Here is a 72089-nt window from a genome sequence, read left to right on the forward strand (position 1 = left end):
GACCTACTCAGGGTGGTTTTGATTTCTCTCAGCACTCCTGTTAGGGTGTCCATATAATTGTTATGGGCATCCATTTTTTCAGTCATGAGGCTCTGAAACTGCTTCATTTCCTGGAGTCAGTCAACATCTGTCCCATCACACCTTGGGACTCCTGACAAACCTCCAAGACGTAGCTGATGGTGTCCTGGCTGACAGCAGCCGCATTGGCCTCACTTCGCTGGCTCACAGCATTCCTCCCACGCACCCTACCCCCATGAGCCTGTGCCCTTGGAACAGGGTGCCCTCTCCAACTGGGTCCTACACCCTAAGTGTCCAGAGTATTGAGATGCACCTTAGGATCCAGGATTGGGGACACAAGATGGTGGAAATTGTACAAGGTACACAGGTTGGGGGCCGCATTGTTGCCTGGGATGTTAATTCAACTGGGCTGGGAGGTGACGTTGTGGCCTCAGTGAAACTCACTGTTTCTATCTGACCAGGTTGCCTGGATGGGCCAGGACTGTCCTCCACAGCCCCAAGTCCAGGAGTGTCATCATCACTGAAGGCTTCATCGAGGGGGGTAATGGGTGTCTGTTCGGTGCTCTCAGTGTGCCTAGTGGCAGCTCGACCTGTTGATGAAGGAAGTTCATTTTTACTGGATGAAGTGGGACTTCTACCTCCAAAGGTTTTGTGTTACAGTAAGCAGAGACACTGGACATTCTTAAGTTGTAGGTTAGCCTATTATGCCATGTTACCATGGTACTGGAGTATTTGACATGATGTGTGAAGTGTGCCTAAAATATTTGACTCAAGCAGCTGATGAGATGTGCAGATCAGTACAACTTTGAATGATGGAATGAAAATGACATCCTATCAACACTGAAGCCAACACAGAGGAGAGGCAACATATGCCTTTGAGCATTTGGAGACCTAGTTGAGTCAGATACATGCAAACAAAGAACTTTGTTGTATATGTGACTGCGTTCATCATGTGTGCAGTGCTGTGTCAATGTGTTTGCTGCCGATACCAAGCCTGGGAATACAGTTTGAGCCCTTAAGAATACAGGTGTACACACTTGATAAGGTATCATTCCTGTCCTCAATAGTTTAATCTTGGGATAGCAGGTCAAGATGGAGGTAGGTAGACAGACACGTCTATAAGATGAGGATGATCTGTATATTGCTCACTTCCAGGTGTGTAAACTTCGATTGAGAGTTGGCAAACAGGTGGATTTGGGCAAGTGACCACTGGGCTTGTAGTTGGAATTACAGGCACAGTGCATCCTGGGAGTTACGGTCAGGTAATTTTCTCTACTTCCCACCGTTGACAAATTGCACCCTCCCAGATAAGTACACATCAATTGGAAGTTAACAAACAGGGGTATAGGGGCAAGTGACCACTGGGATGGTAGCTGGAGTTACAGACACAGGGCCTCCCAGACATTGCAGTCATGTCACTCCCCCTACTTCCCACACTTGACAAATGGTATCCTCCCAGGTGAGTACACCTCAATTGAGAGTTAACAAACAGGTGGATTTGGGCAAGTGACCACTGGGCTGGTGGTTGGAATTACAGAACCAGGGCCTCCTAGGAGTTGCAGTCAGGCCAACCCCCTAATTCCCACACTTGACAAATGGTGTCTTCCCAGGTGAGTACACTTCAATTGAGAGTTACCAAACAAGGGTATATGGGCAAGTGACCACTGGGTTGGTTGTTAAAATTACAGACACAGGGCCTCCTGAGAGTTACAGTCAGGCCACTACCTCTACTTCCCATACTAACAAATGGTATCCTCCAAGGTGAGTACACTTCAATTGAGCTTTAAAAAACAAGGGTATTGGGCAAGTGAACACTTGGCTGGTGTCTGAAAGTACAGACAGAGGGACTCCTGGGAGTTGCAGTAAGGTCACTCCCTCTACTTCCCACATTTGACAAATGGTATCCTCCTAGCTGAGTACACATCAATTGGAAGTTAACAAACAGGGGTATATGGGCAAGGGAGCATTGGGATGGTAGGTGGAGTTGCAGACACAGGGCCTCCTGCATATTGCAGTGCGGTCATTTCCCTCTACTTCCCAAACTTGACAAATGGTATCCTCTCAGATCAGTACACATCAATTGACAGTTAACAAACAGGTGGATTTGGGCAAGTGACCACTGGGCTGGTGGTTGGAATTACAGACACAGGGCTTTCTGGAAGTTGCAGTCAGGCCAATCCCTCTACTTCACACACTTGACAAATGGTATCCTCCCAGGTGAGCGTATTTCAATTGAGCTTTAACAAATAGAGGTATGGAGCAGCGCTGCCCTGGGGATTATGACTCCTCTACTGCCAGCCTGTTTCTGGCGGTTTGCACCGCCAGGAAGAGGCTGGCAGTAAGGGGACTTAGGGGCCCCCTGGGGCCCCTGCACTGCCCATGCACTTGGCATGGGCTGTGCAGGGGCCCCCAGGCAGAGCCCCGTCATGCATTTCACTGCCCGAATTTCGGGCAGTGAAATGCGCAACAGGTGCTACTGCACCAGCTGCACATCAGCATTGCCGCCGGCTCAATTACGAGCCGGCGGCAATGTTGATGTGACTTTTCCGCTGGGCAGGCGGACGGTAACTCTGTTACCGTCCGCTGGCCCAGCAGAAATGTCAAAATAGGGAGCCAGCCATACCGCCAGCAATGGTGGTATTCTGGCGCCCACAACCTCGGCGGTCTGCCATGCAAACCGCCGAGGTTGTAATGACCCCCTAAATATTATACAAAACGTACTAACACAAACATTAACAATCAACAAAACTAGAACATTTAAAAAAAAACACTTATAAATTGACCCACAAAGTGATATAACAAACAACAATATTTTCTAAAACTATGGGCCGGATTACGAGTGTGGTGATCGGACCGTCAGTCCGCGGCAGCAGCGGTCCCAAGAAGACGTTGCTGCGTATTACGATGTATGCAGCCTAAACCACCATCTGTGTCGATGGAGTGCTTACCGCCAGCGGTGCAGCGGGCTGCAATGTTGCTGTTATGTACTCCATTGCCGTCATGGCCACGGCTGACTGCTGAGCAGATCATGAAACCCAGATGAACTGGTGGACCCCTTGCAGCGTTTACCTGACGGGGGTAGACCATTGCAGTATGCTCTCAGCAAGGCACCAGAACAGTGCCCTTTGGATGGATTAAAAAATAACACAGCTGACATTCTCTGGCCAAGTAGACACACCAGCAAGCACACCCCATCGCAGACTATGATCCTCTGCCTCTCCACTGCAGCACACCAAAACAACAACCACATTGGTTTATTTTTTGTGGGATAAAGCGGCCATTTCTTTCAGTCCTATTTAACACTTTCCACACACTTCTCTTTTTTTTCCCCAATATCACTTGTCTTGTTTTTTCAGTCCTTGTCACCCACTTTAATTTACAGTCATGTCACATTCTAAAAAATAATGTTTTGCTGAGGCTGAGTAGACAGTCATAATGGATGAAATCATAAAAGTAGAGCCACATTTGTTTTGAGCCCAAGTCCACAATACGCCTCTCAGTAAGAAAAGGGAAATGTGGCAAAGAATAGCCAACAGAGTGAATGCTGTAAATACAGTGCTTAATTTGTAAATAAAAATGTGCCCGTGCCCAAAGCTCTCCTCTGAAACACACAGCTGCAATTAAATTTGCGAGCATGGAATACTGAAGCAGCGTAATCCTGAAGCCATTTCCAGCCTCTTTAATCGATTTACCACCACTTCCTACCCCTTCAGCTCACTCTTGCAGCTCTCTGTTTTCTCCCTTTGTGACGCTTTTTTGTCTTTCTCTTCCTCAATCTTTCCCATTTGTGTCTCTTGCTTGCAATAATTGTTTGATGCAGAAAAATAAGTGCCAGCCCTCAAAACTAGGTGCTGGTGTCCCGCACTGCAACCACTGGCACCAATGAAACACTATTTAAGTACCACCTTGAGCACAAAGGAGGATACTAGGAAGAGGTGGACGACCAGAGGGAGAAGGTTCATTTCCTGGCCTCCGAGCAACACATGGAGGCCCAGAAGACTGGTGATGGTCCTCTCAGTGCCTCACTACAGCACATTCCCTGGTGGAGAAGGTCTTCGCCATCCTTCATCCTCAAGGCTTCACAGGAATAGCTTTGGGAGTGGAGTTTGGTAAGTTACACCACAATAACTGTCACAAAAGTTCAATGTCCTATATGCTCTCATCTCATCTTTTTCCACTGTGTAGTCCATCTACTTTCTTAAGATGCAATATCCAAACTATCAAATACGTTAGATTGTCAATGTGTATTGTTGTATGTGACATCACATATATCAATCTACATTATATGCCATGTGTTGGAAAGGGGTCTGTAAGTGTGTTACTTATAACATAACATCCCGGGACACATGGAATGTGTCAATATGTAAATGTATGGTCCAATCTAACTGCAGTTTGGCAACTGGTATGTAAGACTATCCATTTGTCCATTGTTGGGACTTACAAAGTGACACAACTACAACTACTTTGAGGCCCAGGTTTTCTAATTCAAAACAAGAGGTTAGTGTGCTCCTGCCCATTTACACTTGTTTGCCATGCCACAATCAATGGTAACTTATCATGGAGTTTACCATTTGTCTAGTGCTGGAAGTTAGAAAAATGACATGACTACAACTACCATTAGGCCCAGGTTCTGTAACTCAAAACAAGAGTTTTTTGTGCTGTTGCCCATTTACACTTCTTCGCCATGTCACACCTGATGGTCCCTTATCATGGACTGAGCAATCTACACATCATACTGTATTCAGAGACATGTCCGCCTGCCTAGCCTGATGTCCTGGTCTGCTCAAATGAAACTATTGATGGCATGAATGACACCTTACCAAGTGTGTACATCAATTATTTGTGAGGCATTAAGCTGCTTCAGCTGATTTGAAGTGGCAGGTAACCCATTGACTCTGCACTGCACACTTGATGATTAGTACTACATATACAACCAACACAATTAGGCCTTGGAATGGCTAAATGCACATGTTACTTCTCCACTGTGTTTGCTTAACTGTTTGTTAGATGTTGTGTTCATTCTTTCATCTAAAATGCAACATATCAGCACATCTAATGAGCTGCTCAAGTCCAATACATTTTTGAAACCTCTACAAATGTCTTGCAACAAGTTGAATACCAGGGAAATATATCACAATAGGAAACTCTACCTCTTAATATTTTCGTAGGTCTCTACTTACTGTGACACAAAACATTTGTATGTAGATTCCAAACTTTCACCAATAGCAATGTTCTCTATTTCACAACAGGTCGATCTGGCACAGCGCCTGGGCAGTGACTGTCCACTGAATAGACTCCTAACCAACACTTCAATGAAGACCTCAGTGATGGCAACACTCCTGGACATGTGGACATGGATTACAGACCTGGCACATCTGGTCAGCCTGGGCAGACAGCAACAGTGAGTCTCACTCTGCCTACACCAACACCTGCCACATCAGTTGTAACAACATATCAGCCAACAACATTCCCCTCAACCTGTGTACCTAGCACAGTTAGTCAAATCTTGCTACCCCCAGTCCTGGCTCTTGAAGTGCAAATCACTAGCCCTGACTCAGACGGACCAGGACCCAGTTGGATGGTATCTTGGGCCAGGCTTGTGGGGGTAGCGTCTGTGGGAGGGATGCTGTGGGCCAGCAGAATGAGGCCACTGGACACCATCAGTCAAATCTTGGGTGTCTATCAGGAGTCCCAAGGCGTGATAGGCCAGGTACTTACCAAATTCTGGGAAATTAGGCAGCTGCAAAGGGACATGTAACAACAGATGGAGGCCCATAACTCCATCATGGGCTCCTTAACAGGGGTGCTGATGGACATCTATACAACCCTGAGCAGGGCTTTTCCACCACCATCTACCTCTTCCTGTAATGCAACAACATCAAGCCCACCTACATCTGAGGCAGCCACAGGAAGGGAGGCCCTGCTAGAGGAAGAAACACCTTCAGACACCCCTGCTTCAGTAGCAGCTGAACCTCCCCCACCCTCACAAGTGGGGACATCTATATAAATATCCAGGAGGTGTGGATGGCAAAACACCAACCACTACCAACCTCACCCTTAACTTCCTTCACTTTGTTTCACGCATTCACTCTGTGGACTAATCCTGGGCACTTTTCGATTTCTGATGGGAGGAGTAATCTGGATTTTGGATTTCAGATTAGGTGGCATCTACTTCTATAATTCCAATTACCATGACTGGCTACTTCACTTTTCTTTTAGGGTCTTTTTTTAATGACTTCACCTTTACCACTTCGTTAAATTCACTGGTCACAAACTCATTGTCTGGTGTAGTTACTTTCACATTTAGCAATGTAGGTATGTAATACTATGTGAACTATACGATGACAAAACAAGCTACTTGTGTAAGCTTAGATATGCTGCATGTACACAATGATTAGCTCAGGATCGCAACCATGGCACACCAACACATACATACGAGTACCTTGTCTTATACCATTTTTATTACATTGTTCTAATCATAGGCTGACAAGATGTCAGAAACACAGCAAATCATACATGACTGAATTGTACTGTGTAAGTAATCACATTTACAGGTGCACACCTCCGGTACATGGAAGGAGGGGATATATCAGACATTGGGGGTCATTACAACCTCGGCGGTCTTTTAACAAGACCGCCGAGGGACCGCCGTGCGGAAGACCGCCAATAGTGGTGGTTTGCCGCTAGACGTATTTTGACTGTTGGCTGCTCTCCGTCCTTTTTACGATGGAGAGCCTCCAACAGCCATATTGGCGGGCGGCGGGGGAGTGGAGGTTGATCCACCCCCACCACCACGCCAACAGAACACCGCCCACCGAATCACGTCCTGTGATTCGGCGCGGCGGTGTTCTGTTTGCGGTGTGGTGTCGGCGGAGCTGCCCCCATGGCTCCCGTCACCTCCTGGAGGATCGACGGACAAGGTAAGTCGATCGTCCGTTAGGGGAGGGGTTGGGGGGTGTTGTGTGGGTGCATGGGGGTGTGCATCTGTGTATGTAGAGGGGGGGTGTGAGTGCGTGTATGCTTGCGGGTGTGTTGCATGTGTTGGAAATGAATGCGTGTATGTCTGTATGTCTGTCTGTATGGATGTGTGCGTGTATGTCTGTATATGGGTGTGCGTGTCTGACTGAGTGTGTGGATGTAAAAGCAAAAACAACAAGTGATGGACGGAATGCTGAACATTGTCAGACACTCACCCCCAGTCACAGATCTGAGTTTAATCCATCGTTTTTTTGCTCACCATGCCACCCCAGTTTGGACCCAGCCATATGCAAATCAGTCTTGACCCTGTTCTTCATGGGAACAGTCCAGCCCGAACTGCCTAGCCAGATCCTCACTGGACCAGAAACAAGCATACTGGGACCGGTTTCGGGGTATCACCCCTCATCAGCCAGGCTAGCTTGAATCCAGTGGCATGGGAAGCACGGGACCCACGTCTGGGTATACCCTTCCCACTTAGGGCGACAAAGCAAAAAACAACAAGTGATGGACGGAATGCTGAACATTGTCAGACACTCACCCCCAGTCACAGATCTGGGTTTAATCCATCGTTTTTTTGCTCACCATGCCACCCCAGTTTGGACCCAGCCATATGCAAATCAGTCTTGACCCTGTTCTTCATGGGAACAGTCCAGCCCGAACTGCCTAGCCAGATCCTCACTGGACCAGAAACAAGCATACTGGGACCGGTTTCGGGGTATCACCCCTCATCAGCCAGGCTAGCTTGAATCCAGTGGCATGGGAAGCACGGAACCCACGTCTGGGTATACCCTTCCCACTTAGGGCGACAAAGCAAAAACAACAAGTGATGGACGGAATGCTGAACATTGTCAGACACTCACCCCCAGTCACAGATCTGGGTTTAATCCATCGTTTTTTTGCTCACCATGCCACCCCAGTTTGGATCCAGCCATATGCAAATCAGTCTTGACCCTGTTCTTCATGGGAACAGTCCAGCCCGAACTGCCTAGCCAGATCCTCACTGGACCGGAAACAAGCATACTGGGACCGGTTTCGGGGTATCACCCCTCATCAGCCAGGCTAGCTTGAATCCAGTGGCATGGGAAGCACGGGACCCACGTCTGGGTATACCCTTCCCACTTAGGGCGACAAAGCAAAAACAACAAGTGATGGACGGAATGCTGAACATTGTCAGACACTCACCCCCAGTCACAGATCTGGGTTTAATCCATCGTTTTTTTGCTCACCATGCCACCCCAGTTTGGACCCAGCCATATGCAAATCAGTCTTGACCCTGTTCTTCATGGGAACAGTCCAGCCCGAACTGCCTAGCCAGATCCTCACTGGACCGGAAACAAGAATACTGAGACCGGTTTCGGGGTATCACCCCTCATCAGCCAGGCTAGCTTGAATCCAGTGGCATGGGAAGCACGGGACCCACGTCTGGGTATACCCTTCCCACTTAGGGCAACAAAGCAAAAACAACAAGTGATGGACGGAATGCTGAACATTGTCAGACACTCACCCCCAGTCACAGATCTGGGTTTAATCCATCGTTTTTTTGCTCACCATGCCACCCCAGTTTGGACCCAGCCATATGCAAATCAGTCTTGACCCTGTTCTTCATGGGAACAGTCCAGCCCAAACTGCCTAGCCAGATCCTCACTGGACCGGAAACAAGCATACTGGGACCGGTTTCGGGGTATCACCCCTCATCAGCCAGGCTAGCTTGAATCCAGTGGCATGGGAAGCACGGGACCCACGTCTGGGTATACCCTTCCCACTTAGGGCGACAAAGCAAAAACAACAAGTGATGGACGGAATGCTGAACATTGTCAGACACTCACCCCCAGTCACAGATCTGGGTTTAATCCATCGTTTTTTTGCTCACCATGCCACCCCAGTTTGGACCCAGCCATATGCAAATCAGTCTTGAGCCTGTTCTTCATGGGAACAGTCCAGCCCGAACTGCCTAGCCAGATCCTCACTGGACCGGAAACAAGCATACTGGGACCGGTTTCGGGGTATCACCCCTCATCAGCCATGCTAGCTTGAATCCAGTGGCATGGGAAGCACGGGACCCACGTCTGGGTATACCCTTCCCACTTAGGGTGACAAAGCAAAAACAACAAGTGATGGACGGAATGCTGAACATTGAGTGTGTGGATGTAGGCATGTATGTTGGTGTGTGTGCGTGTATGTGTGTTGGTGGTGCCTGCATGCGTGCTGTGTGTGTGTGAGTTATGTGATGTTGGGGGTCGGGGTGGGGAGGGGGGCCCTGACACCTTTGGGGGGGGCAGGGGTGGTGGAGGGTGGAGGAGAGGGAGTCGGGGTGGGGGTGGGGGATGGGGGAGACCCCTATCAGTGCCAGGGAATGAATTCCCTGGCACTGATAGGGCTTACCACCATGGATTTCATAGCGGTTCCTACCGCAGGAAATCCACTGCGGTAAGCCGGGTCGAAATACCGGCGGCGGTATTGTGACATCTGCCGGGCTGGAGACCCAGGTCTCCAGCCCAGCGGTCATCTCCGCCCCGGCGGGCGGAACGGTGAAGCGGCGGATGACCATGGCGGTAACCGCCATGGTCATAATACTAAAAAAAAAGACCGCCAGCCTGTTGGCGGTCTTACCGCCGCTTTAACACCGTCCGCCAGGGTTGTAATGACCCCCATTGTCTTTTGGAATAGACAAATTAAGTTGGTTGATGACATCAGCTGGAGCCATATCGCCTACCTCAGAAAAGGAATCCTACATCATGTAAAGCAAGACTCAGACAGTACAACAGTTTCTAGTCACAGGGTCATTACAAACTAGTGCTCCTGCATCTAGTGATATATCACAAACAATTGTCAGTGATGTGCCACAAGCACTTTGGCCTTCAATGATTAAACACATTAACACCTATATGCAAAATGAGCAGTTAGCAAATGTGAATGCAAACTAACATGATTTGGGCCTACAATAACATATTGTCTGAGCACATGATGACACACATAATGCATTATGGCCACCACACGATAAGGAATAAGTCTAATGGAGTCTCCTTAGCTTCCATCCTATCACTGGGGAAGCTGTCTTAGCAAAGGTTTTGTTCACCCAAAGTCTATGACATACATTACCAGGAACAATCAGTGTCCACTTCATATGTCTCAAGAGCATCATATACCTGCTAATGTCACAACTCTGAAATATCCAAATGAAGATGCCAAAGTGAAGGTACCTAAAAAGTACCAATAAAAGAGATTATGGTGGTCATTACAACATTGGCGGTAAAAGCCGCTTACCGCCGTGCAGAAGACTGCCAACACACCGCCGCAGCCGCGGAAATCCGCCACAGCTATTATGACCCACAGCTCGGAATCCTCCAAAAATCAGACACCCACACAAATCCGCCACACCAAAGGTCAGTGATAAACTGGCGAAAACAAAACCTCCACCGTCACGCCAACAGAAATACTCCCACACTATCACGACACATGAATCCACGTGGCGGTCTTTCAAACGAGGTATTCCATTGGCGGTACACACAGCTGCGCTCAAAATACACACACATTTACAAAACACATCCACACTGGACAATTCAAAATACACACACCTGATACACATACACACACCACTCCCACACACCCAATATAATATAAAACACACACCCACATCACCCACAAACCCTTACGACAACAAATCACGAACGAAGGCCAGAGAGAGACACCACCATCAACAACACTAGCATCCACAGGCACACAACACCATCACCAAAATAACTTCCACGCTCCGCACACTACACACCACTACATATCAGCACGCTTATCACCCCACACACCACCCCACACATCACTTACACCACCCCATGGCACGGCAAAGACACCCCAGGTTCTCGGAGGAGGAGCTCAGGGTCATGGTGGAGGAAATTGTCTGGGTAGAGCCACAGCTATTCGGATCACAGGTGCAGCACACCTCCATTGCAAGGAAGATGGAGCTATGTCGAAGAATAGTGGACAGGGTCAACGCAGTGGGACAGCACCCAAGAAATCGGGATGACATCAGGAAGAGGTGGAACGACCTACGGGGGAAGGTGCGTTCCGTGGTCTCAAGACACCACCTGGCAGTTCAGCAGACTGGCGGCAGACCCCCACCTCCTCCCCCACAACTAACAACATGGGAGGAGCAGGTCTTGGAGATTCTGCATCCTGAGGGCCTCGTATGAGTGGGTGGAGGAATGGACTCTGGTAAGTTGTGAGAAAACAGGGCTGATTGCAGAGGCCCCCTAACTTTTTGCCCCCATTTTCCACTTTTTGCTGGTGTTTTCCTGACTCTGATGGTGCCCTGGGTACTGCTAACCAGTCCCAGGGCCTGTGCTCTGTGTAAAATCAATATGCAAATTAAGCTAATTATAATTGGCTAAGTTAACCTACCTATAAGTCCCTAGTATATGGTAGGGCATGTAGGTTTAGGGACCACAGCATAGGTAGTGCACCCATAGGTGCACTGCTGAGGTGCCCAGTGTCATTTTAAAAGCAAGCCTGCCTTGCTGGCTGCTTTTAAATTAAAGTTATATGCAAATTCGACTTTGGAATTAAAAGTAGTTCCAAAGTCTTAAACTACCTTATTTTTACATATATGTCACCCCTAAGGTGTGCCCTATGTGCCCCTAGGGCTGGGTGCCATGTAACTATAAGCAGGGACTTTATAAAAATAGATTTATAAGCCCTGGTGAGGTAAAAACAGCCAAATTCGTTTTTCCCTCATTGAAGTAAATGGCCTTCATAGGCTAGAATGGGGAGACTTTATTTTAAATTTTAAAGTCTCCTTAAATGTTGCATACCAAGAATTTGGTATCAAATTAATTGTTGTAATAAATCCCACAACTTCCAGTTGTTGGATTTAATATAACTTGTTCAGGTAAAAAGTTTTAGACTTTACCTAAAAAGTTGCCAATTTCAGCCCTGCATTGTTTTTGCTGCTGTGCTCTGGTTGGCCAGCCTGCAGCAGCTTAGCCAAGCTGCCTTGATGAGGTGTGAAGTGGCCTGGCTTCACACAAAGGAATGTGCCTGTGGGAGAGAATCTCCCCTCAGCAGATGGTGAGGCAGGAAGGGGGAGGGCTGCCAAACTGGTCTTCAAAGGCAGAGAAGGACATTTGGAGCAACCAGCAACACCCCCACATCCTGCAACCCCAGACAACTAGGTGCCCCCTTGATTAGATTAGGAGAGGGCAGGAGAGGGGTGTGTTTATGATTTTTAGCCACACCAGTGGGTGGGCTCAGCCAGATGTAACCTCCAAAAATCAGATTCAGCCATGATGGATTTTTAGAGAATGTTGCCTTCTGGGATGGATTTTTGCCACACTTCCCAGGAAGTGGTCATCACAGGGGGACGACCCTGTACCTGATTGGAGAACCAGGACCCCCCTGCTTTTCACCCAGGAGCAAGGATAAAACTGGCAGACCTGCACCCACACCTCAGATCCCCAACAGATTTCAACAAGAAAAGAACTAAAGGAGAAGAAGGACTGCCCTGCTGGACCCCTGGCCTGCACCTGGAACCTGCACTCAGAAGGACTGCACCAGCTGCACACTTGGGCTTCACCACAAGAAGGACTTTGCCTGGCTTTAACTGGTTCAAGGAGGGACTCCCTGTTTGCTACAGGTGAAAAATTGCTATCCAGCGTCCCCTGCACCAACTCCTGAAGAAAGTGACCAGCTGGCCACTGCCCAGTGGCCAAAAAGGAGTTTGCGCCAGGTGCATTCTGGGAGTTGTAGTCCGCACCCCCCAAGGACCATCTCAGAACTTCTGGACCCTTGGGGTGAGCTGTGGACCCCAAAAGAACCTTAAAAGAACATCTGGGTGAAGCCCCAGAAGTTTGGAGAAGATTTGAGAATTTTTGTAAAAAAGCTCCATAGAGGGACCGACCCGCCGCGGAAATTCTAGTCGGCTTGCCTCAACCGCGACCCGGCCTGATTTGGTGGTTCGTCCCGGTAAAGAAAAATCTCAGAAAAAGAGACTAAGGGGGTCATTCTGACCCTGGCGGTCAGTGATAAAGCGGCGGCCAACCCGCCAACAGGCTGGCGGTAAAAAAAAAGGAATTCTGACCCTGGCGGGAACCGCCAACACAGACCGCCACCTTAACACTCCGACCGCCACGGCGGGACAAACAAACAGCGCGGCGGTCACCGCCAACAGGCAGGCGGCAGACAACGTACCGCCCACCCTATCACAACTCACCAATCCGCCACCTTTTCCGGGGGCGGGAGCCCCGCCGATAAAAACACGGCGGAAACAGACTACGAACGGGAAAACGCTCACCTCTATACACTCCACGAGGACGGAGGACAGCATGGAGCCCGAATTGAACATCCTACCTGCTCTCGTCTACCTGCTCATCTACCACGAGTACGAACTCCGGCGCAGACGACAACGGTGAGTACCGCACCTACGACACAGGGGAGGGGGGAGGAGGAAGGGTTACGGGCACACACATACGCAATACACCCACCCCCCAACTATCTACACAACAATGCAGAGCACCAAGTCAAACTGACACCACCCAAACCCCCCGGAATAATGAAAAGAATCAATTTAAGTGAGAAACCAAATATATTAATAAAATAGGTTCATTCAAGTCATGCTAAAATCGGAAATTGAATAATATAAACCAAGTTAAAACATTGCGTCAACGATAAATAGAGGCAATAAGTCCTGCACAGTCACTGAAATAGCAAGTGTCCGTGGGCCAAAGTGTACCATTACACGGGCAAAGCCCACACAGGAGACCTGAGTCCGTTGGAGAGAACACTGCTGGGGCATCAGATGACAAAACTACAGGCACCTCAGGGGGAAGGGAAAGGGGGTCACCTCAGCCACATGAGTCCACGACGCCAGATCCACGAAGGGTCCACCATGCCCACTGTGCCATCCTGGGGAGTGCAAAGCCACAGTCTCTCGAATCTCTACAGTGGGTGGGCTGCCCACTGTGCCATCCTGGGGAGTGCAAAGCCACAGTCTCTCAAGTCTCTACAATGGGTGGGCTGCCCACTGTGCCAGACTGGGGAGTGCAAAGCCACAGTCTCTCAAGTGGATAACAGTCTCCACAGGCAATGGAGAAGGCAGGGTGGGCCGAGTGCAGCGTGAACAGTAGCTCGACACAGAACCGGCACTGTCAATGGGCCAGCGGTGCTTGAGACGGCGGGGCCCAGCGGAGCGGTGCTTGAGACGGCGGTGCCCGGCGGAGCGGTGCTTGACAGGAAGGGCCCAGCGGAGCGGTGCTTGAGACGGCGGTGCCCGGCGGAGCGGTGCATGACAGGAAGGGCCCAGCGGACCGGTGCTTGACAGGAAGGGCCCAGCGGAGCGGTGCTTGAGACGGCGGTGCCCGGCGGAGCGGTGCTTGACAGGAAGGGCCCAGCGGAGCGGTGCTTGACAGGAAGGGCCCAGTGGAGCGGTGCTTGACAGGAAGGGCACGGCGGAGCGGTGCTTGACAGGAAGGGCCCAGCGGAGCGGGCCTGTCTTGGCGGGGCCCTCTTCAGCAGTGCCTTCCTGCACGGCGGGGCCCTCTTCAGCGGTGCCTTTCTGGACGGCGGGGCCCTCTTCAGCGGTGCCTTTCTGGACGGCGGGCCCTCTTCAGCAGTGCCTTTCTGGACGGCGGGGCCCTCTTCAGCGGTGCCTTCCTGCACGGCGGGGCCCTCTTCAGCGGTGCCTTTCTGGACGGCGGGGCCCTCTTCAGCGGTGCCTTCCTGCACGGCGGGGCCCTCTTCAGCGGTGCCTTTCTGGACGGCGGGCCCTCTTCAGCGGTGCCTTTCTGGACGGCGGGGCCCTCTTCAGCGGTGCCTTCCTGCACGGCGGGGCCCTCTTCAGCGGTGCCTTTCTGGACGGCGGGGCCCTCTTCAGCGGTGCCTTCCTGCACGGCGGGGCCCTCTTCAGCGGTGCCTTCCTGCACGGCGGGGCCCTCTTCAGCGGTGCCTTTCTGGACGGCGGGGCCCTCTTCAGCGGTGCCTTCCTTCACGGCGGGGCCCTCTTCAGCGGTGCCTTTCTGGATGGCGGGGCCCTCTTCAGCGGTGCCTTCCTGCACGGCGGGGCCCTCTTCAGCGGTGCCTTCCTGCACGGCGGGGCCCTCTTCAGCGGTGCTTGTCCTGTAATTCCAGGGAGTCAGACCTGGGCAGGACTCCCTGCTCAGTCGCCCTCCGACCGTGCAGTTGCTGGACCCTTCGGTGACGGTGTCCTGGGCCCTTGGGTGTCCTCCCTCACACCCGGGATGGGGCTTGTGGGGCCCTCCTGGTCCGCGCTCCTGCTGCCTGACTTCTCCGCCCTGCTGCCCTTGCCCTCCTTCGCTGTGGCTCTCTGGGCCTTGCCTCCCCTGGATGTTGTGGCAGGTGAAGTGGCCGAACTTTGGTCCTTGGGGGCAGCCGTGGCACTCCTCTCGCGGCGCCCCTCACTTTCCGGGTCCTCTTTCCCGGGGGGGGGCTGGCTGTCCCCTTGCTGCTGACCGATGTCTCACTGCTGGCAAAGGGGGGACTCAAAAATCCATGGACTACGCTGACACGTGAACCCGGGCTGGTGGTGGCTGAGGTGCTCTTGGGACTCTTAGCAGATGGAGGGGGTGGGTCAGGTGAGGGAAAGAGGTCAAGATTGGAGAGGTAAAAATTTTTAGGACCAAGGTAAACGGTAGGTGCAGTGGTTATGGGAGTGGAGGAAGAGGAGGTGGTTGTAGGAGAGTCAGGTGTGCTGTCCTTGGGTGAAGGTGCATGGGCTGCAGGCTGTCGTGAGGTGGTTGGCTGTTGGGTGGGTGGCTGCCTGCGTTTGTGTGTCTTGGAAGAGGGGGTGACAGACACAGTGGGAGAGGACACAGGGGACGTGTAAATGGCAGTGGGGGTGGTGACTGCACGTGTGCGGACTGTACTGGAGGGTGTGCTGGTGATGGAAGTACTGGCTGTTGGTGGTGTGCATGCAGGTGTGAGTGTAGACGTCACAGGGAGGGAGGAGGGAGACGAGGAGGTGGGGGACACAGAGGTGGTAGTGGCTGTTGGCATGTCTGCATCTGGGTGTTGCTTGGGTGAATGTTTGTGTGATCTGTGGTGCTTATGTCTGGATGAGCTGCCCTTGGGTGTTGAGGTGTGTGCAGGCTGGTCTGATGGTGTGGATGGGATAGGCAGAGGAACAGGAGACAGAGACAGGGTGGATGCAGTTAGAAGAGGGAGACTGGAAACAGGGACAATGGCTGCCGTCAGTGCTGAGGCCAGAGAATTGAACGATCGTTGATGGGCAGACTGACCCGAATGAATGCTCTCCAGGTATGCATTGCTACGATGCACCTCCCTCTCTACCCCTTGGATGGCATTCAAAAGGGTAGTCTGCCCAACAATGATGGTCCTCAGGAGGTCAATGACCTCCTCACTGAGGGCAGCAGGGGCTGAGGTGCCTGGGGCGAAGGAAATGCCCGCCTTCTTGGGCGAGCGGGCACGGAGCGTAGGCTGAGGGGCTGCTGGGAGGGCGGAGCTGGTGCGCTGGGTGGCGGCTGTACCTGTAGAGGCGGGGGGCACAGATGTTGCCGCCACCGATAGGGAGCTCCCATCCGAGGACGTGTCGGTGTCGCTGGTTTCACCACGGGTCCCCGTTGTGAAGCTCCCCTCGCCCTCAGTATCACTGGTGGCCTCGGTGTATGTGCCATGGCCCACCGGGGCCTTGTGAGTCGCAGCTCCCTCGTGCTCCGGTGCCAATTCTCCTCCGCCTGATGATGCTGATGCACACATTCACAAGAAGATAAAGAAAAAGGGTGGGGGGAGACATAAAAAAAGGTTGAGTAGATGCATTGTCAACACCGTTGGCGGAGAGGACAGACACAGGAGCCTCATGCACTAAGCCGCGCAATCGGGGTACACTACTGAGTACTTGTGACTGGGCCAACAGGTCTAGGGACAACAAACGCGCACATGGGTGATGCAGGACCATGGATAGCTGTACCTGTCACCGTACAGAGGTGGGGGGCGGGGGCACAGGGACATGGCTAAAGGAGAGGAATACAATACAGAAAGCGCCCTGGCCTAATGTCACCCACAGCCCTCCTCCCCCACCCAGGCACCTCCACTGCACGTAAAGATAGCTGAATGTGCTGGTACTCACCCCCTTGTGTCTGCTGTGATGTCCTCACGCGCCCATCCAAATCGTGGTAGGCCACCGCCAGGATCCGGGACATCAGGGGGGTCAGGGTACGACTGGCACCCCTCCTAGGTTGGGAGGCCATCCCCAGAGTGACTCAGCAGTCTTCCTGGTCCTGCGGCGGATTTCCTCCCACCTCTTGCGGCAGTGGGTGCCCCGTCTGTTGTGGACCCCCAGGGTCCGGACTTCCTTGGCGATGGCACGCCAAATGTCGATCTTCTGATGGGCGCTGACCTATTTGACATGTACAGGGAGGAATTGGAAATATCATAATTTTTCCGCATGTTAGATGTGATTTGCCCCCCTCCCCAACCTTGCCATGTGGCGCATGCTCTCATCTGTCGTGCCTTGCACTCCTCATTCTCTCCCCACCCAACCATCTTATATCCACCCCACTCAACACAGGCATAGCCCATTCAACGTGCACTCAGTGTACTTACCTGTTGGTCTGGAGGACCGTAGAGTAGCGCATACTGGGGCAGGACCCCATCCACAAGTTTCTCCAACTCTTCGGAACTGAAGGCAGGGGCCCTTTCCCCAGTCGCAGCAGCCATTGTCTCTTCCAGACCGAGTTCACAGCAGCACTTGCAGTATAGGTCCTCTCCTGTGGATGATCAGGTCTCGAGTGATTAAACAGATAGAAAATGGCGGTCACGGCCGCGGCGGTGCGTACCGCGGCGGTGCGTACCGCGACCGCCGGCGCAACTCGTCATTGGCTCCTGAGACCCATAGGGTTCAATGTTAACCAATGCTGCTTTGCGCCGCGGTCTTCGACCGCCTACCGCCACGGTGTGCAACGCCAGCGCATTGACCTCACATCCCACTGTCACACTTCTCAGGTCAGGCAGACGCCATTTCAAGGGCCCACATGGCTTAATTTCTACTGCGTCACACAGGCCTAGACCTTGCATTGCCACTCATACAAGCCATTCAATGCATAGCGATTCGTGTACTGTGCAAGCTGTGGTTACGTACCTGTGGGTTGCTTGACTCTGTACTCCATGTTGTCCTTCCTAGGCACCGTCCGCTGGGACTTGCGAGGAGAAGGAGGAATCCTCCCGTGTACCGACCGCTGGTGGACCTGTCGACAATGGAGGAACGTCATATTATACTTCGATACCGACTTGACCGAGCCACTATACATGAACTATGTGCCCAGCTGGAGCCAGCACTGATGTCCCCCATCCGCCAACCCACAGGAATTCCCCCTCTGGTGCAGGTTCTGTCAGTCCTCCATTTCTTGGCAAGTGGGTCTTTTCAGACAACAGTGGCCATGTCATCAGGGATGTCTCAGCCTATGTTTTCTAAGATTTTGTCCAGAGTGTTGTCTGCCCTGACGAAATACATGCAGAGCTACATTGTTTTCCCTGAGGAGGGTGATTTGGCCACTGTGAAGGGTGACTTCTATGCCCTAGGACATATCCCCAACATCATTGGTGCCATTGATGGGACCCATGTGGCCTTAGTACCCCCAAAAGACGATGAGCAGGTGTACAGAAACAGGAAAAGTTATCATTCTATGAATGTGCAGGTGGTCTGTTTGGCTGACCAGTACATCTCCCATGTAAATGCCAAGTTCCCTGGGTCAGTGCATGACGCGTACGTTATGCGAAATAGCAGCATCCCCTATGTGATGGAACAGCTGCAGAGACAGCGTGTGTGGCTAATAGGTGACTCTGGTTACCCCAACCTGCCTTGGCTATTGACCCCAGTGAGGAATCCTCGGACCAGGGCAGAGGAACGGTACAATGAGGCCCATGGGCGATCTAGGAGGATCATAGAAAGGTCCTTCGGGGTCCTGAAGGCCAGGTTTCGGTGCCTCCATATGACAGGGGGATCCCTAATGTACTCACCAAAGAAGGTGTGCCAGATCATCGTGGCCTGCTGCATGCTTCACAACCTGGCTTTGTGACGCCAGGTGCCTTTCCTGCAGGAGGATGGTCCAGATGGTGGTGTTGTAGCAGCTGTGGAGCCTGGGAGAGTAAAGAGGAGGAAGAGGACGGGGACGACACGGACAACAGGGACACAGTTATACAGCAGTATTTTCAGTACCACACAGGTAAGACTCCCCCACGCCATTTTACATTTAGTTCAGGCCTCCTGCATCTCTACTTTCTGTGTTTCCCCCCAGTTCCTTTCAACTGAATTGTGACTTTCCCTTCCCTTTTCAGAGCTGTATGACCCACTGCGTGACTTCTGCTTTGTTTGCCCATGGAGTAAAGCACATTGACATTGGTATGTTGACATCACAATGTAACTGAACATTTTTGAACCGTTATGTGTAATACATTTGTTAAGAATACAAGCAGACTCCTGAGTGTTTTAAGTGCAACTAGTGATTTATTGAAAGTGCTACAAATAGGGACATGATGGTAAAACGGTGATGGGTGGGGGTGGAGTAATGTCCATGGCAGAGTCCAGTTCTCAGTCGCACAGGTGCATTGTCCATATGCCTGTGGAAGGATGGAGCAGGGGCAGTTCAAGGTTGGACAGGGTGACAATGTGGGACAGTGGGATGACATCAGGGGGGATGTTGTGCTGGCGGGGGTCTTGGCATCCTACTGTGTCTTCCTTGGTGATCTCAGGTTCCTCTTGCGGGGTGGTTGATCTTCAGCAGGAGGTGGGGTTCTGGTGGCCTGTCGTGGTGTGGGGGCCTCCTGTCCACTAGCGCCAGCGGAGGTGGTAGGCTGTTCGTCGTCCGGGCTGGTGACAGGGGCCCTTTGGGGTGCCACATGGTCCTGCAATGTGGTGACTATCTGGTTGAGGGCCAGGACGATGGTCCCCATTGCGGTACCGATGTTCCTGAGTTCGTCTCTGAACCCCATGTACCGTTCCTCCTGCTGTGCCTGGATCTCCTGGAACCTGGCCAGTACCGTCGCCATCGTCTCCTGGGAGTGGTGGTATGCTCCCATGATGGTGGTGAGGGCCTCTTGGAGAGTCGGTTCCCTGGGCCTGTCCTCCCCCCTCTGTCGCACTGCAGCCCTCCCAGTTGCCCTGTTTCCCCGGGCCTCTGTCCCCTGGACGGTGTGCCCACTACCACTGCCCCCAGGTCCCTGTTGTTGTTGGGGTGTTGGGTCAGCCTGGGTGCCCTGTAGTGGCGGACACACCACTGATTGACCTGTCCTGGAGACAGAGGCATGGGCCCGCTGGGTGGGAGCTGTGCTGAGATTCCCAGAGGGGGTTAGGTCTGCTGTGGCCTGTGTGTGGGGAACCGACTGTCCAGAGGTCCCCTATAGTCCGGGCTGGTCATCAGGTTCTAGGTCGACAGAGCTGCTGTCCTCACGGGGGGCCTGTTCTGGGGGTGGGATGGACAATTCTGGACCCTCCTGGCCGGTGTGTTGGCGTTCGGGCCCTGCAGGGGTAAAAGAGTATGGTTATTGCTTCTGTGTGTTCCATGGCGTGCCATTTGTGGGTGCCCTTGTCCCCCAGTGCTGGCATTCCCTTGTGGGAGGAGTTGTGAGGGTGGTTTGTGGTGGGGGATGGGTATGTGCAGTGGTCATGCATAGGTGATGGGTGTTCATGGTTTGTGTTGGCATTCAGGGTTTGGTTTTGGGTTGGGTGGGTTGTGCTGGTGAGACATTGGCAGGGAGGATGTGTGCTGGGGGGGGTGTGAGGGTGTGGGTTGGCATGCTGGTGGTTGGGGGGGGAGTGGTTGAGATGAGACTTACCAGAGTCCATTCCTCCGCCTACTCCAGCGAGGCCCGCAGGATGCAGGATGTTCAAGACCTCTTGCTCCCATGTAGTGAATTCTGGAGGAGTGGGTGGTGGTCCGCCGCCAGTCTTCTGCACAGCGATGTTGTGTCTAGAGACCATCGACCGTACCTTCCCCCGTAGGTCGTTCCAGCGCTTTCGGATGTCTTCCCGGTTTCTGGGATGCTGTTCCACAGCGTTGACCCTGTCGACGATCCTTTGCCATAGCTCCGCCTTCCTGGCTATTGTGGTGTGTTGCACCTGTGTGCCGAAGAGCTGGGGCTCTACCCTTATTATTTCCTCCACCACGACCCTGAGTTCTTGGTCCGTAAACCTGGGGTGTCTTTGGGGTGCCATGGGGTGGTGTGGATGAGGTGTGGGGTGGTGTTTGTGGTGATGTGATGTGATGTATGTGTATCAGGTGTGTGTATTTCAAATTGTCCAATGGGGCTGTGTTTTGTATATGTGTGTGTATTTTGACCGCGGCGGTGTGTACCGCCAATGGGATACCGCGGTTGAAAGACCGCCGCGTGGATTCGTGGGTCGTAATGGCATGGGCGTGTTTGTGTTGGCGTGGCGGTGGAGGTTTGGTCATCTCCAGTTTATCGCTGCCCGCTGATGAGGCGGCCTTCCGTGGATGTCGGGTTTTCGGCGGTTTGGCAGTATGGGGTCAGAATGACCGTGGTGGTTTACCGCGGCCGCGGTGGTATGATGGCGGTCTTCTGACCGGCGGTAAGGGCCTTTTACCGCCGAGGTCAGAATCACCCCCTAAGTCCGAAGGTAAAAAGTTGACCGGGACCTCCCAGCCATCGTATCCGAGAAGGGCTCCATGGATGTCGGATCAAGATCCAGGTTTACCCCGGTCGAAGGATTTTCACCTCGAAAAAACGACTAAGTCCGAAGGTAAAAATCTCCACCGAGAAATCCAGCATCGCGTATCCGGAGAAGGGCTCCAGGAGGTCGGATAGGACTGGCAGGTTCGTCCCGCTGAAGAAAATCTTCAAAATAAAGACTAAGTCAGAAGGTAACTTTTTAACCGAGGCCTCCCGCGACCCGTAGCCGAGCAGGGCTCCATCGCGGTCGGCCTGAAACTTTGACTTTGCCCCGGTCGAGGTGCAACCAGATGACCCGATTGGCGCTTTTTGTTTCTAAGCGCTAGAAAAATAATAATTCTTTAAAAATTCATATCTCCGGTTCCCCTTATCCGATTTTATTCGTTTTGGTGTCATTTTAAAGATAAAATCTAAACTATTTTTATAAATTGGTTTTGGATTTTTAAACTGTTTTCTGTGTTTTATTTGATTACTGTTTTGTGATATTTGAATGCTTTACGCGGAGGCCATTCAGGCTTTCCCGCTGGGCTGGCGGGTGACCGCCAGGAGGCCGCCCGCCAGCCCAGCGGGAAACCCCAACCCACGAGGAAGCCGGCTCCGAATGGACCCGGCGGAGTGGGTATGTGCGACGGGTGCAGTTTGCACCCGTCGCGTATTTCAGTGTCTGCAAAGCAGACACTGAAATACCTTGTGGGGCCCTCTTACGGGGGCCCCTGCAGTGCCCATGCCATTGGCATGGGCACTGCAGGGGCCCCCAGGGGCCCAGCGGCAGCCCCTACCGCCATCCTGTTCCAACAGGATGGCGGTAGGGGGTGTCAGAATCCCCATGGCGGCGGAGCGCGCTCCGCCGCCATGGAGGATTCCCCCGAGCAGGGGAAAGTCGGCGGGGGACTGCCGACTTTCCGCTTCTGACCGCGGCTGAACCGCCGCGGTCAGAATGCTCGTGGGAGCACCGCCAGCCTGTTGGCGGTGCTCCCGTGGTCGGTGGCCCTGGCGGCCACCGGCCGCCAGGGTCAGAATGACCCCCTCTGTCTCCTAAGTTAAGCCTTGACGCTCGTTGCCAAGCTACCAAGGGTTGAGCTGGGGTTAATTTACTGAGACCTAACTGGACCTAAGTGGAGGTTAGTGGCTTGTTGCTAGGTGTAGGTACTTACCTGCCCTTACCAATAACCCATTTTCCAGCATAAGTCAAATCTTAACTATTACATCCCCCACCCTACCTGCATGCCAGCACATACCCCCACGCTCACCCTCACCCCCATCACTCTTACTCCTCACAAATGTCACAAACCACACATCCTAACACCAAGCCCTGCATGCAACAACAAAGCATGGACACCCATCACCAAAGCATGCCCACTGCACATACCCATACACCCCTCTAAACCATCATCACACGAGGTCCCACACAGGAATGCAAGCACTGGGGTACACGGTCACCCACCCATTGCACACCATGACACACACAGATGTAATAACCATCCTTTTATACCCCTGCAGGACCCCTACCCAACGTCACCGGACAGGAGGGTCCACACATGTCCACAACACCAACAGAAGAGGCCCACAGTGATGACAGCAGCTCTGTCCAAATGGATCCAGATGACCAGCCCGGGCCATCGGGGACCTCGGGACAGTCGGTTCCCCACACCCAGTCACAGGCCACTACAGAGCTTCCCTCCTCTGGAAACACCAGCACAGCACCCACCCAGCGGGCCCATACCTCCGTCCCCAGGACACGTCAATCAGCTGTGTGTCCACCACTACAGGGAACCCAGGCTAACCCACCACTCCAACAACAACAGGGACCTGGGGGCAGTGGTAGTGGGCACACGGTCCAGGGGACGGAGGCCCAGGAACACAGGGGAACTGGGAGGGCTGCTGTGCGACAGGGGGCGGGCAGGCCAGGGAACCCACTCTCCACAAGGCCCTCTCCTCCATCATGGGAGCCTACCACCACTTCCAGGAGACGATGGCAACGGTACTGGCCAAGTTTCAGGAGACCCAGCGCCTGCAGGAGGAACAGTATATGGGCTTCAGTGAGGAACTCAGAACCATCAACTCCACCCTGGGCACTATCGTAGGGGTGCTGAAGGAACTCGTGAAGACCAGGAGGGACACTGTGGCACTACAAGGGGCCCCTGACACTAGCCTGGACGATGAACTGCCCACCATCTCTGCCGGCGCTAGTGGACAGGACGCCCCGTCACAGGACCACCACACCAGCACCCCACGCCCTGCAGAGGGAGAACCACCTCGCAAACGGTCCCTGAGATCCAGGAACAAGACAGAGAACAATGCCAAGACCCCTGCCAAGAAATGAGACCACCCTGATTGTCATCCTACTGTCCCACTTTGTCACCCTGTCCATCCTTAAACTACCCCAGCTCCACTTCCTATGCCCATATGGGCAATGCATCTGTGAAACTAATAGACTGGACTCTGCCATGGACATTCCTCCACCATCACCCCTCACCATTTTACTACCCCTCCAATATTGAGCACTTAAATAAACACCCTTAAAGCACAAAACAATCTGGAGTCTGTCTGTGATTTCGGAATACTGTATTAGCAATAACTGTGTCAAAAAGTTTTTTCATTGGTAATGTCAACATACCTATGTCACACAGCTCCAGTCCATGAGGAATCAAAGCAGATGTCACACAGTGGGACCCACATCTGTGAAATCGTAAGGGAAAGTGACAACTCATTGACCATACACTGGGTGAAAACGACAGACAGTAGAGAGGCAGTAGTGTTTGAGTACATGTAGTAGGCAGGTCTGTATTCTTACCTGTGTCACTGGAAATATTGCTGGATCACTGAGTCCCTGTTGTCCATGTCTTCTTCCTCTGCTTCCTCGTCTTCACTGTCCACAGGCTCCACAGCTGCAACAACACCGCCATCTGGACCATCCTCCTGCAGAAAAGGCACCTGTCATCGCAAAGCCAAGTTGTGAAGCATACAGCAGGCCACGATGATCTGGCACACCTTCTTTGGTGAGTAGAATAGGGATCTACCTGTCATATGGAGGCACCTGAACCTGGCCTTCAGGAGGCCGAAGGTTCGCTCGATCACCCTCCTAGTTCGCCCATGGGCCTCATTGTAGCGTTCCTCTGCCCTTGTCCTGGGATTCCTCACTGGGGTCAGTAGCCATGACAGGTTGGGGTAACCAGAGTCACCTGCAAATGGCGAGGGACAACTGTTAGACACACACTAACCTGTAGGGATATCCCCAGACCCACACAACCATTCCCACTGACTAGCTTCCAGGTGCTCACCTAATAGCCACACACGTTGCCTCTGGAGTTGACCCATCACATAAGGGATGCTGCTATTCCGCAGGATGTAGGCGTCATGCACTGAGCCAGGGAACATGGCATTCACATGGGAGATGTACTGGTCTGCCAAACATACCATCTGTACATTCATCGAATGATAACTCTTCCGGTTCCAGTACACCTGTTCACTCCTGTGGGGGGGACCAAAGCCACATGTGTCCCATCAATGGCACCTATGATGTTGGGGATATGTCCCAGGGCATAGAAATCACCTTTCACTGTAGGCAAATCCTCCACCTGAAGGAAAACGATTTAGCTCCGCATGTGTTTCAGCAGGGCAGACAACACTCTGAACAACACGTTGGAAAACATAGGCTGGGACATCCCTGATGCTATGGCCACTGTTGTTTGAAAAGACCCACTTGCTAGGAAATGGAGTACTGACAGCACCTGCACTTGAGGGGGGATTCCTGTGGGATGGCGGATAGCTGACATCAGGTCTGGCTCCAACTGGGTACACAGTTCCTGGATTGTGGCACGGTCAAGCCTGTATGTGATAATCACATGTCTTTCCTCCATTGTCGACAGGTCCACCAACGGTCGGTACACCGGAGGATGCCGCCATCTCCTCACATGTCCCAGTGGATGGTGCCTATGAAGGACAACAGCGAGCACAGAGACAAACAACTCAGACGTACGTACACACAGCTTACACAGAACACCATTCATAATCTAAAAAGTGGCCTGTATGTGTGTTGAGTCTAGGCCTAGTTATGTGTGACGTAGTTGAAATTGTAGGCATGTGGGCCCCTGAAATGGCGGCTGCCTGACCTGTAAAGTGGGACAATGGGATGTGAGGTGACTGCGCTGGCGTTGTGCACCATCGCGGTAGGCGGTCGAAGACCGCGGCTCAATGCTGCATTGGTTAACATTGGACCCTATGGGTCCCAGGAGCCAATGACGATGTGCGCCGGCTGTGACGGTACGCACTGCCGCGGACATGACCGCCATTTTCTATCTGTTCAATTACGCGATACTTGATCTTCGACAGCAGAGGACCCACACTACAAGTGCTGCTGTGACCTCAGTCTGGAAGAGACAATGGCTCGAGTGTCTGGGGAAAGGGCCCCTGCCTTCACATCGGGGGAGTTGGAGAAACTTGTGGACGGGGTCCTCCCCCAGTACACACTACTCTACGGTCCTCCAGACAAACAGGTAAGTACACAGGGAGCATGCTGTATTGGCTATGCCTGTGTGGAGAGAGGTGGATGTAAGAAGGAAGGGGGGAGAGTGAGGCGTGCATGAAACGACGGTGAGTGCATGTGCCACATGGCAAGGGTAGGGATGGGGGCCAATCACTTTGACGGTGCAGTGGGTAATAACTTTCTCTTCCCCCTGTGCAAATCATGTAGGTCAGCGCCCACCATAAAAAACATATTTGGTGTGCCATCGCCAAGGACGTCCGGACCCTGGGGGTCTACCACAGACGGAGCACCCACTGCCGGAAAAGATGGGAGGACATTCGCCGCTGGAGTAAGAAGACGGCGGAGGCTCAGCTGGGGATGGCCTCCCAACGTGGGAGGGGTGCCCGTCGCACCATGACCCCCCTGATGTTCAGGACCCTGGCGGTGGCGTACCCGGAGTTGGATGGGCGCTTGAGGGCATCACAGCAGCCACAAGGGGGTGAGTACACTCTCATTCTGCTGATTTTGCGCGCAGTGGAGGTGTCTGAGTGGGGGTGGTGGGCTGTGGGTTTCCCTAGGCCAGGGCGAGTTCCGTAGGCAAGGTCACTCCGTAAGGCAAGCCATGTGGCTCCCCACCCCACCTCTGTAGAGTGCCAAGTACACCTAGTCATGCCCCTGTGTCATCCATGTGTGCAGATGTCGTCCATAGCCTAGTAGGCCATTTCCCAGGAATTGAACAGTGGAGCCCAAGAGCGCGGCGTAGTCCAGGGGGCTTGTGTGTCTGTCATGTCCGCCAACAGTAGTGGTAATGCATGCACTCAACATGTCTTTCTTCTGTCGTCGTCCCCTTTTTGTGGTCTCCCTGTTCTTGTGTGCATTAGCATCATCAGGCGGAGGAGCAGTGGCACCGGAGCACGAGGGGGCTGCATCCCACATGGCCACGGAGGGCCACACGATGGAAATGGACTCCACCAGTGGGACGGAGGGCGAGGGAAGCTCCACGGTGGGGACAGGAGCTGACACCAGTGACACGGACTTGTCCTCTGATGGAAGCTCCCTTGTGGTGGCGGCAACTTCTGTGCCCCCCCATCTACAGGTACAGCCGCCACCCCCCCTTCCAGCACAGCCCTCCCAGCAGCCCCTCAGGCTTCGCCCCATGCCCGCTCACCCAGGAGGGTGGGCATCACCTTCGCCCCAGGCACCTCAGGCCCTGCCCCAGTCACCCCTGCTGCCCTCAGTGAGGAGGCCATTTACCTCCTCAGGTCCCTCACTGTTGGACAGTCTGCCATTTTGAATGCCATCCAGGGTGTAGAAAGGCAGTTGCAACAAACCAATGCATTCCTGGAGGGCATTCATTCTGGTCAGGCGGCCCTTCAGCGAGCATTTCAGACTCTGGCCTCAGCACTGATGGCAGCCATTGTCCCTGTGTCTAGCCTCCCCCCTCCAACTTCCTCCACCCAGACCTAATCCCCTGTACCTCAGCCTATCTCAAGCACAACTACAGACCAGCATGCACACACCTCAACACACAAGGGTAGCTCTGGCAAACATAAGCATCACACATCCCACAGGCACTCACACAAGCATCACACACATGCAGACACACCAACATCCACTGCCTTCACTGTGTCCCCCTCCTCCTTGTCTCCCTCCTCCCTCCCTGTCTCGTCTACACTCACACCTGCATGCACTACCTCTACAGCCGCTACTACCATCACCAGCACACCCACTACCACACCCCGCTCACGTGCAGTCACCACCCCCACTACCATTCACACATCCCCTGTGTCCTCTCCCAGTGTGTTTGTGATGCCACCTCCCAAGATACACAAACGCAGGCACACACCAACCCAACAGCCATCCACCTCACGACAGCCTACAGTGCATGCACCTTCACCCAAAGTCACCAAACGAACACCTCCTACAACAACAACCTCTTCCTCCACTCCCAAACCCCCTAGAGCTACCCGTCCCAGTGTTCCCAAGAAACGTTTCCTGTCAACCCTTGACCTCTTTCCCTCACCTCCCCCACCCCATTAGTCTCCTAGGGCCTGACTCTCCAGGTCCCAACCTAGCACCCCAGCTACCCGTCCCAGTGTGTCCAAAAAACTTTTCCTGTCCAACCTTGACCTCTTCCCCACACGTCCGCAACCCCTTCCGTCTCCTAGGGCCCGAACTAGCACCTCAACATCTCCGGGACCAGTGGTGCCTGTAGTCACCGGAATCTGGAGTGCACCGGCCACCATGGCAGCCAGTGTGGCACGGAGCCACAGCACAGACAGTCCCCAACCTGTGAAGCATCAGAAGTTGGCCAGTACCCGGCGTGAGAGGGGGAAGACTTCAGCCACCAAAGCCGCTTCCAGGGGTACAGGTGGGAGTGTGGAGTCAGCTGCGACACCTTCCAAGGTGGGGAAGGGGCACAAGAAAGTCAGCAAGTCTGGGAGGAGCAGCACCGTGGAGAAGACCGCCATCATCCCAGCTGCCCAGGAGGCCACCACCAGCACAAGCCCAGCTGCCCAGGAGGCCACCGCCAGCACCAGCCCCGCTGGGTCATGAAGGACCGCCAGCAAAAGCCCCGCTGGGACAGAGAGGACCACCAGCAAAGCCCCGCTGGGACAGAGAGGACCGCCAGCAAAAGCCCCGCTGGTCCATGAAGGACCGCCAGCAGCTGAGTCACTGCAAAGGAGGCCGCTGCTCCAAGCACTGCTGAACAGGGCACCGCCGTCTGAAGCACCGCTGAACAGGGCACCGCCATTTCAAGCACCGCTGGCCCATGAGCGCCAAGGGCACTGACGCTACTGACTCCGTCACCGGCAGGATGAAGCACTCTGGGCACCATGTCCCTCCAGAACCAGTGGAGACTGTTATCCACTTGAGAGACTGTGGCTTTGCACTCCCCAAGATTGAGCAGTGGGCAAGCCACTCACCGTAGAGACTTGAGAGACTGTGGCTTTGCACTCCCCAGGATTGAACAGTGGGCAAGCCACCCACCGTAGAGACTTGAGAGACTGTGGCTTTGCACTCCCCAGGATTGAACAGTGGGCATGTGAGTTTGGCGTCGTGCACTCAAGCGGTGAAGGTGCCCCCCCTTTCCCTCCACCTAAGGTGCCTGTTTGCTTGCTCTCTGATGCCCCTGCAGTGTTCTCTCCATCATGGTCGGGGATCTTGTGTGGGCCTCGCCCATACCGTGTGGGCCCAGTGTTCCACGGGCTTAATTGGAGCACTACCTGGACTACTATGCTTGTTACATATTTTGCACATGATGTATATATATATATTTTTTTTTTTGCCTACTTGCTTTTAACATATTACAATGGTTACACTCATTTTCTATTGTCCTTGCATTCTTCCGGGGGGGTGTGGGGTGTAACTGTGATGTATCATGCTGTATTAGTGTGTGTGTTGTAGTGGGTGGGGGTGGGGGTGTTGCGTGTTGCGTATGTGTGTCCCTGTTTTTTCCCTCCTCCCTCCCCTGTGTCGTAGGTGCAGTACTCACCGTGGTCTTCGCCTCTGGCGTTCGTGCTCCTGGTAGAGGAGCAGGAAGACAATCACAGGGAGTATGTTGAGTTCCAGGTCCATGGCATCCTCGTTCCTCATAGGGTGTGTAGAGGTGAGCGTTTTTCCTTCGAAGTCCTGTATTCTGCCGTGTTTTTATCCATGGTGAATCCGCCCCGGAAAAGGTGGCGGATTGGCCTGTTGTGATACTGTGGGCGGTACATTGTCCTCCGCCTGTCTGTTGGCGGTGACCGCCGCGCTGTTTGTTTATACAGCCGTGGCGGTCGGAGTGTTAAAGTGGTGTCTTTGTTGGCGGTTTCCACCATGGTCATAATTGCAAAAGTTTTACCGCCGGCCTGTTGGCGGTTTTACTGCCGCTTTAACACCGACCGCCAAGGTTGTAATGACCGCCTATATATGAAACAATACATATGACACATTACATATAGCAACTTCTGGAGAATGCAGTCCATGTCAAAAGTCTGACCTAAAGAAAGTAACATTGACAAAATTAGAATGTCTCAAAATCTTCCTCACCAAAACCCTTTCACAAACATACTCCTCACATCATCACAACAAGAGTTGTCAAAGTCAAAGTTGTAACATCTCATGACATACTTACACTCATAAGAAACAGCTATCAATGAGATCTTGTCACAAGTCATCTCCTTCCTCTTCACCACTATCATCATTTGGCATTTCAGGATTCTCAACTGGTGGCACTTCAGTCTCTCCCTTCTCTGCGATGTAAGGGATGTTCAGTCACAGGGCACTGGCATGGAGCTTGCAGCCAGCCACGGTGATTGGACACACCTTCCTGGATGAGTAGAGGAGCGGTCCCCCAGTCTTGTCATTCAGGAGCCCAAAAGGCTGCTCCACTGACTGCTGTGTTCTTCTATGGGCCCCACTGAAGAGGACTTCCCCAGGCACAGTTGGATATCTCAGTGTGTTAACAACCAAGGACAGTTTGGATATGCTGAGTCTCCTGTTTTGTAATAAGACATAGGTGTTACAATGATTCATACTTTGTGATCATAGCACCTGACATTGCACACACAAAGTTAGGACAGATCTTACTTACCAACAAGCCAGGCCCTCTCCGGTTGTGGTTGTGACATCAGCTGGGGTATGATGCTGTTCCACATTACAAATGAATCATGGGCTGAACCTGGGTGCCGGGCACAGAGGTTTGAAATATATAAATCTGGCTAGCAGACAACTTGCACATTTATAGAATGGAAGTGCTTCCTGTTTCAATAGACTTGTTCACTGGCTTGTGGTGGCACTAATGCAATATGGGGGACATCCATGGCTCTAACTGCATGTGGGAGGTGATCAAATCTATAGAAGTTAACCTTGACATTGGCTAAATCCTCACATCTGCGGCACCTGATAAAGCTGTCAATGTGTTTCATCATTGTTGATAGCACATCTTTTAATACACCACTGACAATCGGTTATGACATACCACCGGATATAGCTACCGTTTACTGAAAGGATCCTGTGGCCAGAAATTGTTATATTGCCATGAGTCTCACGGTAGGAGGTAGACATGTTGGATTAGTGTTTTGAGGCATGAGATCAGGCTGCAACTGATGACATAAATCTTGTATTGTTTGCCTATTCAGACAAAACTTCTTTATAACATCCATTTCTTCCATGGTCTGACGGTCTGATAATGGGTGGTACACTGGAGGGTGTCATCTCCCCCTTCTCCCAGGGTACCTATGTGTGGAATCACATAAATTGGAGCATTCATTGTCACAGTGTCCAGAGTAACAATTATGATGAGTAAGCCAAAAGTCATTTGACAAAACGTAACTGGCTGATAATTCATTACACTTATTTCACGTTTCAATTGACTATTACCCAAAATCCAGCTATTATCCCCATTGTGGTCCACACGTGTCCACAACATATATGTGCACATTATACACCTAAATGTGTCTCATGAGCACTTTGATATTGTAAAGTTTGATTTATTTCTCCCAACAGACCGTCACAAGAGGTGTACAGTGCACCATGGTTATATGGTGTTTATGCCCACTAATGCACTACACTGATGATATTGTAAAATAAATTAGAGATCAATAGGGTAGTACATATTTAAACATGTTACAACAGATTTGTACTGCTGGTGATGCATTTACCAGTCACCAATACTGTAGTCTCAACCACTAAAATGTTGGATTCCTGACCTTTTGGATGCTGCCACCACTGCTGGAAGTTGACCGTGCAGTGGGCAGTTTCTTCCACGATGGACACAGCCATAGGCTAACGTTGTTGACTGATGATTGTGGGCCAATAGCAGTGCCAGTCTATGCTTGTTAGAAATGGGGTCTTTGGTTGCCAGTCAGGTTACCCCCTGTCCAAGCAAGGACCCTCACTCTAGTCAGGGTAAGTCACACACAATCCACATTATCCTGTGCCCACCTTCTGGTAGCTTGACACTGAGCAGTCAGGCTTAACTTACAAGGCAATGTGTAATGTATTTGTGCAATAAATCATACACTAACACAATATCGCAACATAAAAATACACCACCCAGTGTTTAGAAAAATATTTAATATTTATGAATGCAGGTCAAAAAAATTAAAATGCAATAAGTATATGTTGCGATATCACTAAAAAGTGATATAAAGTGTCATAAGTCTTTTAAAAGCAAACAAAGACCCTTTCAAGCACAAAGTACTTGGTTCGCTTGAAAAATCTCCGCAAAGAACAGCAGAGGTGGAGAAGCGTTGAAAGAAAGGAGTGTGCGTCAATTTCTCGGCCGCACACTGTGATGCGTCATTTAGTTTTCATGCAGGGACGGCTGTGCGTCGATTTCCAGCGCTCGGTCATGGATCTTCTTCAGGTTGCGGGGTTTTCAGATGCTCCGGGGATGATGCGTGGATTTCCAGTGCTGGCAGGACAAAGTCACAGGAGCTGCGTCGATCTGGTGGGCGTTGGGACTAATTTTCTACCAACCGGCAATCGCTGCGTTGATTCCTCTCTGGAAGTCGGGCTGCTTCGTTCCGGCTCAGCTGTGCATTGATCCGGCAGGGCTGTGCGTCAAATTTCCGGTCGCTACACTGGCACTGCGTCGATCTTCTTGTTGCGAAGTCGGGCTGCGTTGTTCCAGTTCAGCATGCGGTCAAATTTTCACTGCAGTGCAGGCTGTGCATCGTTTCTGGATGGCTTTGCACCGAATTCTGCTGCACGAGGAGTCCTTCTTGTAGAGATGAAGTCTTTTTGGTCCTGAGGCTTCACGGAACAGGAAGCAAGCTCTATCCAAGCCCTTGGAGAGCACTTCTTCACCACAGCCAGAGAGCAGCAGGGCAACAGCAAGGCAGCGGTCCTTCACAGAAAGCAGACAGGTGAGTCCTTTGAGCAGCCAGGCTAGTCTTCTTGGCAGGATGCAGGTTCTGTTTCAGGTTCTCTTCTCCAGGAAGTGTCTGAGTTGGTAGGGGCAGAGGCCCTGCTTAAATACCCAAATGTGCCTTTGAAGTGGGAGAGACTTCAAAGAGTGGCTTAAAAGTGCAGAAGGTCCCCTTTCAGTTCAACCCTGTCTGCCAGGTTCCCAGTAGGGGGTGTGGCAGTCCTTTGAGTGAGGGCAGGGGTACTGTCCTTTGACATGCAAGTGTCAGGCCCTCCACCCTCCCAGTCCAGGATGACCCATCCAAAATGTGAATGTATGCAAGTGAGGCTGGGTATCCTGTGTTTGGGGTGTGTCTGAGTGAATGCACAAGGGAGCTGTCAACTAAGCCCAGCCAGACGTGGACGTAAGGCACAGAAGGATTTAAGTGCAGAGAAATTCTCACTTTCTAAAAGTGGCATTTCTAAAATAGTAATATTAAATTCAACTTCACCAGTCAGCAGGATTTTGTATCACCATTCTGGCCATAATAAACCTTCCTACTCCTTTCAGTTCAGCAGTTACCACTCAAATAATGTATGAGGGCAGCCCCAATGCTAGCCTAAGAAGGGAGCAGGCCTCACAGCAGAGTAAAAATGAATTTAGGAGTTTTACACTACCAGGACATGTAAACTATACAGGTACATGTCCTGCCTTTTGTATACACAGCACACTGCCCTATGGGTTACCTAGGGCATACCTTAGAGGTGTCTTATATGTAGAAACAGCGGAGTTTTAGGCTTGGAAAGTACTTTTGAATGCCAAGTCGAAGTGGCAGTGAAACTGCACACACAGGCACTGCAGAGGCAGGACTGAGACATGGTTAGGGGGCTACTCATGTGGGTGGCACAATTTGTGCTGCAGCCTACTAGTAGCATTTAATTTACAGGCCCTGGGCACATGTAGTGCACTTGACTAGGGACTTGCAAGTAAATTCAATAAGCCAATTAGGTATTAGCCAATGTCACAATGTTTTAAGGAGAGAGCATATGCACTTTAGCACTGATTAGCAGTGGTAAAGTGTGCAGAGTCCTAAAACCAGGAAAAAGTAGGTCAGAAAAAGAGAAAGAGGAAGGCAAAATGTTTGGGGTGACCCTGCAAAAAGGTCATTTCCAACAATGCTGATGACTGCATATGTGACATACATATACACCATGGTTTCAAAAATAATTCACTTGCCTCTTGACACTGCTACCAGCAACACCTCCTCCACTTTAGCTGCTGTCTGTCACCTCTGGGAACAATCATGCCAGGCCTAGGAGGTGAGAGGGCCCCTGCCTTCTCTCCAGAGGAGCTAGACAAACTTGTTGAAAAGGTCCTTCCCCTGTATGGTCAGCTCTATGGCTCACCAGAGGAACAGGTAACTAACTCATATACATGGCTCTGTTTAACAGTGTCCTTTCCTTTCTCACAGGCTACACTGTGCCTCAGAGTTCCAGAGAGATTTTTCGATTACTGTACCTTGAGCTCATGTATAGGATGCCCACAATGTGTACTGTTATCTATTGAAGTTATCGAAATGTGGTGTTTATGTGGTTCTTTATGCTCAATCTACAGAAAGCAAGATCTGGCAGAATTGTGCCCATTATAGGCCATGGCCCAGGTTAGGGCAGAGTTACTGTTGCAATAAAACTGATGCACAGGGTCTTCCTGCAGACTTGTAGATTCTTGGAAGTTCCTAAAATGAGTCTTCCAATCCAACAGTAGCTCTGAATACTTTTACATAGACTACATTTGGAATGGTGACTGAGGTAACCCCCTGACCTGGTACATCTTTCATTGACTCACATTGTCAATGTGTGACATTTACTAATGATAGGCCCCCTACTCCAACAGGTCTGTTGTCACATTTCTGTAAGTCATGTTTGTACTGTACAGGCCTATTGCACAAGTGACAAACATACAGGGCAGATAGTTGGTTAATTCTGAAGAGTTCCTTACATGTCAATCACTAGCTTTGTTACTTTCAACCAATCAAATAAAACATACCATGGCATTTTGAATGTTCATCTCTGTAACAGTGCCACATATGGTACAAATGTGTGCCCTGTGATACCAGTACATGCCACACAATCTCAATCAGATGTAGCATGATATTCCATTAAATATTCCACATGTCCACACATCCCCAGAGAGGATACTCTCAGAGAAACACATGCAAGTCCTTTCAATGTCACCTAAGTCTTAGGATGTAGGCTACACTATGGAACAGGTCAATGAGCCTAGCTGCAAAGGTGTCTGTAGAGGCATACCCAAGTAGTTTACTCTTCAGAAGGTCACAATGATGTGTTGAGTTTCAAAGTAGCTCACATCACATTACATGTCGGTTGGCCCTGGGCTACATGATGTTAGTGGGCTGGCTTAGTCAGTGTAGGCCATGACCAGGGTCGAGGATAGTCAGACGATGACTACAAAAGTGTGTTTTTATGTTCATGTACATTTCAGCAACTGAGAGTTACACATGTTAACAATTTAGAAATGCTTGTGCTAGGTGTATACAAAATGTGTGTTAACCAAACAGATATCCTAGAATATGCAATTATGTTCTGTTTATTCATCTATAGCTTCCATACAAGTCAATGCCCATCAAAAGCAAGCCATTTAGAGAGCCATTGCCCCGACGATGCAGACCTTGGGGGGTCTATCACTGGTGCAGCATCTATTGCCTGAAAAGGTGAAAGGACATGAGATGTTGGGCCCAGAAGATCACAGAGGTCTAACTGGGGCTCTCATCCCAACATGGATGGGGCGGGTGCCAGACCCTGACCCCCATAATGGCCCTCATACTGCTGGTGGCCTTACTTCCATACACACATCTCAATAGCCACAAGCTGCGCAAGCAAAGATAAACACCACAAAACACACATGCATGCAACAACTCTCACCAGACATTCACCCCCTTACCACCACCACTACCCCTAACATACCCCCAGAAACCACCCCCACACTCCCATCCACTGTTCCAACATACCCCAGACACCACACCCACACCCATAGACCCAGGCACCATCCCCAACATACTCCCAGACACCACACCCATATCCACAGACCCATCTACCATCCCCCACATATCAACAGACACCACACCCACAGACCCATCTTCTTTCCTCAGCATACCGCCAGACACCACACCCACACCTACAGAGCCATCCACCACCCCAGCATTTCCACCACACAGACAGTCCGATCCACCACCCCAGGAGCCCTAGCATGTTCATATCACACAGCACCAAAAAAACACAACCACCCAAACCTGTCCACACAACAGACACCTACAAAACACAAACATGATACTTTAGACACACAGACAGCAGCACCAAAAACACACCCACACAGTCTAGCCAGACTTGAAGGTTGGGAATCAACCTCCCAACCTCTAATCCCTCCAGGACATCCTCACCATTTTTCCCAAGGGGAGTTTATTATTTGCCCTTGTCCTTACCCCTGTCAAAACCACCACCTCCCGTAGCCAAAGGGGCCCCTTCTGAACCCCAACCCATCCCTCCCACATCCAAATCCTCCCCTGTGAAACCTGATCCCCCCCACTACTAAACCCAGCCATACCCCACATAGAACCAAAACCCCTCCCAAAACCAAGGACAACCATCCCAAAGTCAGACTCACTACTCCAAAAACTAAACTTACCCATCCCAAAACTGACCTCCCCTCTCCCAAATGACATCTTTGAGGTGCCTGGACTGCCCACTAGATGCCCCTTTCTGAGGAGGTTCCCATGGCAGTATTCTGGGAAGCAAGTTTAGTGACACAGCAAGGTGCTGGACACATATTGTACTACTGGACTCACCATTTGCCTTCACTACATGTGTTTATTGTTTTTAATGAAAAACAGAAACTGCTACTATTATTACACATTAGTCCTGGCATTACTTTTCTACCATTTAGATGTTTGTGGATACTTTGGGATGCATGACTAGAGTTTTTCACCCTCATTGGTGATCCACTTGATGTGGCTGGTATGATCTGACCTTGGAACCAGTGCTAGAGTCACTCAGGACAAGGGTAAATGTTCAATGGATGGATGTGTGGGATGTATTCCAATGGGGGATGACATTACATTCGGTGGTATTTCATATGCTAAGTATTTCATCTTGGCTTGGCCAGTGTAATCTGATGGATTGCATTTATCCCTATGATATATGTTGGATATTTGTTTAATGTGTGCAACCTATGGAAGGTGTTCAATTGTTATACCTTTGTATACATTTTACTGGACATGTGCCCATTTTTATGTGTGTACCTTACACCTACTTTATCTAAATGTGTGCACATGCTGTTACTGGTGTGTTTGCTTTACTGACTTGCACTTATGCATTTCCCCCAAATGAATGACACTTGGTGATACTATTGGTTGTCCCTGATATACTTCAAGCCACAGGTACTGTACAAATAGAGGTTTGGATTTTGGCCCAGGGCACCAGACTTTCAGGGGTCCCCTTGCTACCTATTCTGCAGGGAGCCTTTACAATGTGCCTTTTAATGTTTCTCACACTGATTATTTTGCATCCCATTTACCTATCAGTAACTTTAAATGTGGGTCATATGTGAGAGTCCATTACAGAGATTCAGCAGAGAAGGTGTGTTTCAGTTTCATGACATAGCCATACTGAAGTATCTTTGATTTCACAACAGCCCATAGCATGCAGGCAATCTGAGGGTGTCACTTAGATTACTAGGTGTGATTTGGATGAGACAGTGCTGTCGTGCAACCCAATTTAATTTAATACACACATCACTATCCCTGATTATGGGATGTGCACCAATATCAACTTTTGTAGAGTGTGACTGTGCAGTGTCAGGTACCTGGTCATACATTGAGAACAACTCCAAAAAGGGGCCCACAAAATATATTTGGCCCAGGGACCACAAACCCCTTGCCACGTCCATGACATAACTGTGGAGTTGATGGAAACAGGTAATTGTTTAGCTTACTGTCAGTTGCATCCACAACGGTGTTGGTTTTGGGCACCATCAAACAGCACAAGCAGTGGAAGCATGTGTACAATCAGCTCCATGGTGGCACATGATGTGTATGGTTATCGTTCTACCTGATTTAAAATGGTGTATGTCTTTTTATGTACTCTGTATTCTTAATGGCAGATTTCACAATCCAAGATGGCCATCATTTATTTCTGGGATGACAAACCTTCACTGTGAAGTTAAAAGGGGTTCTTGCAGTACAAAATCCAGTACTGCATTCCAGAGAATGGGCCTGATTTAGGTATTGGCGGTAATGGTCCTGCTGCCAACTTTTTGACTGAAAAACTGTCTCCCACGGCAGCGGTCCACCAGACATATTTAGATGTTGGCAGTTTGATAGACAAAAGCCTGCATTCAGACCACTGTCTCTGCTAAGAAAGACCACCCGCATAGACAGTGCAATAGGGAAAAGTAGCTGATAGCAGAATCTCAGACACCCTTCCTGCTATGCAGATTTGGATGTGCCTTACCACCACGAAAAAAGTGGCGGTCCAACCTCCATGTTTGAATTGGCGAATTGAGGGAAGGAGGTGAAAAATCACCTTTTTTTCCACATTCCACTCCTGTCTTCCACAGGATACAACTGAACCACACTTGCCGTTGCTGCTGCCAGCTACCCACAGACAAAACATGACTCCTTAGTCGCCGACTTGAAGGTTGGGAATCAGCATTGCCAGGGTACTTTGGGTGGGAACTACACAGTAGGTTGGGGTCACTGCAGACATATACATATCACTGTATTCTGTGACATGCATATGTCGGGGGCACGAGTGGGTTAGATACGAATGGGGACACACTGGAACACAATACATATTGCACACATAAACAACTACCATTATGGTGCCAGTATTCATGGGCAAATGAATGCTGACATCACAATGATGGGGTTGTGTAGCCATTTTTGTTATAGCTCCATACACGTTACGTTATTTTAGCAAAAATAGGCCTGCCTCTGTGCACTTTAACCTAGATATATTATATTCAGCTTCATTTATTATTTTAACAATAGCCACATTTGCGGTCTTGTTTTATTTCTCTCTATCTAGCTGTTCTTTGCGTAGGACAGCACTACGTTCTTAAACAAAACATTTCTTTTACTCTGTCCTTTTTTGTCTAGGCTGCAGTAAGATAGGTTGCCAGTAAACATGGTTACGCTTTGTCTTTAGTGTTTATAGAAACATGCACACGCTTATGTAGGGACCTTTTCTTGGAACATCCGCTGTTTTATTATAAAAACACTACTTTGACCCATGTATGTTAGAGGGAGATTCCAGCCAGATGACCACAACTGTATGCTAATTGCTGAGTGCTTCGCTACAGCTGCTTATGTAGACTACAGGCCTCTTGCTCAGGGATGATGTCTTCCCAGGGGAACCCGAAGGGCTGGACTAGAGCTTCACATGCTATGCTCTAACATAGCCTAGTTATGAATTATTTCAATGATTCTAGTGACAATATGGTAGCGTTATATTTATGCTCCACTCTCCTTGTCACAATTTTAATCCTGTCATGCTTTATCGTTCTAGTTATTGTAGTACATGCTTTGTTATCTAAGATGCAGTTGCTTCAATAAAACCTTATTGAAATATATTCTGCCTCTGATTGTCCTTGTATATGTGAGACTAATGTAAATGAGAGAAACGGATGCGACCTGAGTGACCAAGATTTCCCTGAGTAGTCAATTGTGTCATGCACTCGGCTGCCCAATCATCCCTGCTCTTGAGTAGAGATGCGTTACTGCTAGTTAGCAAGAGCAAAATCTGGATTAGGCCGACAGGTGTCACCTGTAGTGGGTTCAGACTCAGTCCCCCACAGCGCAGGTGGTTCTGCCTCCCAAATCCTGTAGTCTCATTGGAATATTGAGAGCCTACGCAACAATGGTGCACTCACACCTGCCAACTGTGGTCATGCGTGCACTTTGCCAGGGGACCTGAGCCTGTCATGCTGTGCTGTGAGTGTGTGTGAGTATTTGTATATGTGTGTGCAATGTGATTGGCTGATTGAGGTGTAGAGAGCTTGAGTGTGTGATGTGGTTGTGTCTGTATGTTTGTGACTTGCATGTGAGACCAATGTTGTTGTGTATGTTGTATTGATGTGTGACACATTCAGGTGAGTGTGGGTGTTGTGTGACAGATGTTGTCATGATATGTGCAGTTGTTCATCTGTGTGAGTGTTTTTGTTTAGATGAGTGTGTAGTTATTTTGGTTGTCATGGATGTGTCAAGTATGGGTGCAGTGTCAATGGAGTGTGTACGTTGTTTCCTGGATGTATGTCAATGTGTGTTTTAGGCATGTAAGGGTTGTGTTGTTTTGGAATTGAAATGGATGATGGTGTATATAGTGCAGGGGGGCATCTACGGTTAAGGAACAGAGTGTGTGTGTCACTTACCTCTGTTCCATAGCTCCTGCCATTGCACATAGACCAATGGGTCCTGCCACAGTTTCCCTCCATCAGCAATCCGTCGCCAGACTTCCGCTTGCAGAGCTGTAGCATCTAAATGCGGTGGGTGGAATACAGTTTTGTCGACCCACTGTCGACATCAGACCTTATATCTTGAAATGTCTTGAAATGTTTACAGTTGGTGACTGCTTCTGCTAGCCCAAAACCTTCATGTGCTGCTTTTTTGTTCAGCTACTTGAAACTTAACTACCTCCAGTTATTCTGATAAGCTTACAAGTAGCAGCATGTCTCTAGTTTCCAGTTGTTCCACATGTCCCTTGTTCTACTGTTGATAAGTGTATCTGCTCTGGGTTTACCTGAATACTTGTGAATAATCTGCACAGTCCTCTATTCTGGCCATGATAGATTGCTAACCCTCAATGGATGCACAAGAAGATCTCTTTGCTACCTTGTCACACACTGCTGAAGGCATACAACGGTAACTAAAAACAGACACTGCAAAAAGAGTTAAAAGTATATCAGTAATGCTATCTTCTGCCTCACAGGCTAATCTCTATGATACAGTTGTTCCACCAAGGCCTAATTCAGTCAGTGACCTCTTTATGGATATGCTTGCTGCTCCCGCTATAGTATTTGTCTCAACCTTGGTGCCTCCTGAGAAATAGAACTGGAGATCCAAAGAACTTTTCCTCTTTTTAGAACAATTTAAACTACATTGCATGGATAGGCTAGAACACTTTTGACACAATAAGAGCATGGTCTCCCTATCAATCTAGGATATTCTCACATGGATAACTTCCTTTGACTCACATGTGACCTAATGTCAGTAGACCTATAGGTCTGTTCTGTTCTGTGTTTGAGAAGAGGCACCTCCAAGGAAGCATAGTCAGTTTGCTAACCTGATAGGAGGGAAATCACAGATGAACTCCCAAAGCTTTGATCACAGCTCATATGAACCAAAAAGATAGATGCTGATGGTTTTTATTAAGGATTACTTGAAGACTGGGAGGACTCCGTATCTTTGGAAGCAAATAGACCAACCACAACGAAACACCAATTGATTTGCAGCAAACCCATTAGTAGGCGCTCTGTTGAAGAACCTATGCAGATAGTACCAGAAAGATGTTGACGACTCCTGAATGATAAAGTCAGTTCAGAGAAAATGCATGCATTTATTTTGGAGGTCCTGGGCATTTCTCAAGCAATGTCCTAATCTCTGAAATATTTCAAAGCCTCAACATAAAGAATTATCGAGAGTTGGGCACAAAAGATTATGAGCATACTTCAAAATCTGTCCTTTTTTCACACATGTGTTGTTTTTTGCCTCACGGAAAAAGTGACTACGTCTTGCTTATTCTTGCAACCTTTATTAGTCATTTGGAATTATGGTTTGCAATACCATAGATGCTCTTGATATTTTACATCATTTTATGCAACATATTGCTCTGGAGTCATAATCTCCAGATTAGTTGGGTGAGTAAGACCATTGCTTCTAGTTCTCCAATAATGTCATGAAGTAGTTGTGAAGGAGTCTACTGCACTAGTAAGTATTATGCCTTTGAGTGATAATTATTGTACTCTACCACCTCAATATCCAGATTATCTGTGTGTATTTGAACAAATAGAGTAAATACCTTACCACCATAGAAGCTTTATTGTTGTTCTTTTGATTTGATTACCAGAGCTCACGTGCCTCATGGTCAAATATATGCTCTAACCATATGAAAAACTGAAGAAGATTATTTGGTTAAGGAAAGTATTCACCCCTCCACATCCCTGTTGTAGGACCTACCTTTTCTATCACTACACCTCACTGAGAATCAATACTTTGCATAGATTGTTTCTTGCATCATTAATGCCATCACCTTTCAATTTTTATATTCATTTTCTCTACTTTATCCTTTATTAGATCTACTATGACAAGCAAAATGTTTCACAAAGTTAGATTTTTGGGGGTTTATAATTTGATACATTTAAAGGAGGGAGATATATGTAAATTCACATTCAACTCCAAATATGGCCACCAAGAAAATCTTTCATGTCATTTTGCTTAGACAATGCCTCAGCAGCATTTCAGTATCTAATCAGTGATGTTCTTTGAGGCATTCTTGACATAATTGTAGTTGCATACCTGGATGATATTCTAAACTACTTTTCTGCACTGACAGAACATTGTCACCATGTCCAAGAAATATTCAAAGATTCTAGATACATTCTTTAATGAGGTAACTTAGAGAAATGCATGCCTGAAGTACAATCAATAACATTACTAAAGTATGTCATCTCACTATTTTCTACTTTACTTCACAAAGGCTTCAAAATTTTTTACCATGTATGTATTCATTTTGAAGAAAATTGATCTATATGTTATTTATTTGCAATCACATGCTTTGAGACTTTAATGCATGTTAACACTGTGCATGGGGAGTATATTCAGAAGACAAAGAATTAACTCTGTGATCCTTTGACCACAGTTCACACTGTCAAGATCGATGCTGAATAAACAGCAAACAAATGTGTATCATCAAATTATTCATCATTATTCTGCAGTGGTGTAACGTGTAGGATCACTTGTTCAAAAAGGTGCACAATTTGTGTGGGGTCCAGTGCAACAAGAAGCCTTTGACATTCTAAAAACACCTTTACATCAGCACTAAACCTGAGACACTCAAATCTTTCTTTATTAACAATCTAGTAATTTTTGTACATGGATACTCTGTTGGAGCCAACACACACACATTCCCAATCCTGCAAACACACATAATATGTATAGTCATTGAAAAAAAACAACGGTTAAAGTAGTGCTATAGTTAGGTAGGAATTTAAGTGGCATTGTAACTTTCTAAATGTACAAAATCACTGAAATTCAATAGTTATAGTTATTGCAAGTAAGTATAACTTCATCCCTAAGGTAACAATGATTTGCACGCCCGCCATACATAGTTTTCACATCAAGAGATTTATTGCAATTGTTGCAGTGATATTATCAATGATGTCACGGAAGATGTCATAAGTTAACACATATGTGAGGTAATTTGCTTATATATAGTGACAAAGGTTAAACTAATGCTGCTGGCAATTGTGTTTAAGAGTATTTAAAAATATTTTATTGTATGCGGGAAAAGGAGCATTAATAATCATGATTGCAAAAATTGAAAGAAAGGGGATCAGTAATTTGATGTTTTTTTTATTTATATTTTTCAAGGATATAGTATATTTATATATTGTACAAATAAGCCTGTTTTCAGTGGCTGTCATGGCAAGTAACCATGTAGGGCAGGTGGGCCCCCTGGGGGGGCTCAAGTGAATACAGGGGGGGCACCAGGCTCTGGCCAAAAGAAGCATTATAGAGATAACACTGTTTTGTTTTAAGCAGAAAAACATGTATTACTTTTTTTAAAAGGTAACAGAACTTAACTGCAATGTTTAAGCAAGTCTAGACATATTTGAACACAGCCAACCTAACAGAATAAGTATGAAAAATTCTGTGGGGTTGATTATTTTTTTTTTCCCCTCTGGGTAGGCATTTGTATTAAAACATTTGAAAACCACTGATGTAGGGTGATAAATAATGTTGTAAAATGGAGCTGTGTGTCATGTTAGCAAGACCACATGGGGTGGCAAAAATGCATTATGGTGGACTAATCACAAATAAAGAAATGTTGGTGGCATTGAGTGGTCTTTACCTGGTATTCTTTGTGGAGAAATAGCATGATGATTGCGTGCATGTTTGTTGTGTAATAAACATTTTACTGTAGGCGGGAAGTTTTTAAAATAAATCTGCAAAAAACTATTTATCTGTACAATATATTAAATTACATGATTATATATTAATATTGTCATATACCTTTAAAATATTGGTTCTATAAAATATTGTTCATTTAAACTAGGTCTAAAGAAGATATGTACAATTATTTGAAATTTATATTTTACATTAAAATATTTGTATTAGCTTTATTTAAAGTATGATAAACCTACCTACTTTTATCTATATTTTACGCTGGTTGCAGAGTATTCATGAGAAGTTATCAGTAGAAACATTACACTTATAGATTTGGCTCCACACACTGGTTTTAGGGTGTGGAGACATGTAAGTCTAGAGTTTTTAGAAATTTTACATACTGAAATGGTGAAAAGTCACCCGTAGTAAAGTTACTGTAAGGTGTAAGAGTAAATTTAGACATTAGGGGTCTCATTACGAGTCTAGTGGTCCAACGACCGGCAGACTCGCAGTGGCAGTCAGACTGCCACACTGCAGGTGGTCTGACCACCACATTATGACGCTGGCAGTCGGACCGCCGTGCCCACCAGGAATATGGCTCCTGATGGGCTGCCGGCAGTCCAAGTCATGGTTAGTCACGGCGGTGCTGAGTTGAGTACTGCTGCGCTGATCATGAGTCCAGTTTCAACCAACCTTTTCATGGCGGGTACGCCACCATGAAAAGGATGGCAGAAACAAAGCGCATGGGCAGTGCAGGGGCCTCCCTGCCCAGCACCTTCAGAATGTAAACTGTCTGCTTTGCAGACAGTGTGCATTTCAAATTTCAAGGGTGCTTGTGTGCTACAGTATTGGCCGCGGCTCCCTTAAGGGAGCTGAGGCCAATACTGTGACACTGTTCCCGCCAGATTGACCGATGGGAGCTTCATAATATTATGTTCCCACCGGTCAGCCCAGTCAGAACACTGTAATACAGTGGGGGGAGGCAGCCGGGTTCACGGCTGCCTCATCCGAGCTAGTTTGGCGGTTGGCTTGTCTGACCGACAAACTTGGAATGGGCCCCTAAGTAATTATACCTGTGTATGTTTACCTTTGTGAATATTCCCCAGTGTGTACAGAAGATGGTAAATAATGAACTCTTCATATGTTTTGAAATGTATATAAAAGGACCCTAAAGGTGTGGTCTGGTATGTTGAATTGTTTTGTGATTGATATTTTTTCTCAAACCTGCTTCTTGCTTATTGTATTGGATGATGCAAATTTATTTCACTGACAAAGTTTTATTAATAATAGGAAAATCTTTTGTTTCAGTAAAGACATGCTGAATGAAACATTTGTAGTAGGTATTCATTATTAAATGTTATAGGCCTGCTAAATAAAAGTGCTGATTTAAGTTAGCTGAGTTGTTGTTGACACGTTAATAGAAAAATAATGCATTAACATTTAATAAAAGTGAATACAAAGAATTAATAAGAATTCCTTAGGGCCAAGGTTGCAGAAGAATATAAGAGGATGGTGGAATGCGGCTAGAGAAGTCTCACAAAGATGTTTGCTTATAAGCTGAGTGAAATAACTACAAGTTGATCATGAAATGTTTGCACAAGTAGAAGTCAACACAGAACATTTAATTTGCCTCCTGCTATCAATATTCTACATAAGGTCTGACTGTGGATAAACATGTGTATCCTTAGCAAAGCTATGTGTACAGTAAAGATTATTGTCACACTAATATTTGTTATTTTAGCTATTGTAGTCATTTTAGTTGGAATGAGTGTTACACCAGAGATAGAATAACTTAAGTCTACACCAGCATCTACAATGTCTGCACACAACATACATTAGACAAAATCAAGGGCTTCATTTGTAGATTATTCAAAAGAAGATTTTTCATGCAATGTGTATTCTAGATCAGTTCAGGAAAATGCTCAAGCTTTAAATACTTACAACTTATATTTGCACACTTACCGTCTTCAGCTGCAGAAAAAATTACATCATCACATTCCACTGTCATATGCAACTGCATGTAGTCTCTTAGTTAGTTTATTTTATAGACAGGAACATTTTGAATAATATTATGACATCATCCTTTCGAAAGTTCTTCTTCAGAAAGATTGAGTCCTCATCCACAAGCAAAAGGCATGTAAATCGGGTGGTATTTTGATAGATCTCCCCACGTCATAGACACTGTTATGATATATGAAAGGAACCCAACATGTTTAATGAGGCCAACAGAAAAGACGTTCTTTTGAACATTGCAGGAAATAAGAACTCACATTTTTCATAGAGAAAATAAAGAGGGAATGATTTCAAAGAATGTTTGGAAGAAGTAAGAAGATGAATGCAAAAATAAAATGGTTTATCCAAAATTAAAGGTGGAAAGACAACAAAAAGGAAGTGTTTACAAAAATGAGAAACCAATTTAGGGAAAGGCACATTGGGATTAGTAATTGTGAACACACATTTGAAGTTTAGGGAGGACCTGTTCAAATGTAAACTGGGGAGGAGGTCATTATTCTTGGACATTATTTTGTGTGGGCAGGATGCATTTCTTCCAGTTACCTGCTGTTTGCTATTTAGCTGTGTTGTTTCCTAAGATGTTTCATGTAAATAGCATAGATCCCTTACCAATGTGTAGATGCTATGTAACAAGGAAGAAGTATAAAGAAAGAAAAATATAAATCACAGGAGAACTAGAAATAGAAGCAGCAAAGAATAGAGAATATAAAAAATGAAGACAATTGAAACCCTGGCAAATAGAAAGGATGGCCCTGCAGAAAATGCGAGTGTGCTGCAAAGATGCATTTGTGAAGAAGAAGCTGTGATGGTTTTTCAACCATCAGAGGGGGAAACTGTTGACACAAATTTTTTTTGGTGCCAAAATGCTTTGATTAGTAATATGTATTAGGTAGTCATGCTTAAATATTATAGGCCTGCTAAATAAATTAAAAGTGATTCAATGCAGCCTAACTGTTGATGCCATGTGAACTGAAAAATAATTCAGAAACATTGAAAGGCCTGTTTTTCACATTCAATAGTTGTTTGTGCAGTTGTTTTTTTACAAATGTTTTATTTTTTTCCAGAAGCCTTCTGTTAGCTAATAAATAGGTGCTTTTTTATGTATTAGCTGATAGTGAGATCTCGCCGGGAGGAGAAAAGGCGACTGGAAGGAAGACTCATGGAAAGAACTGTGGACTGCAAAATAGCTACAGCGTAACTTTTCAAGGCCATGTCTGAAGGCCTATTGTACTCCATGAGTAAATGGGGAATTTGCTTACTCACAGGAGTTTAATGATATTCTATTGGAGGATCCAGAAGAAGAAAGACAATAATGTTGCAACATAGGACTTGTGTGTTTATATGCGTGTGTGTTGTTAAGATAGATTCAGGATTCTTTCCCTGAAATTCTGGTCGATGACTCATCTCTGAGTTTCTTAGTCTTCGTTATATAAATCATTATTTTGCCCATACTTTATGTCTGCTAATTTATGACTGTGAATACTTTCCAGTCTGATATGTACAGTCACTATGCTTGCGCATTGACTCTTTACTGGGTATCTGAACAGGCACCTTTTCTCTCATTATTCCAAATTATTTTAGAATAGGGAATTTTCCATTATGGAATATGCTTGCTGTACCATTCCTTTATTGATTCTATCAAACATTTTGCTCTATTTTATAATAAAATATTGGTTGATGAAGTACATTACCTTCAATGATGAAAGCTAAAGAATAAATGTAATGAATACACAGATAAAAGACTAAAAGGATGGAAAATAAAATTCTTTCACTCACCCTAATTCTCTTTATTGATTGAACTGAAAGTTTTTTGATGATTTATTGTCCTGTAGAGGATCACTCCTTATTGCTCTTTGCTGATGAAAAAAGGCCTATACACCAAAGGCGGGGTTATTTAAAGATTATTCCCAAAGATGGAGATGTAGAAACCCTGCTCCCCATATGTTATGAATTGACTTTTGTGTTTTCTTTGTAAACTTTTGAGCCTTTTGTTTTTAAAGAGAAGTATTGTGATGTCAGGCAACATACAAAAGTCTTAGAATATTTCTCAATCAATCAATATTTGTAAAGCCTGGCTACTCACCCGTGAGGATCTCAAGGTTCCGGGGGGGATGGAAGGGGCCCCATCCGGAGAGCCATATCTTGAGGTTCTTCCTGAAGATGGTGAGCGGCGCTCTTTGTATGAGGTGCAGTGGGAGAATGTTCCAGCTCTTTGCTGCTGTGTAGGGGAAAGATTGTCCTCCGGCGGTGGTTTTGTGGATGAGGGGGACAGTTGCAAGGGCCATCTGGGTGGAGCGGATGGATCTGGCTGGGGTGTGGACAGAGATGCAGTGATTCAGGTAGGCTGGACCTGCGTTGTGTATGGCCTTGTACGTGTGGGTGAGAAGCTTGAAGGTGATTTGCTTCTCGACCGGTAGCCAGTGGAGGGTCCTCAGGTGTTGGGAGATGTGATCTCAGTGCGGGAGGTCCAGAATGAGTCTTGCGGTGGCGTTCTGGATGAGTTGAAGTTTTTTGATGTTCCTAGTTGAGGTGCTGGCATAGAGGGCTTTGCCGTAGTCAAGCTTGCTAGTGACTAAGGCATGGGTGACTGTTATGCAACAGTCTGCTGGGATCCATCTGAAGATCTTCCGAAGTTCACGGAGTGTGTGCCAGCAGGAGGAGGCAACAGAGTTTACCTGGCGGGTCATTGATAGGGAGGAGTCGAGGATGATTCCTAAATTGTGGGTGTGCTCAATCGGTGCAGAGGAGGCGTTGAGGGATGTGGGCCACTAGGAGTCATCCCAAGCTGAGGTGGCGTATCTGAAGATGATGAGCTCAGTCCTGGATTTGAGCTTGAGGCAGCTTTCTCTCATCCAAGTGGCAATGGCTTCCATTCCTGAGGGGAAGTTCTTTTTGACTGTGTCGTCAGTGAGGGAAATGATGAGTTGTGTGTCATTGGCATATGACACTATGTTGATACCGTGGCTTCTGATGATGGCAGCAAGAGGGGCCATGTATAAGTTGAACAGTGGGTGACTCAGTGGCGATCCTTGGGGGACTCTGCAGTTGACTCCTGTGGGTCTGGAAGTGTAGGGCGGGAGGCTGACCCTCTGCATCCTCCCAGAAAGGAGGAGTGGATCCATTCCAGGGCTCTTCCGTAGATTCCTATGTCGTGGAGTCTGGTGCGCAGAGTGCTGTGGGAGACCATGTCGGATGCTGCTGAGAGGTTGAGGCCACGATCTAGGAGTAAGTGGATGTATTTGGTGGCTGCCAGGAGGGCTGTCTCCATGCTGTGGTTGCTGCGGAAGCCGGACAGGAGGCTGTCCATGGAGTTGTTGGCCTCGATGAAATTCCATAGTTGTGCATTGATTACTTTCTCCAGTTCTTTGCCGGGGTAGGGTGGCAGCGAGATGGGCTGGAAATTCTTTAGTTCTGATAGGTCAGCCGAAGGTTTCTTCAGCAGAGGGCGTATTTCGGCATGTTTCCAGTCCTCATGGAAGGTGCCCATGTTGATGGAGCAGTTAATTGTGTTACGAAGCTCGAAGGTGATGGATGCGCTGGCTCTGATGTATATGTGGTGTGGGCAGAGGTCCGAGGGGGCTTCGGAGTGGGTGCTCTTCATGATGTTGACAGTTTCCTCTGTGGTGAGCATAGACAAGTTGTGGATGGTCGTGGTGAGTTCTGGGGTGGTGGGTCATCACAGGTTCTGGTGCCAGGATTTTCCGAGGGGAAGCTGTTGTAGATGTCCTGGATCTTGTGGTGGAAAAAGGAGGTGATTTTGTTGCAGTGGCACTGTGACGGGGGATGCTGGTGGCTGCGGAGGGGGGATCTGTGAACTTGTTGATGACTGAGAAGAGTTCCTTAGAGTTGTATGAGGAGGAGTTTATGCACCCCCAGAGTGTGTCCTTCCTTGCAATCTTGATTTTTTATCGGTGGCTGGTGGTTGCGGCTCTGAATGAGGCAAGTTCTTTGTTGGTTTGGCTGTTCCTCCATTTTTCTCCAAACATCTGTGGGTAAGCTTTGATTCTTGGAGTTCGGTGGTGAACCAGCTGGCTTTCTAAGGTATGCGTTGTCGTGTCGGTGCATACAGTGAGCCATGCATTGAGATTGCGCACTGCTGTGTTGGCGGCGTCGGAGGAATTCGGGGAGCGATGAGGTGAGTTGCTTGTTGGTGATTTCTTTCCATTTCGTGTGAGGGCCCTGGAGGTGCAGGTGTGGCTGCTGGGTGCGGTGATTGTGAAGTGTATGCAGTAGTGGTCAGTCCAGCTGGGGTGGAGATTGTCTTGATGATGATCCGGTTGATTTATGTGAAGCTGGGGTTCAGTGTGTGTCCTGCAATGTGTGTGGGTGCAGAGAACAGCTGTCTGAGGCTAAGGGTGGTGAGGTTGTTGAGTTGAGTGGTAGTTTTTGGGTCAGTGTGGTCCTCAAGGTGGAAGTTCTGGCCCCTGAGGAGGAGGTAGTCGACTGGCGCCAGGGCATGGGGAGTAGCGATGTCTACAAGGTTGTCTATGAAAGCTAGGTGGGGGTCGGGTGGCCTGTACACCAGGGTATGACAGATGGAGGAGCTGTGGTTGGAGTGGACCAGGAAGTGAAGGTGTTCCATGGTGGTGCAGTGTTTTTCTGGGACGGCCTTGATACAAATTGTCATATGTGCCTGAATGCCACACATGCTGTGTGCTGTAGCATTTCCATCCTTCACAGAAATCAATGCTTAATGAAGTCAATGGATCTTTGGACACAGAGTAAGGATGTGAAGATCCAAATAACAATCTTTCTATACAAACCAATTAGATTACACAGTATGATCAATGTGGCCATGGAAGGAAACCTCCAATCGGGCAGAAAGTTAGGGAGTTTTATTGCAAACTTAATCCCAGAGTCATGTAGATAATTCTCAAGATAAAGTTATAAAGAAACAGAATCAACAATGGTTGACTAAGGCAACGTAATACCTTCAGGCACACTAACATCAAGACACTCAACAAAGACAGACCATCAGTTAAATAACCTGATGAATGGAAAACAATGATCAGATTGATAAACATTAAGGCAGTTCAAATCACCAAATATAAGATAGCTGGGCAAGGGAAAATCCTACAGATTAGCCAACCAGGGACGAACATGCGCAGGGTCGAACACATGCGGGCAAGGAACAAAAAGGACAAAAAGAATTTGGATAATGGTAATGTCGGGCAAGAGGTCACTCACTAGCTAAGACTAAAATTAAGCATCAAGGGAAAGGATCACCCTATAACAAGATCAATCAAGAGTCTTCCTCTTTGGGTTAGAGAGATATCTCTAAGTGTCTAAAGGGCAAGGACAGAGAGGGCAGTACCTCCCAGAATCTAAGGTGATTAGCATGCAGTGAACAATTGCAGGCAAAGGTCTGATAAATCTGAATCTTAATCCCACTGTTCTTCAGTATTTTAAACTTTGTAGGGCAATATGGCCTATCAGTTTCATGGCCCATCAGACATTAAAGGGACAGCATCCAATAGAAATCAATCATACAACTCCAACTTGAAACATCCACATGATTTCCCAGATATGTTATGAGAACGGTGTCCATCTGTGCACTTCCATTGAAGATTTAAACAAATAGTGATACTGTCAGTCTACATTCCAGGATGTTCCACCAACAAGGACTTTTTCTCACACTTGTTATGTGTAAAACAGTAGAAATCTATTACCAAGCTAACCTTCGAATGGGAACAAAATCTGAAAGAAAGGTACACGTGAACAAGATGACTCGACATTTTCTGCACAATCAAGAATACTGGGCCCAGCAACCCTCCCTTATGATAATGCAAATGAATTAAAACAGCACATTAATACATTCAAATAAAACACAATTTAATACACAAACTATAATTCTCACTTTCAAAATTATTTATTAACATTCATGTTACAATAACTTCTAAACAAAATGACTGAATACATTTCAGTCAGTGTAACGCAGAACTGCCTTTCTCTATTTGTGCACACATATTTAAAACATTTATGGTTAAAAATTTAATATAATTTCAGAACAGCGCCCGCCGGCCTAGCGGGAATGAGGCCGCAACACAGAAGCCGGCTCCGAATGGAGCCGGCGGTGTTGCGGCCGTGCGACGGGTGCAGATGCACCCGTCGCGCTTTTCACTGTCAGCTGGCCGGGGCCCTGTTAGGGGACCCTTGCACTGCCCATGCCAGTGGCATGGGCAGTGCAGGGTCCCCAGGGGCCCCAGGACACCCCTTACCGTCAGCCTCTTCCTGGCGGTGAAAACCGCCAGAAACAGGCTGGAGGTAAGGGGGTCAGAATCCCCAGTGCAGCGCTGCTTGCAGCGCTGCCCTGGGGGATTCGCCCAGCCGGGGCAAAAACGGCGGGAAACCGCCGGCCCCGGTTTTCCGACCGCAGCTTTACTGCCACGGTCAGAATGGGCTTTGAAGCACCGCCAGCCTGATGGCGGTGCTTCCGTCATTCTGCGCCCTGGCGGTCCAAGACCGCCAGGGTCAGAATGACCCCCAATTAGTTTAGACTCTAAAATATAACATAATGACATATTAATTCTTCAAACATGTAATTTAATCTTGATACCACCTATGTTCCAGTGAGTAGTTTAACCCCCTGTATGCCCAAGACGAGGTGATCTCGTCCAAGGCCCCTTCACCTTCCACCCCCACCACCCTGTGACCCCCCGTGGCGTCTGATGACATCAGCGCGCTTTCACGCGCTGACCTCTTCAGAGGTTTTCCCCTGGGGCTGGAAGTGCAGCTTCCAGCGCCCGATCGGAGCATTTCTCCTTTTATCACGTGGAGGGGGCGGAGAAGCCTGAAAGGAGAGGAAATGCCTTTCCTCTCCTTTCAGGCTTCTCTGAGCTGCCACTAGACACCAGGGAATATTTTATTTTTTTATTTACTCAATTAGGAGAGCGGCCCCTTGGGCAAGGGCCGCTCTCCAGGGGGGGAATTTGTTTTTTAGCTGTTTCTGCCCCCAGGCTGGGCAGAAATCCACTAGACACCATGGAAAAAAAATTTTTTATTTTTTTTTATTTTTTATGTTTGGGGAGCGACCCCTTCGGCAAGGGTCGCTCCGGGGGCAAATTATTATTAGGAGATTTCTGCCCCCCCGGGGGCAGATCGGCCGAATATAATTAGACCGATCGGCCCCTGGGGGGGGGGGCAGAAACCACAAGACACCAGGGATTATTATTTTTTTTTTTCATACTAACGCATGAGGAGAGCGGCCCCCTTGGCGAAGGCCACTCCCCGGGGGGGCAAAATATTTTTAGGCCTTTTCTGCCCCCCCCGGAGGCAGATCAGCCTAATGCAACTAGGCGGATCTGCCCCCGTGGAGGCAGAAACCTCTAGACACCAGGGATATATATATTTTTTTATTTAGTTTATGTTTGTATGTATGGGGAGCGACCCCTTAGACAAGGGTCGCTCCCCTGGGGGGCAAATTGTATTTAGGCCATTTCTGCAGATCAGCCTATTCTTGTTAGGCCACTCTGCCCCCTAAGGGGCCAGAAACCTCTAGACACCATGGATTGTTGTGTGTGTATGTGTGTGTTTTGTTTGGAGGGGGCAGCCCCTTGGGCAAGGGTCTCTCCCCATGGGGGCACATTACTGTTGGCCATAACTGCCCCCCTTGGGGCAGACTGGCCTATTTTGGAAGGCCCATCTGCCCCCAAGGGGGGCATAAAGCCCACCAGAGACCAGGGAAGATTTTATTTTTCAAAATAGGAGGTTGCGGGTATGGCCATACCCCCACCCCAAATAAATGGGGCCAAAGTTGTTCTGCCCACCAGTGGGCAGATTGGGCAATTACCCCAAATCCACACCCCAGGGGGACAGAAAGTCTCCTAGATGCCAGGGAATAAAAAATAAATAAAAGAAAATAGTGGGGTGGTAGCTACCAACCAGTATGGGCCTGGTTATGCCCCCACCCAAACTGAAGGGGCTAACAGTCTTTCAGCTCTCCCCTGCACACTAAAACATCTTATCCCATGGCAAGCAAGAGGACATTTGATTATTTTTGGTTTTTGTTTTACATTTGGGCCATGAGAGCTTGGTAACTCTCAAAATCGTCCCACTTGGAATGGTGAGGGCTGCACTTTGTTTTTACTTTGGGACGCTGCCATGTAGAAAAATCCACAAGACCTAGACACATCTGGAAACTAAACATCTAGTTGATTCCAGGGTGGTGTGCTTCACATGCACCCCACACCGTTTCCTTACCAACAATGCCCTGCAAACCTGCAAATTTGCTGGAAAGCACACATTTTTCCCACATTTTTGTGATGGAACCTTCCGGAATCTGCATTAACCAACAAAATTCCTACCACCCAGCATTGTCTCATCGATACCAATAAAACTTCTGCTGCACTTGTCAGCCTAAAGTTTTTTGTTTTTTTCAAACTGCCCTTTTGGACTCACTGTGGTTCCCCCTCAATTTCTACGTGTTTTTGGCTCTTCCATGTCACAGACACTTGGCCCACCTACACAAGTGAGGTATCATTTTTACAGGGAAACTGAGGGGAACGTTGGGCAGTAGGAAATTTGTCCCTGTGCAGTGATCCCACACAGAAATGTGGGAAAAATGTCATTTTTTAGCTAGATTTGCGGTTTGCTGAGGATTCTGGGTAAGAAAATATTGGGGGATCCACGCAAGTCACACCTCTCTTGACTCCCTCGGGTGTCTAGTTTTAAAAAATGTCTGGATTTGGTAGGATTCCCTAGATGGCTGCTGAGCCCAGGACCAAAAACGCAGGTGCCCCCCGCAAAAACAAGTTGTTTTCTATTTGATAATTTTGATGTGTCCAGATAGTGTTTTGGGGCACTTCCTGTCGCGGGCACTATGCCTACCCACACAAGTGAGGTACCATTTTTATAGGGAGACTTGGGGGAACGCTGGGTGGAAGGAAATGTGTGGCTCCTCTCAGATTTCAGAACTTTCTGTCACCGAAATGTGAGGAAAAGGTATTTTTTTAGCCACATTTTGAGGCTTGCAAAGGATTCTGGGTAACAGAACCTGGTGAGAGCTCGACAAGTCACCCCATCTTAGATTCCCCTAGGTCTATAGTTTTCAAAAATGCACAGGTTTGGTAGGTTTCCCTAGGTGGCGGCTGAGCTAGAGGCCAAAATCCACAGGTAGGCACTTTGCAAAAAAGTGACCAAGATTTCCCTGAGTAGTCAATTGTGTCATGCACTCGGCTGCCCAATCATCCCTGCTCTTGAGTAGAGATGCGTTACTGCTAGTTAGCAAGAGCAAAATCTGGATTAGGCCGACAGGTGTCACCTGTAGTGGGTTCAGACTCAGTCCCCCACAGCGCAGGTGGTTCTGCCTCCCAAATCCTGTAGTCTCATTGGAATATTGAGAGCCTACGCAACAATGGTGCACTCACACCTGCCAACTGTGGTCATGCATGCACTTTGCCAGGGGACCTGAGCCTGTCATGCTGTGCTGTGAGTGTGTGTGAGTATTTGTATATGTGTGTGCAATGTGATTGGCTGATTGAGGTGTAGAGAGCTTGAGTGTGTGATGTGGTTGTGTCTGTATGTTTGTGACTTGCATGTGAGACCAATGTTGTTGTGTATGTTGTATTGATGTGTGACACATTCAGGTGAGTGTGGGTGTTGTGTGACAGATGTTGTCATGATATGTGCAGTTGTTCATCTGTGTGAGTGTTTTTGTTTAGATGAGTGTGTAGTTATTTTGGTTGTCATGGATGTGTCAAGTATGGGTGCAGTGTCAATGGAGTGTGTACGTTGTTTCCTGGATGTATGTCAATGTGTGTTTTAGGCATGTAAGGGTTGTGTTGTTTTGGAATTGAAATGGATGATGGTGTATATAGTGCAGGGGGGCATCTACGGTTAAGGAACAGAGTGTGTGTGTCACTTACCTCTGTTCCATAGCTCCTGCCATTGCACATAGACCAATGGGTCCTGCCACAGTTTCCCTCCATCAGCAATCCGTCGCCAGACTTCCGCTTGCAGAGCTGTAGCATCTAAATGCGGTGGGTGGAATACAGTTTTGTCGACCCACTGTCGACATCAGACCTTATATCTTGAAATGTCTTGAAATGTTTACAGTTGGTGACTGCTTCTGCTAGCCCAAAACCTTCATGTGCTGCTTTTTTGTTCAGCTACTTGAAACTTAACTACCTCCAGTTATTCTGATAAGCTTACAAGTAGCAGCATGTCTCTAGTTTCCAGTTGTTCCACATGTCCCTTGTTCTACTGTTGATAAGTGTATCTGCTCTGGGTTTACCTGAATACTTGTGAATAATCTGCACAGTCCTCTATTCTGGCCATGATAGATTGCTAACCCTCAATGGATGCACAAGAAGATCTCTTTGCTACCTTGTCACACACTGCTGAAGGCATACAACGGTAACTAAAAACAGACACTGCAAAAAGAGTTAAAAGTATATCAGTAATGCTATCTTCTGCCTCACAGGCTAATCTCTATGATACAGTTGTTCCACCAAGGCCTAATTCAGTCAGTGACCTCTTTATGGATATGCTTGCTGCTCCCGCTATAGTATTTGTCTCAACCTTGGTGCCTCCTGAGAAATAGAACTGGAGATCCAAAGAACTTTTCCTCTTTTTAGAACAATTTAAACTACATTGCATGGATAGGCTAGAACACTTTTGACACAATAAGAGCATGGTCTCCCTATCAATCTAGGATATTCTCACATGGATAACTTCCTTTGACTCACATGTGACCTAATGTCAGTAGACCTATAGGTCTGTTCTGTTCTGTGTTTGAGAAGAGGCACCTCCAAGGAAGCATAGTCAGTTTGCTAACCTGATAGGAGGGAAATCACAGATGAACTCCCAAAGCTTTGATCACAGCTCATATGAACCAAAAAGATAGATGCTGATGGTTTTTATTAAGGATTACTTGAAGACTGGGAGGACTCCGTATCTTTGGAAGCAAATAGACCAACCACAACGAAACACCAATTGATTTGCAGCAAACCCATTAGTAGGCGCTCTGTTGAAGAACCTATGCAGATAGTACCAGAAAGATGTTGACGACTCCTGAATGATAAAGTCAGTTCAGAGAAAATGCATGCATTTATTTTGGAGGTCCTGGGCATTTCTCAAGCAATGTCCTAATCTCTGAAATATTTCAAAGCCTCAACATAAAGAATTATCGAGAGTTGGGCACAAAAGATTATGAGCATACTTCAAAATCTGTCCTTTTTTCACATATGTGTTGTTTTTTGCCTCACGGAAAAAGTGACTACGTCTTGCTTATTCTTGCAACCTTTATTAGTCATTTGGAATTATGGTTTGCAATACCATAGATGCTCTTGATATTTTACATCATTTTATGCAACATATTGCTCTGGAGTCATAATCTCCAGATTAGTTGGGTGAGTAAGACCATTGCTTCTAGTTCTCCAATAATGTCATGAAGTAGTTGTGAAGGAGTCTACTGCACTAGTAAGTATTATGCCTTTGAGTGATAATTATTGTACTGTACCACCTCAATATCCAGATTATCTGTGTGTATTTGAACAAATAGAGTAAATACCTTACCACCATAGAAGCTTTATTGTTGTTCTTTTGATTTGATTACCAGAGCTCACGTGCCTCATGGTCAAATATATGCTCTAACCATATGAAAAACTGAAGAAGATTATTTGGTTAAGGAAAGTATTCACCCCTCCACATCCCTGTTGTAGGACCTACCTTTTCTATCACTACACCTCACTGAGAATCAATACTTTGCATAGATTGTTTCTTGCATCATTAATGCCATCACCTTTCAATTTTTATATTCATTTTCTCTACTTTATCCTTTATTAGATCTACTATGACAAGCAAAATGTTTCACAAAGTTAGATTTTTGGGGGTTTATAATTTGATACATTTAAAGGAGGGAGATATATGTAAATTCACATTCAACTCCAAATATGGCCACCAAGAAAATCTTTCATGTCATTTTGCTTAGACAATGCCTCAGCAGCATTTCAGTATCTAATCAGTGATGTTCTTTGAGGCATTCTTGACATAATTGTAGTTGCATACCTGGATGATATTCTAAACTACTTTTCTGCACTGACAGAACATTGTCACCATGTCCAAGAAATATTCAAAGATTCTAGATACATTCTTTAATGAGGTAACTTAGAGAAATGCATGCCTGAAGTACAATCAATAACATTACTAAAGTATGTCATCTCACTATTTTCTACTTTACTTCACAAAGGCTTCAACAATTTTTACCATGTATGTATTCATTTTGAAGAAAATTGATCTATATGTTATTTATTTGCAATCACATGCTTTGAGACTTTAATGCATGTTAACACTGTGCATGGGGAGTATATTCAGAAGACAAAGAATTAACTCTGTGATCCTTTGACCACAGTTCACACTGTCAAGATCGATGCTGAATAAACAGCAAACAAATGTGTATCATCAAATTATTCATCATTATTCTGCAGTGGTGTAACGTGTAGGATCACTTGTTCAAAAAGGTGCACAATTTGTGTGGGGTCCAGTGCAACAAGAAGCCTTTGACATTCTAAAAACACCTTTACATCAGCACTAAACCTGAGACACTCAAATCTTTCTTTATTAACAATCTAGTAATTTTTGTACATGGATACTCTGTTGGAGCCAACACACACACATTCCCAATCCTGCAAACACACATAATATGTATAGTCATTGAAAAAAAACAACGGTTAAAGTAGTGCTATAGTTAGGTAGGAATTTAAGTGGCATTGTAACTTTCTAAATGTACAAAATCACTGAAATTCAATAGTTATAGTTATTGCAAGTAAGTATAACTTCATCCCTAAGGTAACAATGACTTGCACGCCCGCCATACATAGTTTTCACATCAAGAGATTTATTGCAATTGTTGCAGTGATATTATCAATGATGTCACGGAAGATGTCATAAGTTAACACATATGTGAGGTAATTTGCTTATATATAGTGACAAAGGTTAAACTAATGCTGCTGGCAATTGTGTTTAAGAGTATTTAAAAATATTTTATTGTATGCGGGAAAAGGAGCATTAATAATCATGATTGCAAAAATTGAAAGAAAGGGGATCAGTAATTTGATGTTTTTTTAATTTATATTTTTCAAGGATATAGTATATTTATATATTGTACAAATAAGCCTGTTTTCAGTGGCTGTCATGGCAAGTAACCATGTAGGGCAGGTGGGCCCCCTGGGGGGGCTCAAGTGAATACAGGGGGGGCACCAGGCTCTGGCCAAAAGAAGCATTATAGAGATAACACTGTTTTGTTTTAAGCAGAAAAACATGTATTACTTTTTTTTAAAAGGTAACAGAACTTAACTGCAATGTTTAAGCAAGTCTAGACATATTTGAACACAGCCAACCTAACAGAATAAGTATGAAAAATTCTGTGGGGTTGATTATTTTTTTTTTCCCCTCTGGGTAGGCATTTGTATTAAAACATTTGAAAACCACTGATGTAGGGTGATAAATAATGTTGTAAAATGGAGCTGTGTGTCATGTTAGCAAGACCACATGGGGTGGCAAAAATGCATTATGGTGGACTAATCACAAATAAAGAAATGTTGGTGGCATTGAGTGGTCTTTACCTGGTATTCTTTGTGGAGAAATAGCATGATGATTGCGTGCATGTTTGTTGTGTAATAAACATTTTACTGTAGGCGGGAAGTTTTTAAAATAAATCTGCAAAAAACTATTTATCTGTACAATATATTAAATTACATGATTATATATTAATATTGTCATATACCTTTAAAATATTGGTTCTATAAAATATTGTTCATTTAAACTAGGTCTAAAGAAGATATGTACAATTATTTGAAATTTATATTTTACATTAAAATATTTGTATTAGCTTTATTTAAAGTATGATAAACCTACCTACTTTTATCTATATTTTACGCTGGTTGCAGAGTATTCATGAGAAGTTATCAGTAGAAACATTACACTTATAGATTTGGCTCCACACACTGGTTTTAGGGTGTGGAGACATGTAAGTCTAGAGTTTTTAGAAATTTTACATACTGAAATGGTGAAAAGTCACCCGTAGTAAAGTTACTGTAAGGTGTAAGAGTAAATTTAGACATTAGGGGTCTCATTACGAGTCTAGTGGTCCAACGACCGGCAGACTCGCAGTGGCAGTCAGACTGCCACACTGCAGGTGGTCTGACCACCACATTATGACGCTGGCAGTCGGACCGCCGTGCCCACCAGGAATATGGCTCCTGATGGGCTGCCGGCAGTCCAAGTCATGGTTAGTCACGGCGGTGCTGAGTTGAGTACTGCTGCGCTGATCATGAGTCCAGTTTCAACCAACCTTTTCATGGCGGGTACGCCACCATGAAAAGGATGGCAGAAACAAAGCGCATGGGCAGTGCAGGGGCCTCCCTGCCCAGCACCTTCAGAATGTAAACTGTCTGCTTTGCAGACAGTGTGCATTTCAAATTTCAAGGGTGCTTGTGTGCTACAGTATTGGCTGCGGCTCCCTTAAGGGAGCTGAGGCCAATACTGTGACACTGTTCCCGCCAGATTGACCGATGGGAGCTTCATAATATTATGTTCCCACCGGTCAGCCCAGTCAGAACACTGTAATACAGTGGGGGGAGGCAGCCGGGTTCACGGCTGCCTCATCCGAGCTAGTTTGGCGGTTGGCTTGTCTGACCGACAAACTTGGAATGGGCCCCTAAGTAATTATACCTGTGTATGTTTACCTTTGTGAATATTCCCCAGTGTGTACAGAAGATGGTAAATAATGAACTCTTCATATGTTTTGAAATGTATATAAAGGGACCCTAAAGGTGTGGTCTGGTATGTTGAATTGTTTTGTGATTGATATTTTTTCTCAAACCTGCTTCTTGCTTATTGTATTGGATGATGCAAATTTATTTCACTGACAAAGTTTTATTAATAATAGGAAAATCTTTTGTTTCAGTAAAGACATGCTGAATGAAACATTTGTAGTAGGTATTCATTATTAAATGTTATAGGCCTGCTAAATAAAAGTGCTGATTTAAGTTAGCTGAGTTGTTGTTGACACGTTAATAGAAAAATAATGCATTAACATTTAATAAAAGTGAATATAAAGAATTAATAAGAATTCCTTAGGGCCAAGGTTGCAGAAGAATATAAGAGGATGGTGGAATGCGGCTAGAGAAGTCTCACAAAGATGTTTGCTTATAAGCTGAGTGAAATAACTACAAGTTGATCATGAAATGTGTGCACAAGTAGAAGTCAACACAGAACATTTAATTTGCCTCCTGCTATCAATATTCTACATAAGGTCTGACTGTGGATAAACATGTGTATCCTTAGCAAAGCTATGTGTACAGTAAAGATTATTGTCACACTAATATTTGTTATTTTAGCTATTGTAGTCATTTTAGTTGGAATGAGTGTTACACCAGAGATAGAATAACTTAAGTCTACACCAGCATCTACAATGTCTGCACACAACATACATTAGACAAAATCAAGGGCTTCATTTGTAGATTATTCAAAAGAAGATTTTTCATGCAATGTGTATTCTAGATCAGTTCAGGAAAATGCTCAAGCTTTAAATACTTACAACTTATATTTGCACACTTACCGTCTTCAGCTGCAGAAAAAATTACATCATCACATTCCACTGTCATATGCAACTGCATGTAGTCTCTTAGTTAGTTTATTTTATAGACAGGAACATTTTGAATAATATTATGACATCATCCTTTCGAAAGTTCTTCTTCAGAAAGATTGAGTCCTCATCCACAAGCAAAAGGCATGTAAATCGGGTGGTATTTTGATAGATCTCCCCAAGTCATAGACACTGTTATGATATATGAAAGGAACCCAACATGTTTAATGAGGCCAACAGAAAAGACGTTCTTTTGAACATTGCAGGAAATAAGAACTCACATTTTTCATAGAGAAAATAAAGAGGGAATGATTTCAAAGAATGTTTGGAAGAAGGAAGAAGATGAATGCAAAAATAAAATGGTTTATCCAAAATTAAAGGTGGAAAGACAACAAAAAGGAAGTGTTTACAAAAATGAGAAACCAATTTAGGGAAAGGCACATTGGGATTAGTAATTGTGAACACACATTTGAAGTTTAGGGAGGACCTGTTCAAATGTAAACTGGGGAGGAGCTCATTATTCTTGGACATTATTTTGTGTGGGCAGGATGCATTTCTTCCAGTTACCTTCTGTTTGCTATTTAGCTGTGTTGTTTCCTAAGATGTTTCATGTAAATAGCATAGATCCCTTACCAATGTGTAGATGCTATGTAACAAGGAAGAAGTATAAAGAAAGAAAAATATAAATCACAGGAGAACTAGAAATAGAAGCAGCAAAGAATAGAGAATATAAAAAATGAAGACAATTGAAACCCTGGCAAATAGAAAGGATGGCCCTGCAGAAAATGCGAGTGTGCTGCAAAGATGCATTTGTGAAGAAGAAGCTGTGATGGTTTTTCAACCATCAGAGGGGGAAACTGTTGACACAAAATTTTTTTGGTGCCAAAATGCTTTGATTAGTAATATGTATTAGGTAGTCATGCTTAAATATTATAGGCCTGCTAAATAAATTAAAAGTGATTCAATGCAGCCTAACTGTTGATGCCATGTGAACTGAAAAATAATTCAGAAACATTGAAAGGCCTGTTTTTCACATTCAATAGTTGTTTGTGCAGTTGTTTTTTTACAAATGTTTTATTTTTTTCCAGAAGCCTTCTGTTAGCTAATAAATAGGTGCTTTTTTATGTATTAGCTGATAGTGAGATCTCGCCGGGAGGAGAAAAGGCGACTGGAAGGAAGACTCATGGAAAGAACTGTGGACTGCAAAATAGCTACAACGTAACTTTTCAAGGCCATGTCTGAAGGCCTATTGTACTCCATGAGTAAATGGGGAATTTGCTTACTCACAGGAGTTTAATGATATTCTATTGGAGGATCCAGAAGAAGAAAGACAATAATGTTGCAACATAGGACTTGTGTGTTTATATGCGTGTGTGTTGTTAAGATAGATTCAGGATTCTTTCCCTGAAATTCTGGTCGATGACTCATCTCTGAGTTTCTTAGTCTTCGTTATATAAATCATTATTTTGCCCATACTTTATGTCTGCTAATTTATGACTGTGAATACTTTCCAGTCTGATATGTACAGTCACTATGCTTGCGCATTGACTCTTTACTGGGTATCTGAACAGGCACCTTTTCTCTCATTATTCCAAATTATTTTAGAATAGGGAATTTTCCATTATGGAATATGCTTGCTGTACCATTCCTTTATTGATTCTATCAAACATTTTGCTCTATTTTATAATAAAATATTGGTTGATGAAGTACATTACCTTCAATGATGAAAGCTAAAGAATAAATGTAATGAATACACAGATAAAAGACTAAAAGGGTGGAAAATAAAATTCTTTCACTCACCCTAATTCTCTTTATTGATTGAACTGAAAGTTTTTTGATGATTTATTGTCCTGTAGAGGATCACTCCTTATTGCTCTTTGCTGATGAAAAAAGGCCTATACACCAAAGGCGGGGTTATTTAAAGATTATTCCCAAAGATGGAGATGTAGAAACCCTGCTCCCCATATGTTATGAATTGACTTTTGTGTTTTCTTTGTAAACTTTTGAGCCTTTTGTTTTTAAAGAGAAGTATTGTGATGTCAGGCAACATACAAAAGTCTTAGAATATTTCTCAATCAATCAATATTTGTAAAGCCTGGCTACTCACCCGTGAGGATCTCAAGGTTCCGGGGGGGATGGAAGGGGCCCCATCCAGAGAGCCATATCTTGAGGTTCTTCCTGAAGATGGTGAGCGGCGCTCTTTGTATGAGGTGCAGTGGGAGAATGTTCCAGCTCTTTGCTGCTGTGTAGGGGAAAGATTGTCCTCCGGCGGTGGTTTTGTGGATGAGGGGGACAGTTGCAAGGGCCATCTGGGTGGAGCGGATGGATCTGGCTGGGGTGTGGACAGAGATGCAGTGATTCAGGTAGGCTGGACCTGCGTTGTGTATGGCCTTGTACGTGTGGGTGAGAAGCTTGAAGGTGATTTGCTTCTCGACCGGTAGCCAGTGGAGGGTCCTCAGGTGTTGGGAGATGTGATCTCAGTGCGGGAGGTCCAGAATGAGTCTTGCGGTGGCGTTCTGGATGAGTTGAAGTTTTTTGATGTTCCTAGTTGAGGTGCTGGCATAGAGGGCTTTGCCGTAGTCAAGCTTGCTAGTGACTAAGGCATGGGTGACTGTTATGCAACAGTCTGCTGGGATCCATCTGAAGATCTTCCGAAGTTCACGGAGTGTGTGCCAGCAGGAGGAGGCAACAGAGTTTACCTGGCGGGTCATTGATAGGGAGGAGTCGAGGATGATTCCTAAATTGTGGGTGTGCTCAATCGGTGCAGGGGAGGCGTTGAGGGATGTGGGCCACTAGGAGTCATCCCAAGCTGAGGTGGCGTATCTGAAGATGATGAGCTCAGTCCTGGATTTGAGCTTGAGGCAGCTTTCTCTCATCCAAGTGGCAATGGCTTCCATTCCTGAGGGGAAGTTCTTTTTGACTGTGTCGTCAGTGAGGGAAATGATGAGTTGTGTGTCATTGGCATATGACACTATGTTGATACCATGGCTTCTGATGATGGCAGCAAGAGGGGCCATGTATAAGTTGAACAGTGGGTGACTCAGTGGCGATCCTTGGGGGACTCTGCAGTTGACTCCTGTGGGTCTGGAAGTGTAGGGCGGGAGTCTGACCCTCTGCATCCTCCCAGAAAGGAGGAGTGGATCCATTCCAGGGCTCTTCCGTAGATTCCTATGTCGTGGAGTCTGGTGCGCAGAGTGCTGTGGGAGACCATGTCGGATGCTGCTGAGAGGTTGAGGCCACGATCTAGGAGTAAGTGGATGTATTTGGTGGCTGCCAGGAGGGCTGTCTCCATGCTGTGGTTGCTGCGGAAGCCGGACAGGAGGCTGTCCATGGAGTTGTTGGCCTCGATGAAATTCCATAGTTGTGCATTGATTACTTTCTCCAGTTCTTTGCCGGGGTAGGGTGGCAGCGAGATGGGCTGGAAATTCTTTAGTTCTGATAGGTCAGCCGAAGGTTTCTTCAGCAGAGGGCGTATTTCGGCATGTTTCCAGTCCTCATGGAAGGTGCCCATGTTGATGGAGCAGTTAATTGTGTTACGAAGCTCGAAGGTGATGGATGCGCTGGCTCTGATGTATATGTGGTGTGGGCAGAGGTCCGAGGGGGCTTCGGAGTGGGTGCTCTTCATGATGTTGACAGTTTCCTCTGTGGTGAGCATAGACAAGTTGTGGATGGTCGTGGTGAGTTCTGGGGTGGTGGGTCATCACAGGTTCTGGTGCCAGGATTTTCCGAGGGGAAGCTGTTGTAGATGTCCTGGATCTTGTGGTGGAAAAAGGAGGTGATTTTGTTGCAGTGGCACTGTGACGGGGGATGCTGGTGGCTGCGGAGGGGGGATCTGTGAACTTGTTGATGACTGAGAAGAGTTCCTTAGAGTTGTGTGAGGAGGAGTTTATGCACCCCCAGAGTGTGTCCTTCCTTGCAATCTTGATTTTTTATCGGTGGCTGGTGGTTGCGGCTCTGAATGAGGCAAGTTCTTTGTTGGTTTGGCTGTTCCTCCATTTTTCTCCAAACATCTGTGGGTAAGCTTTGATTCTTGGAGTTCGGTGGTGAACCAGCTGTCTTTCTAAGGTATGCGTTGTCGTGTCGGTGCATACAGTGAGCCATGCATTGAGATTGCGCACTGCTGTGTTGGCGGCGTCGGAGGAATTCGGGGAGCGATGAGGTGAGTTGCTTGTTGGTGATTTCTTTCCATTTCGTGTGAGGGCCCTGGAGGTGCAGGTGTGGCTGCTGGGTGCGGTGATTGTGAAGTGTATGCAGTAGTGGTCAGTCCAGCTGGGGTGGAGATTGTCTTGATGATGATCCGGTTGATTTATGTGAAGCTGGGGTTCAGTGTGTGTCCTGCAATGTGTGTGGGTGCAGAGAACAGCTGTCTGAGGCTAAGGGTGGTGAGGTTGTTGAGTTGAGTGGTAGTTTTTGGGTCAGTGTGGTCCTCAAGGTGGAAGTTCTGGCCCCTGAGGAGGAGGTAGTCGACTGGCGCCAGGGCATGGGGAGTAGCGATGTCTACAAGGTTGTCTATGAAAGCTAGGTGGGGGTCGGGTGGCCTGTACACCAGGGTATGACAGATGGAGGAGCTGTGGTTGGAGTGGACCAGGAAGTGAAGGTGTTCCATGGTGGTGCAGTGTTTTTCTGGGACGGCCTTGATACAAATTGTCATATGTGCCTGAATGCCACACATGCTGTGTGCTGTAGCATTTCCATCCTTCACAGAAATCAATGCTTAATGAAGTCAATGGATCTTTGGACACAGAGTAAGGATGTGAAGATCCAAATAACAATCTTTCTATACAAACCAATTAGATTACACAGTATGATCAATGTGGCCATGGAAGGAAACCTCCAATCGGGCAGAAAGTTAGGGAGTTTTATTGCAAACTTAATCCCAGAGTCATGTAGATAATTCTCAAGATAAAGTTATAAAGAAACAGAATCAACAATGGTTGACTAAGGCAACGTAATACCTTCAGGCACACTAACATCAAGACACTCAACAAAGACAGACCATCAGTTAAATAACCTGATGAATGGAAAACAATGATCAGATTGATAAACATTAAGGCAGTTCAAATCACCAAATATAAGATAGCTGGGCAAGGGAAAATCCTACAGATTAGCCAACCAGGGACGAACATGCGCAGGGTCGAACACATGCGGGCAAGGAACAAAAAGGACAAAAAGAATTTGGATAATGGTAATGTCGGGCAAGAGGTCACTCACTAGCTAAGACTAAAATTAAGCATCAAGGGAAAGGATCACCCTATAACAAGATCAATCAAGAGTCTTCCTCTTTGGGTTAGAGAGATATCTCTAAGTGTCTAAAGGGCAAGGGCAGAGAGGGCAGTACCTCCCAGAATCTAAGGTGATTAGCCTGCAGTGAACAATTGCAGGCAAAGGTCTGATAAATCTGAATCTTAATCCCACTGTTCTTCAGTATTTTAAACTTTGTAGGGCAATATGGCCTATCAGTTTCATGGCCCATCAGACATTAAAGGGACAGCATCCAATAGAAATCAATCATACAACTCCAACTTGAAACATCCACATGATTTCCCAGATATGTTATGAGAACGGTGTCCATCTGTGCACTTCCATTGAAGATTTAAACAAATAGTGATACTGTCAGTCTACATTCCAGGATGTTCCACCAACAAGGACTTTTTCTCACACTTGTTATGTGTAAAACAGTAGAAATCTATTACCAAGCTAACCTTCGAATGGGAACAAAATCTGAAAGAAAGGTACACGTGAACAAGATGACTCGACATTTTCTGCACAATCAAGAATACTGGGCCCAGCAACCCTCCCTTATGATAATGCAAATGAATTAAAACAGCACATTAATACATTCAAATAAAACACAATTTAATACACAAACTATAATTCTCACTTTCAAAATTATTTATTAACATTCATGTTACAATAACTTCTAAACAAAATGACTGAATACATTTCAGTCAGTGTAACGCAGAACTGCCTTTCTCTATTTGTGCACACATATTTAAAACATTTATGGTTAAAAATTTAATATAATTTCAGAACAGCGCCCGCCGGCCTAGCGGGAATGAGGCCGCAACACAGAAGCCGGCTCCGAATGGAGCCGGCGGTGTTGCGGCCGTGCGACGGGTGCAGATGCACCCGTCGCGCTTTTCACTGTCAGCTGGCCGGGGCCCTGTTAGGGGACCCTTGCACTGCCCATGCCAGCGGCATGGGCAGTGCAGGGTCCCCAGGGGCCCCAGGACACCCCTTACCGTCAGCCTCTTCCTGGCGGTGAAAACCGCCAGAAACAGGCTGGCGGTAAGGGGGTCAGAATCCCCAGTGCAGCGCAGCTTGCAGCGCTGCCCTGGCGGATTCGCCCAGCCGGGGCAAAAACGGCGGGAAACCGCCGGCCCCGGTTTTCCGACCGCAGCTTTACTGCCACGGTCAGAATGGGCTTTGAAGCACCGCCAGCCTGATGGCGGTGCTTCCGTCATTCTGCGCCCTGGCGGTCCAAGACCGCCAGGGTCAGAATGACCCCCAATTAGTTTAGACTCTAAAATATAACATAATGACATATTAATTCTTCAAACATGTAATTTAATCTTGATACCACCTATGTTCCAGTGAGTAGTTTAACCCCCTGTATGCCCAAGACGAGGTGATCTCGTCCAAGGCCCCTTCACCTTCCACCCCCACCACCCTGTGACCCCCCCGTGGCGTCTGATGACATCAGCGCGCTTTCACGCGCTGACCTCTTCAGAGGTTTTCCCCTGGGGCTGGAAGTGCAGCTTCCAGCGCCCGATCGGAGCATTTCTCCTTTTATCACGTGGAGGGGGCGGAGAAGCCTGAAAGGAGAGGAAATGCCTTTCCTCTCCTTTCAGGCTTCTCTGAGCTGCCACTAGACACCAGGGAATATTTTATTTTTTTATTTACTCAATTAGGAGAGCGGCCCCTTGGGCAAGGGCCGCTCTCCAGGGGGGCAATTTGTTTTTTGCCTGTTTCTGCCCCCAGGCTGGGCAGAAATCCACTAGACACCAGGGAAAAAATTCTTTTTTTTTTTTTTTTTTTTAAATGTTTGGGGAGCGACCCCTTCGGCAAGGGTCGCTCCGGGGGCAAATTATTATTAGGAGATTTCTGCCCCCCCGGGGGCAGATCGGCCGAATATAATTAGGCCGATCGGCCCCTGGGGGGGGGGCAGAAACCACAAGACACCAGGGATTATTTTTTTTTTTTTTTATACTAACGCATGAGGGGAGCGGCCCCCTTGGCGAAGGCCACTCCCCGGGGGGGCAAAATATTTTTAGGCCTTTTCTGCCCCCCCCGGAGGCAGATCAGCCTAATGCAACTAGGCGGATCTGCCCCCATGGAGGCAGAAACCTCTAGACACCAGGGATATATATATTTTTTTATTTAGTTTATGTTTGTATGTATGGGGAGCGACCCCTTAGACAAGGGTCGCTCCCCTGGGGGGCAAATTGTATTTAGGCCATTTCTGCAGATCAGCCTATTCTTGTTAGGCCACTCTGCCCCCTAAGGGCCCAGAAACCTCTAGACACCATGGATTGTTGTGTGTGTATGTGTGTGTTTTGTTTGGAGGGGGCAGCCCCTTGGGCAAGGGTCTCTCCCCATGGGGGCACATTACTGTTGGCCATAACTGCCCCCCTTGGGGCAGACTGGCCTATTTTGGAAGGCCCATCTGCCCCCAAGGGGGGCATAAAGCCCACCAGAGACCAGGGAAGATTTTATTTTCAAAATAGGAGGTTGCGGGTATGGCCATACCCCCACCCCAAATAAATGGGGCCAAAGTTGTTCTGCCCACCAGTGGGCAGATTGGGCAATTACCCCAAATCCACACCCCAGGGGGACAGAAAGTCTCCTAGATGCCAGGGAATAAAAAATAAATAAAAGAAAATAGTGGGGTGGTAGCTACCAACCAGTATGGGCCTGGTTATGCCCCCACCCAAACTGAAGGGGCTAACAGTCTTTCAGCTCTCCCCTGCACACTAAAACATCTTATCCCATGGCAAGCAAGAGGACATTTGATTATTTTTGGTTTTTGTTTTACATTTGGGCCATGAGAGCTTGGTAACTCTCAAAATCGTCCCACTTGGAATGGTGAGGGCTGCACTTTGTTTTTACTTTGGGACGCTGCCATGTAGAAAAATCCACAAGACCTAGACACATCTGGAAACTAAACATCTAGTTGATTCCAGGGTGGTGTGCTTCACATGCACCCCACACCGTTTCCTTACCAACAATGCCCTGCAAACCTGCAAATTTGCTGGAAAGCACACATTTTTCCCACATTTTTGTGATGGAACCTTCCGGAATCTGCATTAACCAACAAAATTCCTACCACCCAGCATTGTCTCATCGATACCAATAAAACTTCTGCTGCACTTGTCAGCCTAAAGTTTTTTTTTTTTTTCAAACTGCCCTTTTGGACTCACTGTGGTTCCCCCTCAATTTCTACGTGTTTTTGGCTCTTCCATGTCACAAACACTTGGCCCACCTACACAAGTGAGGTATCATTTTTACAGGGAAACTGAGGGGAACGTTGGGCAGTAGGAAATTTGTCCCTGTGCAGTGATCCCACACAGAAATGTGGGAAAAATTTAATTTTTTAGCTAGATTTGCGGTTTGCTGAGGATTCTGGGTAAGAAAATATTGGGGGATCCACGCAAGTCACACCTCTCTTGACTCCCTCGGGTGTCTAGTTTTAAAAAATGTCTGGATTTGGTAGGATTCCCTAGATGGCTGCTGAGCCCAGGACCAAAAACGCAGGTGCCCCCCGCAAAAACAGGTTGTTTTCTATTTGATAATTTTGATGTGTCCAGATAGTGTTTTGGGGCACTTCCTGTCGCGGGCACTATGCCTACCCACACAAGTGAGGTACCATTTTTATAGGGAGACTTGGGGGAACGCTGGGTGGAAGGAAATGTGTGGCTCCTCTCAGATTTCAGAACTTTCTGTCACCGAAATGTGAGGAAAAGGTATTTTTTTAGCCACATTTTGAGGTTTGCAAAGGATTCTGGGTAACAGAACCTGGTGAGAGCTCGACAAGTCACCCCATCTTAGATTCCCCTAGGTCTATAGTTTTAAAAAATGCACAGGTTTGGTAGGTTTCCCTAGGTGGCGGCTGAGCTAGAGGCCAAAATCCACAGGTAGGCACTTTGCAAAAAACACCTCTGTTTTCTGTACAAAAAATTGATGTGTCCACGTTGTGTTTTGGAGCATTTCCTGTCGCAGGCACTATGCCTACCCACACAAGCTAGGTACCATTTTTATTGGGAGACTTGAGGGAACACTGGGTAGAAGGAAATTTGTGGCTCCTCTCAGATTCCAGAACTTTCTGTCACTGAAATGTGAGGAAAAAGTGTTTTTTCAGCCACATTTTGAGGTTTGCAAAGGATTCTGGGTAACAGAACATAGTGAGAGCTCGACAAGTCACCCCATCTTGGATTCCCCTAGGTCTCTAGTTTTAAAAAATGCACAGGTTTGGTAGGTTTCCCTAGGTGGCGGCTGAGCTAGACGCCAAAATCCACAGGTAGGCACTGTGCCAATAACACCTCTGTTTTCTGTAGAAAAAAATTGATGTGTCCACGTTGTGTTTTGGAGCATTTCCTGTTGCGGGCACTATGCCTACCCACACAAGTGAGGTACCATTCTTATCGGGAGACTGGGGGGAATGCTGGGTGGAAGGAAATTCGGGGCTCCTCTCAGATTCCAGAACTTTCTGTCACCGAAATATGAGGAAAAAGTGTTTTTTTAGCCACATTTTGAGGTTTGCAAACGATTCTGGGTAACAGAACGTGGTGAGAGCTCAACAAGTCATCCCATTTTAGATTCCCCTAGGTCTCTAGTTTTCAAAAATGCACAGGTTTGGTAGGTTTCCCTAGGTGGCGGCTGAGCTAGAGGCCAAAATCCACAGGTAGGCACTTTGCTAAAAAAATCACTGTTTTCTGTAGAAAAAATTAATGTGCCCACGTTGTGTTTTGGAGCATTTCCTGTCGCAGGCACTATGCCTACCCACACAAGTGAGGTACCATCTTTATCGGGAGACTTGGGGGAACTCTGGGTGGAAGGAAATTTGTGGCTCCTCTCAGATTCCAGAACTTTCTATTACCAAAATGTGAGGAAAAAGTGTTTTTTAGCCACATTTTGAGGTTTGCAAAGGATTCTGGGTAACAGAACGTGGTGAGAGCTCGACAAGTCACATCATCTTAGATTCCCCTAGGTCTATAGTTTTCAAAAATGCACAGGTTTGGTAGGTTTCCCTAGGTGGCGGCTGAGCTAGAGGCCAAAATCCACAGGTAGGCACTTTGCAAAAAACACCTCTGTTTTCTGTACAAAAAATTGATGTGTCCACGTTGTGTTTTGGAGCATTTCCTGTCGCAGGCAC

Source organism: Pleurodeles waltl, chromosome 1_1 (assembly GCF_031143425.1).
Source record: "Pleurodeles waltl isolate 20211129_DDA chromosome 1_1, aPleWal1.hap1.20221129, whole genome shotgun sequence".
Taxonomy (NCBI): Eukaryota; Metazoa; Chordata; class Amphibia; order Caudata; family Salamandridae; genus Pleurodeles; species Pleurodeles waltl.